General features: G+C 40.8%; 1 long non-coding RNA gene across 1 annotated transcript; it reads right to left on the bottom strand.

Moving 5' to 3' along the window:
* Positions 1-42746: 42746 nt before the first annotated feature.
* Positions 42747-58316, bottom strand: LOC117282891. Its single transcript, XR_004513803.1, has 3 exons — positions 58256-58316; positions 56554-56777; positions 42747-42919 (listed from the first exon to the last, which is right to left on the bottom strand). It is a non-coding gene; the product is annotated as an uncharacterized LOC117282891 (long non-coding RNA).
* Between the last annotated feature and the right edge of the window lie 13773 nt (positions 58317-72089).

The following is a 72089-nucleotide window of genomic DNA, read 5'->3' as shown; positions in this document are numbered from 1 at the left end:
GGACATCTTACGTGTTAGGAAAGGAGCGCATGTTAAAGTTATTTAGCATTGTGCAGCATTGGTTCTGCAGAGGATAAAACTTTCTTAGTACATTTTCATATACCATCAGCAGTCTCATTTTATTTTCTCCGTTTTGAAAATTATAGGATACGGAAACTCCCACAATAAATTAGAATCACCTTATAGTGCTTAACTGCTACTTTCTATTCTATATAAATACACTCTTGAACTCTTTATTCATATGCTCTTTTCTTATGTGAAAGGGACGTGTTAGTTCCACCCCCTCCCCCCTCAGGCTGACTACGATATTTGCTCAGATACTGTACTGTATATGGTGTGGTGTATACCGTTTGCATCATACTAAAGGCCTAATTCTGTTTTAAAAATTTACCCTTACCCATTTATTTTTACTTAAATTACTTATAATGTTATTTTATATTATAATTTGAGCGTGGACACTCCACTTATTAAAATTATTGTGGGATGGACGACACGAGTTCGATTCCAGGCAGGGTAACAATTCTTACTTTATGCACCATTCCAGACCAGCTATGGGATATATTTGCTATCCTCCTGTGCGTCTGGCACCAGTATCTCTTTCTTCGAGGAGAGGTCAGATGAAGACAACCAGGAACTACGGCCTGGTGTCGAGGTTAAGAATAGGGGGAGCTCTTCCGCCGCTAACTCAGGCTTATATTTTTCATAGCGTCAGGCTTCGTTTCCTATATCCTCTTATGTGGCTTTCATTCCATCTTCTTTCAGCTCTTTTATATGTTATTTGTTTCCATTATCTTTCATTGCTTACGGCCCTTTCCTTTTGTCCCTGTTATGTTTAATTTCTTTGATCTTCGATTGTTTGCTCATTTGTATCCTAAACGTCTACTTCTTTTCCTTTGTCATAGATTTCTTTGTTCTTTTGTCCCTTTTTCTTCCATTGCTAGTGGGGTGGGGCTAAGTCCCTTGCACTGCGACCCCTTCTGGCCTATTGTACCAGCCCCAGATGATAGGTGAGGAAGACTGTGGAGCAATTGGTGGAATGAAGATTGACAAGGGAAACCTAAGTACTCGGAGAAAACGTGCCCCAGTGCCACTTTGTCCACCACAAATCCCACTTGACCAGACCCGGGATCGCCATCTTAGTTCTGGATTAGTTTGAACACATTCCTGTATACCGTACTTGTATGCCTCGAAGTGATTGATTGCACCCCAGACTTTAATCCTGAATATGCGCGTGGTTTTTCCCAGTCTCTCCATGTTGTTCCTGGATATTACCTCCATGTTTGTCTCAAATCCCTCCCTGTAGATCCTTTAATTTCCACCCAATTCATCATCTTCTGCCCATGACACCGAATGCAGAAATTGAGTGTTTAGCATTCATTTTCTTCCATCACAAGTTCCGGGGCCCTCTCTTGGACAAGATATTGCCTAACAGACTCAGGTTCCTTGTGGGACTCTTCAGTCCAATCAGCCAAATGCTAAAATTTTACCTTAAAATGGATCACATTCCCTCTGATTTATTTCACCTTATTTCAAATTGATTTTTCAAACTCATCTCAACATTTGATGCTACATAGCCTGTCGACTTGGAAGTAATCTAGTAATTACTCGGATGTACTTCATCCATTCTGTGGAGTAATCTGATTATAAAGATTAATTGAAATCGCATCTCGATCACTAGGATTACTGTTAAGGCGTGTCCACATTACTCGTGCTCGTGCTCGTGCTCGCCAGGCTTGTGCTCGTCGGGAGACTCGTCTGGCATTTACTTGTGCTTGTAAATCTTCGTCCACACTACTTCAGTTGCTCGCCAGGCTTCGGCGCGTGAGGATCCGTATATTTACTCGTAGTGTGTATAGGCTGTAGTCGTATTTTAATTTATTGGCTATAGTTTTTAAATTAAAAATTTAAAATTTGCTTGTCTCGTGACTTTTCATATCGTCCACATTACTTGCGAGCATAGCGAGTCACACGAGCAAGAGCACGAGTAATGTGGACGCGCCTTTAGAATCCTGCATTGGTTTACTGTGTATTGTTGTCCTCGTCATGAACCGATCCCTCGTCCAAGGAGGCCTACCAAACGCCAAAAGAATTTATTGCTCCATTACATTTTGAATGGAAGTCGGGTGGCCTACTCAGTTACAGCTGCAAGAGAATAACAATAAAAAGAAGAGTAATTGAACCTGTTATTATTTGAACAAAATAAGTCATAAGTGTCAATAGGTAAAGTGCGTGAATATAGAATTCTAAGGTTAGAAAGAGACAGAAATTGCCATATTAGGCATAATATAAAGTCGATCATTTCGGACACTATTTCTTATGAAAGAGGGGTCCGTAAGGATATATGGGATTAAGATTATTATGAGAAATATTAATTGCTAATTGTCAAGATAATTGTGAAAAATCCTACAATTATACATATTTAAGGTATTGAATTTTTAGTTTATTATTTCTTAATACGAGTGGTATAGTTCGCATACTCTCTGATTACCACCCTTGTATGGTACATCTTCAGAACAGAGCATGTTGATGCGGAGTATCTTCCCTGTGAAGGTCATTATTCACCAATGTCCATCTTTGAAAGGCAGCGCGTGAGTAACGACACACGTTTTACTAGCCGTGACAAGTAGTGATTGTTGCTGATCAGTACTGCAGTTTGTCTTACCCATGTTTACATTTCTGACAGACACTCGACAGACAACTTCATAACCTGACTTCCATGTTCTGCTTCTTCCTTCTCAAATTCTTCTTGCTCTTCTTATGGTCTTAAATAGATTCTGTGAATTTCCGTGCCGTTAAAAGACGTATTGTTACATACAGTAGTGAAAACTCAACAGCAAAGAAAACCTGTTTTTCTACAATATGAAGATTATGACACGTGGGACCCTCGTTTTACCTGCTTCAGAATACAGTATCAACAGACGAAAACAGGAGAGGGACTTTGTTCTTTGTACACCTCATTCGTACTCTGGGGGAGAAGTGTTATCAGTATTACGGTGCTCTGAGAATTCAGTATGGACAGAAGGAAGCGGATGAATACACGAAAGTTCTGGGTATCGCCAATGTTGAAGAAAAAGAAGGAAAACAGAAAGTAATGTTAAACTGAATTTAAGAGCGTGTAATCCTAACGTACTTACTTACTTATTTACTTACTTATGAAAATGAGCCCTTCCTGAGGAGCCGCTAATTCTGTACCTACTGAAGAATTTCCCAGCATTTTATAGAACCCGAAGGTTCATTATCAATGTACACAAGAGCCCTCCACTGGTCTCTATCCTCAGCCAGACAAATCCAATCCATACCATCAAATTCTATCTAAGATCCATTTTAATACTGTCCACCCGCCTATGTCTTGGTCTTCCCAGTGGTCCCTTTCCTTCTGGCTTTCTCGCCAGTAGTTTATAAGCATTCCTCTTCTTCACATTCGAGCTACATGCCCTGCCCACCTCATCCTCCTTGACTTGATCATTCTAATTATACTTGGAGAATTGTACAAGTTATGAAGCTCTTCCTTATGCAGTTGTCTCCAGCCTCCTGTCACTTCATATCTCTTCTATCCAAATATTTTTCTCAGCACCCTGTTCTCAAACACCCTCAGTCTATGTTCCTCCCTTAATGTCAGAGACCAAGTTTCACACCCATACAGAACCACAGGCAAAATTATAGTTTTGTATATTCTATTGTACTCGTATATTACAATTTTTATATTTTTGGACGGCAGACGAGAAGATAAAAGGTTCTGAACTGAATTGTAGCAAGCAATATCCTCTTTCAATTTCCTCTTAAGTACCTCCGCAGTCAGGTTTTGATATGTTATCGTCGTTCTCAAATATCTGAACTGTGCCACATTTTCAAAACATCTGCTTCCTATCTTTATTTCATGATTTTGCCTTCGACTTTGGTGACGAGAGAGCAACATATACTTAATTTTCTCTGTGTTTACTTCTAGACCAACCTCCTTACTTGCGTCAATTAAAGTTTGTGCGTTTTTCTTTATGGTATTTATATTACCACCCAGTTGATTCATATCATCAGCATAGGCCAACAGCTGATGTGTCCCGTTTAATTTCAGTCCCACTTGGTTTTCTGGACCTTCCTAATGGTATACTCTAAAGAAAAGTTGAAAAGCAGTGGCGATAAAGCATCTCATTATATGAGACCATTCTGGATAGGAAATTTATCAGACAAATATTTACCTATACGGACTTTACTATACGTTTCGTTTAAACACATTTTAATCTGCTTAACAAGTTTCATGGGTATCCCAAACTCTTATCAGAATATCGTACAATACTTCTCTCCTAACTGAATCATAGGCTTTCTTGAAGTCTATGAACAGTTGATGTACTGTCTCATTGTACTCCCATTTTTTTCTCCAATATCTGAGGAATGCAAAAGATCTGATCTGTAGTTGAACTGTTACGTGGAAACCCACACTGATGATCCCCAGTAAGTTCATCTATGTATGGACTTGACCTTGGGAGAGTGTAATGTAATCGTAATGTTCCAAAGCAAATTTTAAAATTAATGGAATATCACTTAAAATAAAGAAAATAACTTTACCTGTTATGTGTAGACGTGAAACTTGAGGGAAGAACGTACATTGATGATGTTCCGGGGAGGGGAAGATGCTGAGGTGAACATGTGTGCCTAAAAGACAATTGTAATTTCAGGCTAGAAATATTCTGCAAATTGAAGGGTTCTGTAATTTCTTCTCCTCTTCGAACATTATTACGTTAACAGAATCAAAGAGAATGATATGGGTCGGGTATGTAGCACGCACTGAAGCGATTCAAAATGCATACATAACTTAGATCGAATTTGTGTAAATAAGAAGAGACCAATTGGAGCCCAGGATAGAGACGGAAGAACTGATAATAGTAAGATACATCCTTGGGAAGCAGTTTGAGTAATGTGGACTTGGTTCATCTGCCTCATAATTGGTTTCCGTAGCGGCCTGTTGTAAGGAGCTAGTAATTTGTTGGATATAAAAAAGGATTCTTAAGAATATTTTCTTCAATGAATAGATTACACAGGCCTACAAAAAAAAATTTTTTTTTGGTGTCTAGGATTTTAGAACTAATTTTAGTTATATTTAAGGCGCTGAATCTAAATATAAAATCAGTTTTTCTCTACCAGCTCTACTTTTTTAGATCAGCGTTTTTGTAACGTGCAGTTCTACACAAAATGTGCAGTTCTAATTGTATTTTGTGCAGTTCTAAATCTCATATGCAAGGATTGGTTCCTGTATATTTGCCCTATTGTCAGTCTGCTGTCCACTGAGTTCCCCCAAAATCCACTAGATGGCATTGTCTGTCCGGTGTGAAGTGAACTTGAACGCTTCCACTAGAGTTGAGGTTAGTTTATATGTTCTCGCCGTGCAGGGTACATCGAAGTTGGCCTCGGGTGATATTTGTTTATAAAAGTAAAAGAGTTGTTATAAATTTAACCTAAAACGTACTGTGTTGAAGATTGTTGTGTTTGTGTTCCTGAATTGAAATAAAATGAGTTCAAGAAGAAGAAGTTGTATAAATCAACCTGATGTGTTTTGTTACATATGTGGAGAATACACGTTAAAAGAAAACAGAAAAACTGTTAGTGACTTTGTAAAGAAAGCTTATTTTGTATACTTTGGTGTTAGGCTTGGTGATCAGGATAAAACCTGGGCACCGCATCAGGTCTGTAAAACTTGTACAGAACATTTACGACAGTGGACTACCGGGAAAAGAAAAAGTCTGAAATTCGGCGTACCGATGGTTTGGAGAGAACCCAAGAACCACTTCGATGACTGTTATTTCTGCCTAGTAAATATTACTGGAATCAATCGAAACAACCGTAGCAAGTGGACTTATCCTGATTTAGCCTCTGCAAGACGCCCAGTTCCTCACTCAGAGGAAGTACCGATCCCAACGTTTCACCAGCTACCAGAGCTCTGTGAGGATGAGTATTTTCCCTCTAATCACCCTTCTGATTGTAATGAAGGTGACAGTGATTATGAAGGGATGTCGTCAATCCCTCAACGTTTTAACCAGGATGAGTTAAATGACCTCATCAGAGATCTCAACCTGTCAAAAGAAGCTTCTGAATTACTGGCTTCTAGGTTGAACGACAAAAATTTACTGGAACAAGAAACCAAAATTTCCTTTTACCGCACAAGAGAAACGGATCTGCTACCCTTCTTCTCTCAAGATTACAATCTTGTATATTGTCACGAAATTAGAGGACTCTTGGAAAAAATGGCTCTTCCTGAATATTTTCCCGATGATTGGCGCCTATTTATTGACAGCTCAAAGCGAAGTTTGAAATGTGTCCTTCTACACAATGGAAACAAATATGGTTCAATACCAATTGCTCACTCCACGAAAATGAAAGAAGAATATAACACCATAGCTTTGGTCTTAGAGAAGATAAAGTATCATGAACATCAATGGGTGATTTGTGTGGACTTAAAAATGGTAAATTTTCTCCTTGGACAGCAAAGTGGTTACACCAAATATCCCTGCTTTTTGTGCCTCTGGGATAGCAGAGACAAAACACACCACTGGGTTAGAAAAGAATGGCCCAAGAGAGAAAACATGTACGTTGGGGAGAAGAATATCATTAACGATCCCTTAGTTAGACGAGAGAAAATCATCTTTCCTCCACTGCATATCAAGTTGGGCCTTATGAAGCAGTTTGTAAAGGCCCTTGATAAGAACGGATCATGCTTTGCATATATAGAAATGAAAATGCCTCAGTTGAGTACGGAAAAAATTGAAGCAGGAATATTTGACGGCCCACAAATAAGACAACTCATTAAGGATCCTGCCTTCGCAAATTCGATGAACGAGGCTGAGCGAAAAGCCTGGACTTCATTTGTTGCAGTTGTCGAAAATTTTCTGGGCAAACACAAAGCTGAAAACTATGTTGAACTGGTAAACGAGATGCTTAACAGTTTCAAATCCCTTGGCTGTAACATGAGCATTAAGGTGCACTATTTACACAGTCACTTAGATAGTTTTCCTGAAAATTTAGGAGACACCAGTGAGGAACAAGGTGAAAGATTTCACCAGGATATTAAAACTATGGAGGACCGCTACCAAGGAAGATGGGATACACACATGATGGCAGATTACTGCTGGAGTTTAAAAAGGGACTGTTCTAAAATACATTCAAGAAATTCACGAAAAAGAAGCTTCCGTAGTGTTCCGTGACTATAGTTGGTTTGACTGTTATATATAGTCGATGATTTTTTCCTCTATCTTTGTATTTAATATAATAAAATAAAAATATAATTATAATATAGTAATAAAAATTCCATGTTGAGTTTTTTTATTTGATCCACTGATTTAACTTAAAATAGTGTAACGTATATTTCACCAAAATGTTATATCTTAAAAATTTGAGCTCCTAGGCAAAAACTAATGCCATATTTGAATTCAGGGCATCAAATTCATATGAAATCAGCTCCAAATACCCCGGCACCAAAACAGCTGTTGGCCTGTGTTATATAATAATATAGGAAAGTGGATTTATAAATGTGCTAACCCCCGAAAGGATATTGTCTGTTTCTCAGCAGCTAGTTATTGGCCAGTCTTGGCAGATTTAAGGTATTCTAAAATTGAAACTAGTCGACTGACTGGGTGATTCGAACTGAGTACTTGGCACTATCTTCATGATATTTGTTGACACCGTTTCAAACAGAATGATTATGACGACCGCCNTTGGGCTTCATCTGCATCTCGTGATGGAATACAAACAAAGGCATACGTCTCTACTTGCACGTCTTCATGGTGCTTATACACAACGGCATTCATAATGAGACGAATGTTTTACAATGCCAACAGCATTGTGGTCTTCTTGGATGGGAAATCGTCTACTTCTGCCGACCGATATTCTGCCTTCTGAAGAATATGTTTGTCTCCATCTTCATAGTGAGTGTGTGGATGTCAGGACTCATGATACATTACGGCAGGCCCTCGACCGACCAGCGTCCCTCTGGTGTCGAACCCCGTCTGAACTCCTGATCCTGACGTACAGCGGACATTTACGGCTTATCCCTGCTTTGAATCCTCCTTTAAGAGCAGAAGAATGATAAGATTTATCGATGTGTGCAAAGTGTACTGCACGAACAGCGAAAGCTGGTCCTTATTTCTCTTCGTGAGTCCGTAGACAAGCTTCACAACGACGTCGAATCTTTCGTCTCCTTATTCAAGGCAGTCGCAATTTGCTGCACTGTAGATATGAGCGCGACAACGTCCGCATCGATGCTGCTTTTGCTGGACACTGGCTCTGGTGCTCTCCCTATCTGGTCCATGGGTGCTGGGTTCTCAGGAGTGGCCACTGGTGCTGCAGTTGGTGCTGCCACCACGGCGTGCGTCCTCTATGGATTGACGTATATGGACCCAACTCTGCGGCCGGTGGATACCTGCCTCTCCATTGCTGCCCTTGCTTGACAGAGTTATGCCCTCTGTGGCTACTAGGATACTATGCCTCCTGTTGCAGAGCTTCCGTTTTGTTCCATTTCTTTTTGTGCACAATTTGTGATGATGGCCACCCTCGTACCAGAAATATCTTGGGGGCTGCCAATTCTGGCATTGCGTAAGGCCAGGCTGGGAACTCTAGATTACATTTTCATGACAATCAGTGAGTGGTTGGCAAGGGTAAAGATTGATATAAGTCGTAAAAATATCAATTATGAAAAAGTGAAAAAGTAGCACACCAGCATTCTACTAATGCAAGAAGTTACATATTCAGGACTGCCCCTAAAAATTAAATCTTTAAATGGCAAAGATTCTTTGAGACACCTGCTGCGTTCCAAGGTCACAAGGACTAAGGGCGAGGATGTGGTTACTGCTGGGTTCTCAAACGAAAGGCATTTGACAGTAATTTACTTAATTCTAATGACAATAAAACCCAATTTCTGCAGGATATTGGTGATGTCATGAGTAGAGATATTCATTGTGAGATGTCGGATATCTACTTTGACAGGCTCTTCCGACTGCAGAAGCGTGTAGGCTTTGCTATGTGGACAAGCTGCAATGAAGTTTATCATGGGATCCAAGGAGAGTGGGTAAAGAATGACACCCGGTCATAACCTATGGAAGATCTAAAGAAAAAGGGCAAGTTTGTTAGCAAGTTAGCTCAAATAGATTTTCTTTCTTTATCAGCTTTCATTAGGTCCCATGACCGGAATCCTTGCAACTTTCGTAAGGAACCCTACTCTTTAACCTAACGCTACAATGCCGAAGATTTATGTAGCATGTTCCATCGAAACGTCGCTCTTCGCCTAAAAAGTACATAATATGACAACTCATAAAATCATTACGTTCCATGAAAATATAACTAATAACACCCTTATCAATTACTTTGAAATGACTGATGAGGAGAAAGAGAAATATATGCAGAAGACATGTATGAATGGTTACGCTGTGGGCAAACAGAGAGTACGTTCCACACTGAGTTTAAACTCAGTATTACGAGTACAACTCGTTTATGAACTTCAGAAGAATACCAGACGTTGGTAGAATCCTATTCACGACACCGCCTCTCTTTGCTATAGTCGTAAGGGTCACAAACTTTGTGCTAATTTGAGCAAACAAAACAGATTCTTCTAATAACTTTCCTTGAAAAACATGTTTCCGTCTCTCCTTCTCTCACAAATTAAGTCAACTGGGTAGTTCCGGTTTAGATTTGGTTTTGTAACTCTCAAGACTTAGACTTGATCGTTTCTTAACATCAACTCAACCCCGAAGTTCCAATGAATCCACATCCCAAGAAATAGTTTCCGGAAATTAGGATTCGACATATTTATATAGTGTTCACATCAAAATGTTGACATTTCACATTTAAAATTGTGTTGAATATTGTAGGACAAAATGAGAAAGCAAATTTATCCGTTTTTAGGTGGAGTGCCGGAAGAATTCCATGAATGGAGTGAATATAAGATGAAGACTCTTCATTACTTACTTGCTTACTTACTTACTAAAGGAGCTGAGCCCTTCTGAAGGAACCGCCAATTCTGCAGATACTAAAGTATTTCCCAGCATTTTATGGAACATGAAGGTTCATTACCGTGTTCACAAGAGCCCTCCACTGGTCCCTATCCTGAGGCAGATCAATCCAATCCATACCATCCCATCCTGTCTCTCTAAGAGCCTTTTTAATATCGTCCACCCAGTTATTATTATATTATATATATTATATTATTTATTATACTGCAATTGGGTTTAGCCCGGTGGCAGTAGTACACAATAGGACACAACAGACAAGTAACACACATTACACTACGTGACAACACGTTCAAACAAAACACAATACACAAAACACAACAATAAGGACATCCTACCACAGTGAATACAAACCAAATACGCTTAACAACTACAACAATTACAGAGAAATTGCCTTGGTCTTCCCAGTGGTCCCTTTCCGTTTGGCTTTCCCACCAATATCTTATACGCATTTCTCGTCACCCCCATTTATGCTGCATGCCAAGCCCACTTCATCCCCCTTGACTTGATCATTCTAATTATACTTGGAGAAGGGTACGAGTTATGAAACTCCTCACTGTGCAGTTTTCTCCAACCTCCTATCACGTCATCTCTCTTCCGTCCAAATATTCTCTTCAACACCCCGTTGAAAACTTTTCATTGCATCATCGAAACCTAGTATTCGATTCAAGAATCTTCGATAAACAAATGTTTTTTGTCGCGGAGATTGTCCGCTATGTTGAAAGATTTCCTAGCAGTCGTTCCATTGTAGCTCCTACTGTGCCATGTGGCAGTATTATAATTTAAGGTTGCTGCAACGCCCTTTTGCTCTTTATATGGTTGTCTGGATCCCTTAGAGAATACATGAAGAGATTTCTATGGCCTAGGCGACGTTTAGATAATAATACTGCTTTTAAGGCAAAAACGTCACAGAATACAGCGGCGTAGTGCAGGGAGTTCAAATAGAGTCCGGACTGCACGTTAGGAGCGCGACCAGTAAGCGAAGCAGCCGCGTGTTTAAACATGTCGCTCTAATTTTATTGTCAACCGGAAGTGGTAGATTTGGTCATGCATAATGGAAGGGAAACAAGTGCCTTCCCTACCAAATTTATAGTGCAGATATTATCCCGTCTGTACAGAGCCGGCTTAGAAACATGAGAAATGCGGAATTTGCCACAATATGGTGCGAAACCGGCGTTGCAAACTTTCGCGCAACGCTTACTTCTTATCGCCACGAACCTGTGTGAAAATTTGAAATGTTTAAAATCTTTGTGATCGTTCTGGACTGAGAAAATGAAAACATTGAACCGTGCAGGAAGGAAGCGGATACTTATAGCGAGCGGCAATGGAAATATATTAATTTCTCCCTGAGCTAATTAAATACTACGCCATGAAAGCGTATGGGGGAGTGGATGTATAGATCCACATTTTCTTCGTCTCGAGACTAGCTGGAAATGAGCAGTCAGCTTTACGCATCGGCCTCTTTACCACCCGGTGAAAGAGCCCCCAGTACCCATTGGATAGGATTTTGTGTGGACCCCAGAGCCGGTCTTGACAAGATGGAGAAGAGAAATTTCTTGACCCTACCGGCAATCGAACTCCGACCCTCCGTTGTTCAGCCCGTAGCCAGTCGCTCTCCCTACTACGCTGTCTTATGGAAATATATTATTAATGCAAATTTAAAACTCGTAAGAGCGAAGAAGTTGTACAGATTGATTGTCAGTTTATTACTTAACTGGTTACTAAAGCTGTTAATTGGTTAGTTTATTAGCTATATCGCTCGTTCTTTCGTTAGTCAGTCGCCTCTTAGTCAATAGATTTGTCAAATAAATAGTTATTATCTTAATCGCCTAGTTAGTTAGCCTTCCGGCCGCACCATAGCTCAAGCGGTTAGTCGCTGGCTTCCCACCGCGGCGGCCCAGGTTCGATCCCGGGTCTGGTCAAGTGGGATTTGTGGTGAACAAAGTGGCGCTGGGGTGGGTTTTCTCCTAATACTACGGTTTCCCCTGCCAATCTTCATTCCACCAAATTCTCTATCATAATCACCCGGGGTAGACTACAATAGGCCAATCAGTGGCCGCCGTGCCGAATGGACCCAGTTGGACTCCACGTCCCACTAAGCGAATTTACTTAGCCTGTTGGGTGAATAGTCAGTCGCTCAGTTGGTTGGCTTGATCTTAGTTAGTAAATCACTTGACATATTCAAAGCGTTTTACCTGTAGGTCTCATTTCAGCACGTCAATTGTGTCTAGAAATCTGCTACACGTCAACTGAATACATAGACAATGAATGCTCGACTTCCCACATTGTCGTATACGTGACGGGGACAGTTGTAGCTTGTCATCGCCAGGCGAAATCTGTTTGTTCGAGAGCAACAGTCGCTAGGCTAACTGTTGAGAATTTCGAATGATCGAGGAAACCTGTGAAAATTTAATTATTTGTGTTAATTCTGTCAAACTCCCACTCCTCCATACTGAAGTATCAACACGCTCCGACAGTTACGTATTCTGTCTCTAACTACCACAAAATTTAAAATGTTACTGATTGTGTCGATGTCCCAAACCCCCTTGTAGTTGTTAGCCTGGTAGTCTGGCATTCGAAAGTTCCGACTCTAATCATTTCGAACCCAACTATCCTGACACTAACTCGTCCCCAAATATCTCGACCCCCAATTATCCTGACACCGACTCTCTCGACTCCAACGATCCTGACAACTATCTGGATCCCAACTATCCTGGCACCAACTATCTGGACCCAAACTGTCCTGGCACCAACTGTCCTGGTACCCACTATCTCGATCCCAACTATTCTGACACAAAATAACTCGACCCCAACTATCCTGGCACCAACGAAGTGGACCCCAACCCTCCTGGCACTAACTATCTCGATCTCCACTCTTCTTACCCAAAGCAACTCGACCCCAACTATCCTGACACCAAATATCTCGATACCAACTATCCCAGCCCCAAATATCACAGTCCCAACTATGCCGACTGAAAATATCCCCGATCCCAACTTTGTCTATCCAAATTCCTACTTTCCCAATCCTGTCTATCTCAGTTCCTACTCTCCAAATCCTCTCTAACCCGATTCCTACTGTTCCAATCCTGTCTATCTCAATTCCTACTCTCCCAATCCTCTCTATCTCATTTCCTACTCTCCCAATCCTGTCTATCCCGATTCCTACTGTCCCAATCCTGTCTATCTCAATTCCTACTCTCCCAATCCTGTCTATCTCAGTTCCTACTCTCCCAATCCTGTCTATCCCGATTCCTACTGTCCCAATCCTATCTCAAGTCCTACTCTCCCAATCCTGTCTATCCCGATTCCTACTGTCCCAACCCTGTCTATCTCAATTCCTACTTTCCAAATCCTGTCTATCTCAGTTCCTTCTCTTCCAATCCTGTCTATCCCGATTCCTACTGTCCTAATCCTATCTCAATTCCTACTCTCCCAATCCTGTCTAACCCGATTCCGTCTATTCCGATCCAATCTGCAGCAATTCCAACAAGAGTCCATAGCTTATAATAAAAGCGTGCTCAGATATTAATTAGTATAATTATAAGGAACTCTTCGAAGACGGGAGTAGATCCAGACCCCTCAGAGTGTATCAACCGTACCTCAGACAATGAACAACAAAATGTCAGAATCATAGCCACTCTTTAACTTCACTTCTCTGCAATGTGTAATGTATTCTGCTGAAACTGGATCGTTGTACAACAAATTGGACGTCTATATGTAGTTCATAACTGGATAGGCCTCCTCAAGACAGACAACAAACAGTCTTTCTTGTTCCTTGTGAAACGTGTAGCAGCATGCCGCTTGGAATGTGACGTAACTTCCGTGCCTTGAAAGAGATGTATGTCTATTGAAGTCAGAGATTTGTCTTTTAGAATATGACTAGACACTAAGGAAAAACAACAGTACCAAACCACATAACCATAATGTATTTTAAGTCTGAAGAAGTTACTTAAATATGTTGCTAGTTTGTTGCACCTGTTTTGTACTGTTCTACCTTCATACCTCAAAGATTCAGCAAGCCCATTAAGGAACCATTCAGTGTGTAACGCCTGGCCTGAATGTGGGTTACACTTATGTGGAAGACAGTAAGGAGACAGACACCTGTTTACTTCCCTCTTGCGTAGCAGTTCGTCTGGTAACAACGATACTGTTTTGTGTGGGATCGGAACGTGTTCTCCCACATTAAGGAAGAACGTAGACTAAGGATATCTGAGAACTGGTTGCTAGGGGGAATACTTGACCCAGACCAGATAATCTAACAGGATGCTACAGAAATAGCTTCATAGCACGTAAACCTCGCAAGATATTATAATCATCAGTTCAAGGAGAATGCAGTGGGCAGAGAATGTAACACATTGGGAGTCAAAGGGAAGTGCTTTCGTGAGGAAACCTGAAAGATAGAGAATACTTGGAAGACCTATACATAGATCGAATGATAATATTAAAATGGTTGTTTGAGAAATACTGTGGGCTTGGGCCGGATTCATCAGGCGCAGCCTAGTGTCGATGATTTTTTTTTGTGAATATGGTAATGAACCATCTTGTTGCATAGTACCCTGGACATGTCCTGGGTGGCTGAGCAATTATTGCCTTTTCAAGAAGGACTCGGATACATGGAACTGGCTGGTTCGTTTGTTGCTTAGTGAACTGATAATGCTTTAAGTGTATATGATTTATTCTGTGTGTCGTCTGAAAATTCTGAAACATGGAGCAGCTTCTTTACGCAGTTCCATCAAATTCTAGTGACCATGTGGACTGCAATTTTATATGTTTTTCGTATTGGTTTGGTTTTATCGTGGAAAGGCATTGTTTTAACGTGTTCCATTGTCTGGATATTTTTTTATTGCTAGTGGTGTGGGACTAAGTCCCTTGTACTGAGGCCACTTCTGGCCCCACATGATAGGTGAGGGTGATTGTGGAGCAATTGGTGGAATGAAGATTGGCAGGGGAAACCGAAGTACTCGGAGAAAACCTGCCCCAGTGCCACTTTGTCCACCACAAATCCCATTTGACCAGACCCGGGATCGAACCCTGGCCGCCGCGATGGGAAACCAGCGACTAACCGCTTGAGCTATGGCGCGGCTTCATTGTCTGGATGAACAAGGTTTAAAGGTGTAAGCCTATTCCTGTTTGAAGTATAGATATTTGCAAAAACTTTTCTTTTGCGATTTTACATGTCTCGTTGGTTTGTATGTAAATTTATTTCAGGTATGCCTACATAATTACTGTTGAAAACTGATTGTGTTATGGATATCAAACGAGTAGGATTAGGTTCTATCTCTATATATTATTTTAAACTTTATTATGTTACAGGTATCGCGTTGCATAGAGATGTTAAATTAGCTGCACGAATTATGAATGCATGTTCTCTTATTTCGTCAGATATATGCCGTTTGGAAGAATATTTTAAATGACAACTGCACATTTTAATGAATTTATATACTATATGTATTCCAACCTTTTGTTTGGTGTGCCCTGTTTTATAAAAAAAATACAGAGTTCGATTAAGGCCCTTGCAAAACTTGGGTTGCATGCGACCTCTGCATTATGCTTCATTTTGTGCGCTCTGTTCAGTGAATTGAGCCTCCTTGAATCTATCATCCTAACAAGAATTGGTGAAGAGTACAAACTGTGAAGCGTACAATCTCTTTACTCTTTTTTATTTGTCGTCTGATGCTGTGAAATGTTCGCCTCTTTGTAGGAGGCCTTTAATATTTCTCCGCCCAGCTAATTCTTCTCTGTCTTCCTCTGCTTTACTCCGCTCAGTAATGCACCTTGTGTCTATACCAACTGGATTACAAGATAAAAGAGACTCTACTGTAAGAAGGTTAGAAAAAGGATTTCAAGAATTCTCCATTAATTGTGAGGCGGCGGCGATGCCAGGCCTACCAACGTGATTAAATAAAAGAGTGGATTACAGGGAAGGAAGTAACAGGGGTGTATAATTAATAATAAGGACAGATCTTATCCAGATTAATTATATCCATGCGAACAGTTTAGGGAGGTGGCGCTGATTCAACTCAATGAATGACGAGCTCTGTCATGGTCTGACATTCTTGATTTTGCTTCTTTATATTGGTAAGGAAAGAAGAAAGGGAGTGAATAAATTAACGGCAAAGTTCAGAAAATATCTTTATACCAAGCTTTCTAGGATCATCTGAAATTAACAGATGATTAATGATTTAATATCGCAGTTTCGTTGAAAGTTTTTTTAAATATATATAATTTCTTTTCAGGAAATTAATTTTTGCACCACTAATTTCGTCGTTTCCATCATATCTTTTAAATTTTCGACGAATGTCGTGGGTTCTTCTGGTGGGATGAATAAACTTATGAATATGTGGACCAGATGCATTAAAATTTAGGGCGATGACACAGGAAAACAAGATGAGTCTAACAACCGTCTGATTATTTTGTCGAAATGTGTAATAAATCTTTCTTAATTTATTTCAGGAAGAATAGAGATTCGCCTTGTTTCGCATAATTGTGTGCTGTATGTGATAGCTGATAATGCTTAGTGGTGGGAGTATTCCTGTTAGACAGGTCCACAGGAACAGTTTTGTTTTAACATCAATATGGCGTCCCCTCCTACATGGTATGTGTGGAAGAATTAAGTGTGAAAATACTCGAATTCTGAAGTAGTCAGTGATAGAATGAATTAGGCAATGGGAAGACATGAGTAAAGAGCCGTAAGTGAACGTGAATGTGTTGATAATATATAAAAGCTTGGATAATTACTGAACGATTAGGGAATAGACATTCAAATAGGTGTTAATAATAAACACTTCCTTTTGAAGATCCTTTAAAAAGGATTTTCATCCAGTTCCTTTTATCTTTGTCGCCGTATCTCAGTCCAACTTCCCCGAATTTTCATTAATTCCTCCTTTATGTTATCTTCTGTTTAAATCTTTTTACATTGAAGGATTTTCGAGTAGGTCATTACAGCAATATATTTTAATTTCTCTACAGCGTTAGAACGTTTGGAGGATTTTATTGATAAGTACATCGTATAAGACAATACTGTTGCTGTGTGTCTGAACAGCCAACGAGAGTTGTTACTATGGAAAGTTTAGAGAAGTGAAAGATAAAGTACGATTCTTGTATTCATGAAGTGCAAAAGTTAGGTCCGTTTTGAACAGAATGGAAGGCTAACAAGATACTAAATTCTTAAAATCGATTAAATAAAAAGTTAAAAAAATTGTGTTTTCTGAGTAAGAAGAAATTTTATGCCGTACCTTTTGTCTTATATATTTGTTAACTTGACACACCACGGCTGAGAATGGATGCGTGTAACAAGGATGGCACTATGAACTGTTGAAGAAATTCGTACATTTGCAAGACTTAAAGAATTTGCCTCCCTTTCGATCATAGTTCATACTTGGTTACAAGAAGTGAAGGCCTGATGAGAAATCCTATGCACCCGTCACACGACACGTCCATCGGCATCTGTTAGCTTCAGATCATGTGATATGCTCCAATGAATTATATCTGTGATATGAATATCCACACTAAAACTATCTGGCCAATTTCAATTTATTCTGTGTCATTCTCCTATAGCCCCTACTGTACATTAAGGTGAATAGGAAACCCTGAGTGCAGAAAATGGGTTGTCCCACAACTGGAAATTACTGGATGCCACTCGGATACTTTTACTTAGCTGAAGCAACAGAGAAATGAGCGGGCACGCAGTAGCGTAGTTAGTTGAGGCACTATGCTACAACCCGGAAATTCGCGGGTTCGATTTCCGAAGAAGTCATTATATTTCTCAGTTAATCTAATACTTCTAGCCGCCGCGCACCATGACCCTAGGGTCCACTCAGCCTCTAACAGAAATGAGTACCAGAAACATTCCTGGAGTAAAGGGCTGCTGGTGTGTAAGGCTGAAAACATCACCGCCATCTGTGAGCCGATTATCTAGAAAATGTGAAAGCCTCGACGTCTCACAATCTAATGGGGCACCACGGCCTGTTACAGGGNTACAGGTCGGAGCTGCATCTGGGAGGCTGCCTTTACCGGTTTGGTTTGTGATGTTTGCTAATTTCGAGGTAGAGAGAGATAAATGATTTCTTGGTACCGCGAGTATATTGATAGGCTTAGCCAATGGTAGCGTCTATGTATGTTTTTGTTCAAAGAGGGGCCTCCCTCGGGTGCGACTGCCAGACCAGTGCGCGACGTCATACGGGCCACAAGTAATCACTTCTCCGTGTTAAAATAAGGCAACCTAATTAGTCAATTGCCGCAAAAACAAGTAAAACTATGAAGCTACGTACATACTTACCTACTTTAAAGTGTCAAACAGTGTAAAGTAACAATTGCAATAATAAATGAATTCTTTATAAGCCGAGTGCTCCAGTTAAAATTTAAAGTGTTCCTGTCCAAGCGAGGCCCGTCAAGACCCTGAGACGGTTTCTCATGCTAAATAAACTTAAGGTGAGTTCTCATACTTCGCGCGCCCAATAATAACGGAAGAGAGAACGACTGCAGCGTGACGTCCAACTAAGTAGTTACAGACGTGAACAACGGAGGCAAAGAACGGCAGCAGAGAGTGGCGCCCAACGTGGGGCCGATGTCTTGGCGAAGACAGGAGCAGCAGTCCCTCGGTGAAACATCAAGACAACCAAACGCAAGTACTGACAGAGAAATAAGTTGGTGTTAATAAACAAGCAACCAAAGGTTAGTAATCATGTCTCAAAAACTTTTGCGAAGTAGGACTGTGGACATTTTGTCAGAAGAGATGGACTTAGGTTCAAGGGAAGAATCCCAGGACTGGCCATCGGACCAACTAGACCCAGTAGAAAGGACGCAGGGACCAGAACTAACTACGAATGCAAGTTTTGAAACTGGCAACAGTGGGGAGGACCCAGGGTTTACTCAGCTTTCCCCACCAGTAGCGGTTGAGAAAAGTGATAGTTTTAAGTTGCAGGACTTAATGACAAATATTCAGGCATTGTTTCAAAAGGAGGAAATGAAGGCTGAGGAAAGAGCTAGAAAGGAAAAGGCAGAGGCCGAGGAAAGAGCTAGGCGATCAGAGGAGAATATTCAGAAATTGTTCGAGGCCCTTAAAAATGATCAGAAAGAAATGCAAGAAAAGTTGCAAACTCAAATAACAGGAGTTAGAGATGAGGTTCAGGTTAACCGAGTAGAAATAGATAAAAGGCTAGTTCAGATGCAAGAGAGTGGGGAAAAGAGATTGCGGGAAGAAATAGAGCAAGTGCGTCAGGACTGCCAAAGGTCACACGACCAGTCAAGGGAAAGGCTATCCGCCGAATTAACCAAGGAAATAAGACAGGTGCGCGAAGCCACAAGTCAGAGAGAAGGAAGGTGGGAAAGAGAATTAATAGGGGCAAAAGAACAAATGGAAACAGATAAAAAGGGGTTTGAAGGAAAACTAAAGGAGCTTGCCGCTCACCACGAAGTAGTAAGTGAAAGTCTGCAACAACAAATAATAACAAATAAAGAAAGAGCGGACAATAACATTGCTGAAATTGGTAAAGAAGTGACGAGCTTGAGCTTGGGGTTGCAGCAAGCCCAAGAAAAGATAGATAAGTTGACCACAGTGGGTAGTGAGGTAGCCAGTTTAAGCTCAAGTTTACAACAGGTTCAGGAAAAGTTAGAAATAAGTATGGATGAAGCTTCGAGGCGGCTAGGGGAGAGAGCTTCTCAAATTGAGCAACGAATTAGTGAAGGTCAACTTAGGACCAATAAAGAACTGAAGAGAATAGAGCAAGAGGCAGAAAAATTCAGACAAGAACTTGGAAGATCAGTTTTCGTTGCAAATATGGAAGCTACTCCCCTGCCCGCTCGAAGAGAAACTGTTACAGATACTGTGATTAATCCAGGTGAAGCAAGTGTAGAGAACATTTGTGAGGGGCAGTCAGAAAGGTTTAAGGGAAACATTAGTTTTGGAAGTGGAGAGTTTGCACTGCCCTTATTCGATGAAAATGCTGGTGTTAATCCTATGTCACATTTAAGATGTTTGGAAGAGTTCTTTCAGTTTAGGGGGATTCCGCAACGACTCTGGTTGACCGTGGCTAAGAGGTCAATGACAGGCCCAATGTCAAAGCAATGGATGGAGGCCAGGAGCCTTCAATTCACTGATTATAAACAATTTAAAGCTGAATTTTTGTCTACTTGGTGGTCACCGGCCCAACAAGGACTGACAAGGTGCAGCTTGTACCAAAGTAAATTTGATAAGGGAGCGGGTTTGTCTTTATCCGCCCACTTCTTGAAATACGTAAATTTGGCGTCATATCTAGAGCCCAAGTTAACAGACAACGAGGTTATTGAGGCTGTTAGATGCCATTACCCTCCAGAAATCCAGAGATCACTGGCAAGCAATCGGTTAAGCACTGTAGCTGAGGTACTTGAGGTACTAAAGAGGTTGGAGTTGATAGAAGAGAGAGCAACCATTCCGATAGTGGGAACCCGAATTGCCCCGAACCGACCAAATTCCCCCCCAGTTAGAATGGGAAATGATAGGTTTAGAGGGTACCCCCCAGTAAGACAAGTGCAAGGGTACACTCCTAGAACTAGAGGTGGATGGCGTAGTTCCCGAGGTAGAGGAAGTTATGCGGGAAGGAACGATTGGAGGGAAGAAGAAAGAGTTGGAGGGGAGGAGCCGCCGAACGAAAACCAGATCCACCAGGAAAGAGAAAGGGACTTTAGGAACAGTCGACGGGGAGATCCTGAGGAAAACTAAAAATGGGAAGCCTTGAGGACCAAATAGCTTCCATCATTAGCGAACAAAGGAATTTAGGTCCACCAGATAATTTAATGTTAAGGGATGAAGAAAACAGTGACGAAGGAAGTTGTGAGCCCATGGTATTATTTATAAATGAGGAAGTTTTGAGCAAGTCCCCCCAAGTCAAAGTTAAATTTGAGGATAACTTGACAATGATGGCAATTGTAGACTCCGGAAGTGAGGTTAACTTGATATCACAAGAGTCTTTTGATAAACTAGATAGTGTTAGAAAGAATTTGTTGACCTTACCAGTGCAAGGGGTTAGTTTAGTAACCGCTTTTGGGAAACGTTCCAAGAAAATTAAGTTACAAACTTTGTTGGAGTTTAATATGGGAAATGACAAATTTGAAGCTGTGTTTTTAGTTTCCCCACAACTCAACAACGAATTGATATTGGGATGTAATTTTTTGAAAGAACACAGGATGCAATTGTGTTTTGATGTTGAGGCGTTGGAGTATGTAAGAGGAGGGGAGAGACGAAGCTGTAAGTTTGAAACCGAAGGGACTGTTGAGAACAAAGAAATAGAATTGACAGAGGTCGGTACTGTTAGAGGAAGTGTCGATGAGGAAACACCATATGCAGAGTCGAGTTTCGCAGAAGCGAAGGCTGTTAGCATAACTACAGCGAGGAGCGAGAGTTTAGATAAGCCGCACCCGCAACTAGAAAGGGTAAACAACATCAGTAGTCGCGCGGTAGGCTGCGGCGACAATCAGTCACAAAGGAGTCCGAGTTCGAAAGACCCTAGAGATATGAGTAAGGAAGAACTATTGAAAGTAGTGGAACAAAGCGTACTTTTAGAACCAGAGCGAAAGTCCCGGATGTATGAGATGTTGATGAAATACTTACCTCAAATGACTGAGAGGCCGGGGAAATGTCACTTGTTAAAATATGAATTTCAGGTAAAATTCGATCAACCATTAAGGTCGTTTTCTAGACCAGTCCCCTTTGCGTTGAGACCGGCAGTGAAGGCTCAGATTCAGAGCATGATACAGGACGATATCCTAGAGTTAAGCCATTCTGATGTATTAAACCCTTTGACAGTTGTCCCTAGGGAAGGGAAGAAACCCCGCATATGTGTGGATGCTAGAAAAATAAACCAACATACTGTGCCGGATTATGAAAGGACACCCCCACTACAAGAGTTACTTCAAAGGTTTGAAGGGGCTAGGTACTTGTCTTCACTAGATTTCAGTTCCGCCTACTTACAGGTACAGCTACACGAGAATTCCAGGAAGTATACTGCCTTCCTATATGAGTCCGTGGTTTACCAGTACAAGAGGGTCCCGTATGGGTTTAAAAATTCATTGCCTGCCTTTATGAGAGCACTTAGATTAGCCTTAGGGGATGATACAGGGAGTTTTGTCACTGTTTATGTGGACGATATTTTGATCCACTCTAGGACTTTTGAGGAACATTTGTCGCATTTGGACATAGTTCTGGGAAAGTTAACTAGAGCGGGATTTACGTTGAATGCTTCTAAGTGCAAATTCTGCGTGAAGGAAGTTAAGTTTTTGGGGCACAGAATTAGTCGGGAAGGAGTGTTTCCAGATTCAGATCGAATCACAGCCATTTTTAACTATCCACCTCCGAAAAATCAGAAGCAACTGAGGCAGTTCCTGGGAACGTGCAACTTTCACAACAGGTTCATTTTAAGGTATTCGGAATATGTGGCCCCGTTATTACCTTTGTTAAAGAAAGGGATAAAATGGATGTGGACCCCTGAGAAACAACAGGCATTTCAGAGGTTACGAGACTGTTTCGCTAATAGTCTACATTTGGCTCACCCACGCGAGGGTTTGCCCTACGAGGTTTATACCGATGCTAGTAAAGTAGGCATTAGTGCTGTGTTATGCCAAAAAGAGGAAACGGGCGAAATATCAATAGTTTCAACCGCCTCTAGAACCCTGACGAGTGTAGAGCAGAGGTATTCGGTTTGCGAACAAGAGCTTTTAGCTGTGCTATACGCCCTAAAGAAGTTCCGAGTATATGTTGTCGGCTATCCAATTACGGTTTATTCCGACAATCAAGCCTTATCTTTTCTAAAGAGGTGCAGCTTAACGTCCGACCGCATAACCCGGTGGGCGATGCAACTACAAGAATATGACTTACAAATTAAGCATATTAGTGGGGCAAAGAATTTTTTCGCAGATGTGTTAAGTAGAAATCCTGTGGGTTTGACCCCGGAATTACGGAGATCACAACAGAAAAGGTTGGAAATAAATGTAGCAAAGATTGATTTAGGAATCAACAAAACCATAATCAAGCAATTGAAAGACTTAGTGCAATTGCAACAGTCTGATTTAACTCTACAGGATATTGGGAATAAAGTACGGTTAGAACCAGATACCCATGCTGACAAATACTCTTTCCAGCAAGGTATATTATGTTGTAAGAACACTAAACTTTACCCGTATTGGAGGGTGATGATTCCAAAGAATCTTGAGTTACCAATCATAGAATATGTACACCAGTCTTTGGGACACCAAGGCGTGGATAAGTGTTTTGATCAAATCGCTTTTGTGTTTTTCATTAAGAACTTAGGAAGAAAATTAAGGAAGTACATTGCTGGTTGTGACATTTGCCAGAGGACTAAACATCCTAATAGAGCCATAAACACCGAGCAACTAGCTCATTTACCTAGGGAACCAGGTGAATTAGTAGCTATAGATTTGTTTGGACCATTACCAACAGGTCGAGGGGGTGTGAAGTACTTGCTGGTGTGTTTGGAAGTTTTTACTAAACACGTGTCGTTGTACCCCTTGAAGGCGGCTACAACAAAAAGCTGTCTTAGGAAGATTACTACTTGTTATATAGAACAGGTTATTAAGCCTCGAGCTATTTTATCTGACCATGGATCTCAGTTTACCAGTCCGTTATGGCGTAAGACCTTACAGGAATTGGGAATTATGGTTAAATATTCTCCCATAAGGCACCCTCAAAGCAACCCTGCTGAACGAGTCATGAAAGAACTAGGTAAATATTTTAGGATTTATTGCAGCAAGACCCATAAGCAGTGGCCTGAGCTAGTACCCTATATTCAGACCTGGTTAAATGAGTCCATTAGTCAAGCTACCGGGTACTCACCTGTTGAACTTTTAGGGGGTGTGGTTCGGAGAGAACTTTTTGAACAAATTATTCAAAAGCTACCAGATAGATCGAGGAAAGAAGATTTGCCCAATAAGATTTTGAAAGCTTACGCTAGAATGAAAAAAAGGGCGGAAAAACGGAGAAGTCGAAAAAGATTGCTGAAAAATAAATGGGAGCCTCAAATTGGTGACCCAGTGTTAGTAAAGGGGCAACCAGTGTCGAGTGCAGACCAAGGTATAACAGGAAAGTTCCAGAGGCCATATGAAGGTCCTTATTACATTAAGAAACTTGTCAATCCATATATGTATGAATTACAAAACGAAGTTGGAAAACTCAAAGGATTGTACCATTTGAGTCATTTAAAACCTTATATATTGAAATGTCAAGAGTTCTAAAGGACTAATCTTTTGTTTGATTAATTGAAGTTAAAGCCACATTAATCAGAATTTGTATAATCAGTTAGTATATGTTGTTTTAAGTGGATTGCGGAACTTGCAATCTTTACGCTGAATGAGTAGTGTGAGAGGTTTTGTAACTGAGATGGCAGATAAGTAGCGCAGCGGCGTGTTGGTTGCGCTAGTAGAGAGAGACCGTGTTCTAGGAACCAGAGGGCTCTTGGAGATAAGATAGTGTCATGCCACGACTTTTCTCCTAGTGTTATTGTACAGGATGTGTTCAGCAGGTTGTAGTTAACTAATTTGTAATTTGTATTAATTGAGAAGATGAAAGTGAAGGAGGAGAGAAACTTTTAGTTGAATTTAAGAAACATTGTAGTTATTATGAAAGCTATTAGTGCGAGGCGACCAAATGAGTTTTTCCTTACATATATGGGTACATATATTAAGTAAAAGCTCAGTTGGGAGTTTGTGGCCGTTTTATGTACTGAATTTAAAGCATTCGTTATAATGGAATTGTGAGACGTAGTATACAGGTCGGAGCTGCATCTGGGAGGCTGCCTTTACCGGTTTGGTTTGTGATGTTTGCTAATTTCGAGGTAGAGAGAGATAAACGATTTCTTGGTACCGCGAGTATATTGATAGGCTTAGCCAATGGTAGCGTCTATGTATGTTTTTGTTCAAAGAGGGGCCTCCCTCGGGTGCGACTGCCAGACCAGTGCGCGACGTCATACGGGCCGCAAGTAATCACTTCTCCGTGTTAAAATAAGGCAACCTAATTAGTCAATTGCCGCAAAAACAAGTAAAACTATGAAGCTACGTACATACTTACCTACTTTAAAGTGTCAAACAGTGTAAAGTAACAATTGCAATAATAAATGAATTCTTTATAAGCCGAGTGCTCCAGTTAAAATTTAAAGTGTTCCTGTCCAAGCGAGGCCCGTCAAGACCCTGAGACGGTTTCTCATGCTAAATAAACTTAAGGTGAGTTCTCATACTTCGCGCGCCCAATAATAACGGAAGAGAGAACGACTGCAGCGTGACGTCCAACTAAGTAGTTACAGACGTGAACAACGGAGAGAAAGAACGGCTGCAACGGACCCCATGGAAATCACCATCTTCTTTTGTTAAGGATGTATGTTTACAGATTCGTTGCCTGGCTATATACGTCCTCTTGTTCCGTGCGTTTGCTTGGCGCGGATTACATGGAAAACACAATTTACCCTATATTGTTTACCGGCCTTCGCATAGCAACGAGAGTTCTACTAATGTTGCCTCTATTCGTTACCGTGAGAATGTTTATGGATATTCCTCTATTGTTGCATAACCTATCAACAGACTCTTTACCAAGAATCTGTCTTCGAGGGAACTTATTTACCAACCCGTTGCCCAGCAATGGTTTTATATACAACAGTATGTTCCTCAGAACACCCAAAAAGGTCACTTAAGGTACGTATTGACTTTACACTGGAACGGACAAATAGTTAATAAAATGTGAGGATGTTATCAAGCTTCAGCTATCACAGTCTTACATTTCAAGAAGTTACTTAGTTGTAGGTGAGTAATTAGTTAAATATTATACACCTAATATTATTATTACTGTATCACAAAAGGCTCCTATGGCTAAACATTTAAAAACGTTTACTTCTTTCACATATGCCATATCGTTTTACCCTAAAAAATAACATTACATTATCAAGTTCACATGCCTTCTAAAGCAATATTATGAGACACTAACGATGTCTCATCTCAGGAATTGGCACAGCAGCAAAGCTGATATTACTAATGGTGGTGTAATGAATTACACTGTCACGTGTTGGGGTGACTTATATACGGGGTATTGGATTGGATGATTGGATTTATTGCACTTTTTAAATTCACACATTTCGGGATTACAGGAAGTACAGCGCTACCGCTATTCTGCACACTTTCCAGTTCACCGTTCCATACACACTAGGATTTTCAGTCATCACTAGCCGTATCCTGGCAACGGGTTAATAACCGTCTCCCTGTAACTTCAAATCACACATGAAATCTTCTTATCGTAATCTAGTTCCTTTCTTGCCATTTCTTCTCAGTCACTTTCGACTGCCATCTCCGGAAGTCGTCCCGATTCTGCTCCGACTATAATATTCTGTAGCACTAATTCTCTCTCTCTCTCTCCCTCTCTCCTACTCTTAGCCTGCCCAACACTGCTTATAACCACTTCGTACGGACCCCACAGAAATCACCGTCTTCTATTGTCAAGAATGCGTGTTTACTGGTCCGTTACCAAGCAACTGATTTCCTATTATTGCGTGCGCGTGTTGCGGGAATGTGTTTAATGACCCGTTGCCTAGCGATGAATATAACCGTCACAATACTAATATGGAGTATCCCCTAGTTATGTCACAGTCATATCAACATTTATGTAAATCTACCAGTTTTCCGATTTTATTAGGAGAGACAGACTCACGGATATACACAGGGGCACAAGTTCATGATTAGGTCAGAATATCTTTATATAAATAAGGAAAGTGCGTTGAAACACATATGTAACGAAGCTAATTCATTTCACAGAACACGATGCCATGAGAACGCACATCGAGTAGCCATAAAATTCCCATCCCCACAAATAGTGACAAAAAGGGACACCAAAATGTTCTGGTCCCACGAGTTGGAAAATAACAATAAGCTCTACATTTTGTTTCTGATGCTGTTAAAAGATGCGGCAGCCAATATGCGGTGAATTTTCTTATTGGAAAACAAACTGAACGTCGACAGCAAGCTGCACTTCATGAGAGAAGCATGTAGTACAAGAGACGTGAAAATGCATAGGCCTGTGTTAGTAGAATGGATGCAGGGAAATGGCCAAGTACAGCATGAAATTACATACCTTAAGGGCGACGAGGAAGAAAGGGACTTACAAATATCTAATCAGTAGAGATAATACATGTATAAACATTGCTAGGCAACGGGTCGGTAAACATATTCCCGCAACACCCGGACATGCAACAATAGAAGAACATCCATTACTAGGTAACGCAGCTATAAACATATCTCCTTAATAGCAGAAGACGGTATTTTCCGTGGTATCCGTGGTGCTCCTAGGACAGCATCGCCAGGCGCCTGTAGTAATGACAGTGGAGAGTGCAAAGAATCTTACAACATTCGATCCACATTAGCAGGTCAGCGACCCAACTCCCAAACAGTTGACTGTGCAAACCCCCCTACCAATTCCAGAGCAGTGGACTACTGCAATAGACCCCTGCCTCAGGGACACAGAAGGTCGCTTTAGAGAGTACAGAACAGTAGACGTGAAGAAAACTAGTCTAGAAGAAATAGAATTGTGTCGAGTTCTGGAGTTGATTGAGAAGAAGTGGCAAGAAATGAATTATGCACTGCTAAGAAGACTTCATACGTGAGTTCAAGTGAGAGGGAGACGGATAAATCCGTTGCCAGGATACGGCTTGTGAAAAACCGGAATCCTAATGCGTGTGCAACGGTGAATTGAAAAGTGTGTAGAATAGCAATAGCGCTGTAATTGTCTGTAGTCCCGAGTTCTGTGATTCTATAAGGTGTAATAAATCAAACCATCTAATCCAAAACCCGTCTTAAATGTCACCCCCATGCATGAAAATATAAGGAATAAATAGGGCCTATGCTATGGCCACGGAAAACTAGTATTTTAGAGCACTGTAAATACGTATATGTGCATATATATATATATATATGTGTGTGTGTGTGTGTGTGTGTCTATGTGTGCGCGCGTGTGTGGATTTCTGATAGCGGTACACATTCTGTATAACAAATTTCATTGCGTCACATCCCAGAAAATCGTAAACTTGAGTTCTTTCCTACCAATTTTCCCTCCGTTCTATCCTCCAGCCATGCCTTTCGTGACAAACTGTTTTATCGTGCGCTTGTTCTCCCTCTGATATCCACCTACAGGTATAAAACCTATTATAAAATACAAAACAGAGCAAACGAAGTGGCTTTTCACGTCCGTATCAGATTACTGTGCGGTTGGCGCACACTTTCCGTAAAAGCACTTCACGACGCTGAACCACTGACTGAGTGTGTCAGATCTTTTTTACACAAGTGACAAATACAGTGCAAGACGAAATAAATTTTGATTTCATTAGGATATCTAGAACCTGAATTAAAGTTTAATATAATTCACATTTTGTATAGGGACATATAACAAAACCACACACGACCATGTGTCACACACAGACTCCTATGGGAATATAGAATTATAAGTTAGGAGATAAGATGAATAAACAGAAACACAAATGCAATAAACTTTTGCGCATTATTTAACTATGCTTCCAGTAACCAGGCTACATTTTGAAATGGGAGAGAGGAATAGAGATGAATAATGAACTGGGAAGAAATTAGTTGTAATGAAATCTAGCTCGCACTCCGGTCTTGTCCTGTAAAGACTTGGGAGAAAAGCGGAAAAAGTAAACCTTCTCCTGTGTCTAATTCATTAAGCACGAAGCCGCGAAAACCTATGGGAAATGGAGGTACATGTCCACCATCTTGACATCGGCACAAGATGGAAGTGAGTGGTAAGCTTCACGCCCTGTCATTTTATCCCTGTGGATACAGCTCCCGTACTCATTGGATAGGAGACTGGGTGGGTCTCAGAGCCGGTCTGAACGTTGTAGAATAGAGAAAAATCTCATAACCCTACCGGGAATCGAATTCATACCGTCCAGTCCAGAGCCATCGCTATACTGAGTGAGCTATCCCGGCTCTGCGAGACTGGGGAAACACTAAAACCTTCAGTCAGGAAAGCCGGCATCCAGGTCGAGTCTTCGAAACGAGCACCCACCGAATACAAGCCTAGAGCCTTGTCTCTAGACCAATCTATTCAGTGTCGTTAGAGTAAGTGAAAATAAGGCACAAGAACAATAAACCTGGACTGATGTACAGATCAAGAAAGAAGAACGAAATGCCGTCTGCAGGAAACACAAGGAATCAGCTCATATAATTCTGATAGATTATCCGATCTGTCAGCCCAGCTAGGACATCTCTCCCATCTGGATTCCTATTATCGCAGCAGAAGTCAGACAACTACAATTCCGTTTGGGTCTAGATTGAGTGGGAAATTCGTGTTCTTATATTGGTACCGTACAGAGAATTTGTGTCTTTAGTGATGACTTCTATTCTGATAGTACTCGAATTTCAACAACAATAGCCGTGAGAAAGTGCATCGACATCGGTGCTAGGCATCGTGTGTGTGTGTGTGTGTGTGTGTGTGTGTGTGGAGTTTTCTAATTCTTTAATTACTGTCTTAACTCTTGTAGATGTTTTTTTCTGTGCTTGGTGTATACATCTTATACTTTGTCGGGAGATAGGGACTAGCTCTATCGATTGAACCCAATTGAGTAGGTTCCACATGCAGGCGTTACCAGAACCCAGTCACCGAAACGTTGTGTGGTTTCAATAAAAACATGATGCTGGATAATGTCCAGAAACAATTTTAAGAAACACTCTCTTAGGCAGTTAAAATTTGCTCAGTTGTTGGAGACCGTCTGTTCCGCTCAAACACAAAGATCATCAGAGAATGTCAGAACAGCCACCTGCTCACGCTGGTTCTTTGCTCGAGGATTTTTCTACCCTGAAGTTGGAGGCGATGGCATACTCCGAAACGTCGGTTTACACTAGATCTACACGTCGCCACATCCCAGAAGACGGCATTCTGACATATAATATGCCGTCCTACATTTCGCACTCTGTTGCTCTTAGATCCATTGCAATAATATCATCCTTCTACGGCAGGGGTCTCCAAACTTTTCGAACCGCGGGCCACATTAGGTAATTCAGCACTTTCAACGGGCCGGATAAAATGAGAAAATAATAACTCTAGTTATATGAGTTTTATTGAAAGCACAGAATTTCATTAACTAAATACAAATTACGTGAGAATAATTTATCGTATATTAATGACAACAGACAGTAGCAGCAAATGCTCATATTTTCATCACAAATTATAACAAAACAATTAATGTGAATGATGGAACTCTTTTTGCATTCTTAAAATCTGATTAAATTGAGGTTCAAATTTTGAAACGCTAAACACAAGTAGCGACTTTAAATGTTCATCGAATAAATTTGCCCTCTATTTCGACTTGATGTACTTCATCTGGGATAAGGTTTGTTCACACAGATATGTCGTCCCAAAAATGGAGATAAATTTACAAGCAAATTTCTTTAAATTTGGAAATTGCTCAGAGTTCAGAAATTTATAAAATTCGATCAAATTTCCTTCCATGTATTTGTCTTTAATATGATAATTTTCCTGAAGTTCAATAATTTCCACGAAATTGTTCTTTCAAACGTGAAATGACTAAATTTGCAAACGAGGAAGGAAATTCTGCTTCATCCTTTTTATGCAACTCTGCACAATGTAGCATATGAACAAAGTTAAAATTTTTCACTTGGCTTTCCAGAAGTATCAACTTTGCTCTGAAGGCCTTGATAAGTGCAAATAAATCACAGACTAAGTTATTTTCACCCTGCAACTTTAAATTCAAATGGTTCATATGTTTCACCAGATCAGCAAAAAATGATAATTTCCAAAGCCACTCGTTATCTGATAAAAGTGGTTCGTGATGGGTTTTCTCGGTAAGAAATATATCAATTTCATTCCTGAGCTGAAAGAAGCGCGAAAGAACCTTTCCACAGCTAAGCCATCGAACTGCAGTATAATATGACAGGTCAATAAGCTCGGAATCACATTTACCAGTACTCACTGGAAAATTAGTTCAATTGGCGCATTTCTGCACAATTCTTTCGCGGGCCGGATGTGGCCCGCGGGCCGTAGTTTGGAGACCGTTGCTCTACGGAAAGGTCTCTCTATAGCCCTCTCAGTCCAAAGCTCTTCGATCTCTTCCTTAAACCATGCGGGATGGTTGAAGGACCTAGCTGATTTTTTTGTAATATTTGTGAGAATTATTGCTACTTTGTAAGGGTTAATCTTTAATGAACATAAATCAGAGCAAACAGGATAATCAAGAGAATCTAGTAAAGGTTTTGTGATAAAACAGTTCCAAGTTCAATGTACACATTCTCTAATAACATGAAAAGTAATCACAACTCTGACAAATCCATTTCTGCTAAATACTGCACTGCCGTTTGCCTGTCCATACTGTCACTGCATTACCTGTACGTCTGTGGAGATTATTACCTGGCTCCTCGAGTATTAAGTACTGAAACGGGCACGAATCTCTGGTCGCCCGAAACACTCAGACCACTGCTGGGTCTATTGCGAGCCCTTGTTTTCACTAGGGTCCTTCAGGCAGCCCTGTCCTTTTTTACTAGAGGCAGAATCTCTTTGGTAAGAGAGGCTTGCACAACGTGTAGTAGTATTTACTTTTTCTGTTTTAATTTGTCTTGCGTGTTTAATGAAGTCGGTGTGTAGGGCGCTTGAAAGATATGCAGGTTGGTCTCTGTTTCAATGCCACATAATCTGAGAGCTTCAACTGTGCCTCTCTGAATGTTATTTGGATTTCTTGCTGCTTCCTTCATACCGTCCGCGCGTAATCAATATGCAAGCTCAGAGGACAATTTCTGTCGACTATACACGTAGTTGCTTTTCCGCCAATCACGAATTGTTCCTATATAAAATCTAGAGATATTTAGGGATCTCGTGTAAAATCATTTCCATGTAAATCCGCAGTGCCGTCATTCATATTCTCCTACAAAAGAATGTTCTCATCTGGAGTTCTTTCTGTCTTGTTGAAATAGAAAATTATTCCAGAATTAAAATCAGCGACATTATCACACCCTTTTTTATTCCTCGGTACGTATGATACCGGTCATATTATCTGTAAAATCAATCGCTGAAGAAGTTACCTCTTTTATTTTTATTTGGAAAGGAATTTCCGTTTTATCTGACCTTAGTGCTTCCACAGTTGCATTCTGTTTCAGTATTTATTGAGTAAGAAACAAAATGTGAACAGAAACTATCAGTTGGCATCACACCTTGCTCTTGTCAGCACAAGACTTCGTCAAATATAATACTCTTTGGCCTTAGTTTTATTCACCGACGATGTCTAAATATTATTTCCTCCTAAATAAGAAGTTCTAATGTATACGATGTTTACACGCCCGAAGAACCACGGATTATTGTGCCATACCTACCAGATTTCGTTTATATATAGCTTCCGAAATGGCAACTGCCATGCAATGCAGCTAAACCCTTATTCGCAAGGATAAAAGATGTCTTGTAAAGAAGACGCAAATATGTTGAAACTTTTCTCATTGCTTGCAGTTCATCTTTTGTTGTTCCTGATAGTTATTATTCTCCACACGCAGAACACACTGAAATCTGAAGAATACTATATTCTAGGTTAGGTTGTGTAGTCTGGTATTGTGCATCGACGTTTCTGAGGACGGCAATGCCTCGTTCTTCAGGGTCGAAGCGTAAGCCAATAGGAAAGAAGAAAAAGTAAGCAGGTGGCAAGCACTGAGAGAATCTAAAATCCAACAGCCTGCAATCCATTTCTTGGCACAACAACGAAAAGGGGACGGCGGAAGACTGCTAGTCGATCCCAGAACACACTCATGCTCGGTTTCCGCCATTTACTTTACCAGATGCTACAAGAATACCAACAGCATCACAGAGTTCATTTTCTGTCATATTCCTCCAAATTTTTTCTGTGGATGGATTGTCTCTCTCGGTTCCACAAAGAAATAACTGTGCGAGGTTCTTTTGTTTATTTCTTGACATAATATTCAGTATTTTTAGAGACATAAACAAGATAAATGTTTCGAATATTTCGAGGAAACTTCTGCTGCTTTTTTTGTATTGTGCAAATGGTGTCTGCCTTGTGTGGCAAGTTCAGAAGAAATATCAACCCAGATTTACAACCTTACAAATACCTGCTGCTTGATCTGCACTGTTGCTGTCTGAATCCTCATTGCCACTTGCTCAGATCTCAAATACTAGCATAAAGATCCAGGTATGAATTCTGCACCCTGCTTCTCTATTGGAAACCTATCTTCTTGTAATCGAGGTATTATCCTGGTATTTCCATAAAAGAACTAAGGGAAAACATTAAAATCTTAATCACCATAATCAGCGTCCTGCCGACAACCGGAACGAGACCCTCAAGTGTTTATGCTTCGCTAGTCTGCTCGGTATATAAGAAATATTACATAATTAAAAAGCAAACAGTGTTTAGGAAAAAAAAAGCTAAAGAACTTGGTATAGCGAATGTGGTATTTTATTTTTCCAACTCACAATTATGTTTTTATTCTACAACGTGTGAATAAAAACCTGAAACCAGATTAGAAATGGATTCAGTTATATTTCTGAGAAATGCATAAGGCCTGAGTGCATATGAAGGACTTTACAGAACTTCGTAGAATGGTGACACCCCTCCGACTGTGAAACGTCGCCTTGGGAAAGAAAATATTTCATGCAATCACGGACTTAATTAGGCAACTGTCATAAAAGTGGTTACAGCTTTTTTTTAAAATGAAAAAAAAAATCTTGCCTTACGTAAGAGATTTTATATTAAGACTTATAAGAGAGCTAATTGCCTGACAAATGAGACCTTCCAATATTAATTACAACTCTGAGAATACCATATTTCAAAAGCTTCAGTGATTATGGCGAGGGTAGCTTGTAAGCTAACAGGTGAGATGTAATGTTGTCCCTGTGCCTAATTACGCACCATGCCATAAAAAGGGACAGGTAAGTCGAGCTAAACTTCTTCATCTCTGCCCTAGACAAATGCGCTTGTTCAGCTTCATGCTTCGGCACATTAACCGAGGGAAAAAAATTCCCGGTACCCACTGGATAGGAGGGTGGGCGGAAACCAGAGCAGGTCTGGAAACTGTGGATAAAAGAAAAATCTCTTTCTTCAGCCGGGAATCGAAACAACATTCCTCTATCGGTCAGTCTGTACCCTAGTCGATACGACGGAGGCGCTATCCCGTCTCTTATGTGCTGATCCGCTCTGGGATAAATATAAAATCGAGTCTGTATGTACGTGTTTGTTTGTTTGCGCTTGTAGAGAATGCAAACTAAAGGCAAAACTTCAAAACAACATAACAAGAAGCAGGCTTGACACTTTTCTTGTTGTTCTCCTGTATTATCAAGTTTTCAATACGCCATTTTCCCTAACTGTTTTAACTTAAATTATTTATCAATGAAGACGAGATGGAACGGCGATACGACAGACAAATGAAAGACGTGGAAAAGCGATGTGAGAAAATTGAGAGAAAGAGATAACGGTAAAAAAAGGAATAAAGAAACCGGAAGATACGTGGTGAGGGTTGAAGATATGAGAGAAATATTTTTCCTTTAAAGATAAATTTGCGCATGCGCTAAAAACCTACAACCATGTAATGGGATTTCTTCAGATTTCTTTTTGGTTTATACCAGTCCATCTGAGAATATACTGAGATAAGAACATGAAAAATGTCGCTGTTTATTCCGTATAGCACCCATATCTACATAACATTATCACATTCTATAGTCCGACACTAAACTACATCTCCATTTGATACAGTGCAGATAAGACTTCCACAGTCATAAACGCCACAGTACATATGATTGCCTGTGGGGCCACCAGAAGATCACCATCACCCTGTATAAGAATGTATTACTGTAGCCGTTATATTGTGTTCAAAACTTGACATTTTAAATGCCCTGTATTTAATCTATAAACATAACAACAACAAATGAAGGTGTTTTTCACTGATTTTTCAGTTGACCATAACCTAAAAAATTAGAACTTCATACAGATTGAAGGTGATTATGAACATATCTGCACTGAAGGGAGAGCTAGTAATAAGAAGGCAGAACAACTTCAAATAAGGGGCTCGATTATTATTCTCTTCGCCATTGGAACCCTCAAAAAGGGAAATCAAATTAATACGATGCGATAGGAACGGGCGGAACGTAGAGCATGCAAGGAAGAGATGAAAATGTGTATTAATATTGTGGTGTATAGACCCGTTGCTAAAGCGACCGTTTCTGGGCAACGGCTCAGTAAACACGTTCCGCTGCAACGAATACGTTCGCAAAACTGTAGAGTGACTTTTGGAAACGAGGTGTTTCTGTGTGGTCTGTGCTGAGATGTTATAAGCAAAGGACAAAGTCAGTTGTGGGGCAGTTCTGTACAGGAGGCTGTGAAGAGAGCACCTGAGCGCGTGAAACTGAAGAATATGCACTGTTAGAAGCCGTCGCCAGGGAACGGCTGATGAATACACAGCAGACTAGAAAAAGGCTTAGAAAGTGCTGTGGTGAATTGTAAATTATGGAGATGATCGGTGTCGCTGCAATTACTTGTACTTACGAGTCGTGTGTACATATTGCATGGGTCTTGTTAGCGAATCACGTTGATTACTGTCGAAAGTCAATATTAGCTTCATATTGGGACAGTTACGACGGGGCCGTCAGCAAATTACAGTGCTCTGAAGAACAGATGTTAACTAATTCTCCTACGGCAGATACTTGAGATAGTTTACCTACTGACACTGCCTATCTTATCCGTATCAGCAGACACGTGTCCGTTACAGCAAATGCTATAAAATAATAACAAAATAGAAGTCATATCAGCGCCTTCATTACCTTGTTTATCACAAAACTTTATTGTAAGATTTGAGGCTTTCATGGCGGTGGCTATTAAGAATGCGTCTTCTGGGATGTGGCTCCGTGTAGAACTTGTGTGAACAGACGTTCCTCCGAAACGTCGGTTCACATAAGGTCTACATGGCGCCACATCCCAGAAGACGGCATTCTTCAAGAACTTTATTGCTTAAATATCTGTATTATTACGGTCACCAGAATCAACATCACAAACTCCGCCAGCCGTACCAACACCTCTATTTTTGCTTATTTTCATTATTTTGAAAAATAAAATAAATCTGGACTCATTATCTCACATTGTTGTCTGTGATTGCTGTGCGTTTGTATGTGTCCCCTCCACTAACAATTTCTAGCAACTGGACCTATCTTTACGAAACCTGGTACTTATATCAAGCCACCTGAGGCCGTCTCAGTGGCTTACTCCATAAATTTCAACGTCAGTAATACCAACACTGAAGCCCTTCAAATTGTTGGAACAAAAATATTATCTGAATGCTTAAACCGAGAGTCACAATACTTCGTGTGTGTATCATGCCCCCTAAGGTCATCTCAACAGTGCTTTTCATAATCTCTTCCTTCAGTAATACCAACACAGAAGCCTCTCAAGTTATACTGTTGTACTGACAACATTCCGCACACAAAGATTTTTCTGCTTGTGTGAAATAATTAAATCCTTGTGAAAGGAAAGTAGACGATTAGTTTTCAAAATTTCGTTTTACTACTACTACTACTACTACTACTACTACTACTACTACTACTANATGGCTTCACAGCCCTTTGTTGGGCCTTCGCCGCTTTTTCAGTTGTTGATTCTATATACAGTCGATAGGACTCCTTGGACGGGGGATCAGTACGTCACAAATACCTACACACAGAATTAAAGCACACACACACATCCATACCTTGAGTGGGATTCGAACGCAAGATCCCAGCGTCCAGACGACCGAAGACAGTTCATGCCTCAGATCGCGAGGCCACTGTGATCGGCCTATTATCATAATTACGCTTTCCATTTCAACTGTCAATTATGTTACCAGAATAGTTAAAAATAGTACCACAGTTATCGTCAACGCGTCTCTGTAACCAACACTATCACCATCATGAACAAAAGATGGGTTATTACCATAATTATAGCAGCAGTGCAAAGACTTCTACCAATAAGATCGCAGTCCTAAACATTAGTCGGTCCATTAATCTCAGTGCGGCAGGGCTTCAGAGAAATCACAGTTACCCAGTAACTACACAAGCAAAATTAGTGTTCCGCGCCCTAATGACCGGGACGGGGAGTGAAAGGGCTGACTAAATGTCAGGAGGAAGTAGTAACAGCGGGGGTCCATGCAGACACCCACACCAAGGGCCCAAAAACCTACACGCAATTTAACATAGGTTTTTGCGGACACAGTCATGAAGTTGAACCAAAATATAATATACAGTGTGTAGTGCGACATGTACTCAAAAAATGGTGCTAGCCACATGAATGCCAAAGCCACTTTATCGAATGGTGGGATGGTCAAAGTAAATGGGGACGGAACAATGTGTGTACAGTTTTTTGGTCCCTCGTATTTTAGGCTCCTCTGTATGTAAAAACAAATACGCATATATAGGCCTACATAAATATACACTCATACGTGCATAAAATAATAAATAAATAAATACGTGCATACATATATTACTGTTTCGTATAGACCCAGTGCTGGGACATCGAGTACAGCCATTGCTATGCAATAGGCGGATAAAATCATAAGTTTCTAAGCAACTGTCTGTAGACATGTCACCACGGAAAGCGTATCCAGCTTATCACTAGGCAACCGCCATGAAAACAATTGAAGGATTGAAGAAAGTCGTCTTCTGGGATCTGGCGCCGTGTATTCTTTGTTTCAACCGACGTTTCGGAGGAACGTGTCGCCTCCATCTTCAGGGCAGGCTGCGACAAAGAATACATGGCGCCAGATTCCAGAAGACGACATTCTTCATAGTCATCGCCGTGAAAACCTCAAAACTTAAATAGAAGGATTGTTTGAGGCGGTTTTCTGTTGAGTCCGTCCAGAGTTTATACAATGAGGACACCAGCCGAGCTGCAGTCACCTGTTAGCGGTTCCGTTGTTTGAAGATACATGAAGTAGCTGGTTGGTGAGTGAGAGAGCTCAGTTGAGGGATATTCGCCGGATAGTATCGATGTGAACGCCGGAAGCTGAAGAATCTCCACTGTTATAAGTCGTTGTTAGGGAACGGCTATTGGGGACACAGCAGGCTGGGAAAAGACTTAGCGTGTAATGATGTGTAAAATATGGAGTTCAGTGATAACACTGTAATTACTTGTAGCTCTGAGTGGTGTTTAAAAGTGATCAATAAATCCAATTCATGAATCCAAACCCCGTCCATAGTCACACACATACACGTGACAATACGTACATTCATGCACACATACATACATACACACATACATACATACACACATACATATATACGTACACACATGCATACATACGTACACACATACATACATACGTACACACATACAACATACATACACACATGCATACATACGTACACACATGCATACATACGTATACACATGCATACATACGTACATACATACATACGTACACACATACAACATACGTACACACATACAACATACGTACACACATGCATACATATGTACACACATGCATACATACGTATACACATACATACATACGTACACACATACATACATACGTACACACATGCATACATATGTACACACATGCATACATACGTACACACATGCATACATACGTATACACATACATACGTACGTACACACATACATACATACGTACACACATGCATACATACGTATACACATACATACATACATACATACACACATACATACATACGTACACACATACAAACGTACACACATACATATATACGTACACACATACATACATACGTACACACACACATACATACGTACACACATGCATACATACGTACACACACACATACATACGTACACACATATAATTGCGCCGACTTCGAACAGAAAAATTTCGCTGAACGCTTGCTGCCATTCTCTTCGTGATCATTTTGCCTTCCTCCTGTCTGTCTAAAATTAAAATCCTGAACATTCATATATAAACTGTGGCAAAACCTCTTCATGGCTGCTCTTCAACGATTAGTGGAGCGTTGTTGACGTGAAAATATAATGTGTATAGCGCCTTTTTTTTTTCTTTCGATGCTGTTACGGGTCCGAAACTGTATGATCTGAGTGGACGCGAGGAACGCGTATCTGTGCCGCCCGAGAGGCCGAAGAACTTCCGGCCAGCTGGCAGTCTCACTGTAGGTTGGGGAATAAACACAATGGATCATCAGGAAGTAATCTGTGGGGATGTGTGCTGGATTCTGATTGTTGAGGATACAATACAATTACAGGCTTTTGTAGGCGTGACAATCTTTCGGATCCAACAGAAGCAGAGAACTGATCCAGTCGTGCTTCACACACACGGGGTACATTTCAGTGACTTGTTCTTGCCAGTTTAACCAATTCTGCCTCACAAACTCTCCAAGTTTTATTATCGCCTACAAAGTTTTCAGTTCGCACATTGTGAACTCGCCATAAGAATATATTTTCTACAAATAGGGGGTACGATTATCAAATTATTTTATAAAACCAGGAGATGCACTACCATTGCGCACAATTAGAAACAAACGATGCGTCTTGGAGACATTTTCGGAATTTTTGAAAATGAAAAAATGTTGAGCTATTCAATAGAAATATTTTATCTCCAGATCTATAAGAATTTAATGAGATGTAAATATGGTAGTAATATATGAGTGGCTAAATATATTGTCACTATTTAGCAGTGTGACTGTAGACGGGGTATGGACTCGACACTGGACTTATTGACCAAAAATAAAGTCGGATACCTTTCGGACAGCAGTGTATATACCAGTCGAACTACACTTTTACAGATCACTGATATACCCAGACTAGTGTCCTCGGTCTATAACAGTCTCCACTAGCCGTTTCCTGGCAAAGAATTTAACATAGGAAATATAATAAAGAATTTAACATAGGAAATATAATAGTCTAACTGAATTACACAATCCAAATATCTCACATAGAGTTTTCTTTTCACTCAGCACTCTTGCAAATAACTCTTTTCTTCACAGCCTCACGTACAGAGCTCTTCTCAACAGAAAACCCTCAGCTGACTGGATTCTAGGCTGGCGGCCATTTCACACCAACCTACTAGTCTTCTCTTTACAGGCTGACTTCCAACTGACAACTGACAACTCTCTCAGTCACGTATTTCACGTCAATTCACTGAACTGAACTCCTCCACTGAACTGCCTCAACTGAACTATGTTCTCATCTGCCCTTGCAGAGACCAACGCTTGACCAAATGCTCACTTGGGACTCCGGGAATCGACAGCCAATTCTCAACTAAACTCTTCTTTCACGGACGGAATATAAAATACCGTTTCCAAAAATACCCATAATGTTGCGCGTGTACTTATCCTTTGCTTAGAAACTGGTTGCATAACCCCCTTGTTCTGTTGTTGTGTGCGTGTATCTTGCGGGATTTACACAGCAATGTTCACTGTTTACAAAGTCACAGTTTAGCAACGGGGTCTATTGGCCACATTACCCCTTCCTTAAGGCTATTCGTCTCGAAGAGCCTACAGGAGTGCGGCCATTTCTTTTTTTCCAGACGACTGTGCTTTCGACGTCCGTGCTTGATTTCACCTTCCTCCCCGTGGCTCGGTTTTTCGCGGTGTTTACTCTCCAACCGCTCCCACTGCTCCTTCCTTAAGTCCGCTTATCCTTAACGACTCCCTGATAAGGGGTCAGTCCGTTCAAGTATCTCACCAACATCTTCTTTGCTTGCTGCGTTCAAAGGTTCCGAGAGTGGTCAGTGTTCTATGGCTGCTACTCTAAAGTTGCTAGTAGGCTCTTCTTTCGTTTCTGAGAAGGCCGATACCTCCACAGTGTCCTAACGCTCTTATTCCCGACTGCTCGCTTCACGACCTCTAAATCGAGAGTTTGTCCAAATATCTCATATAATATCTTCTGTCCTCCCAAACGTAGCTCCTGCCTCCTCTGATGCCGTTGCCGGTTGTCCTCTCCTTCCTCAGACATAGATGCTGTCTTGAGCCTCGGTTCCTTTTTCCAGTGTTGCTTTCCGGTTCCGCCCGAGTTCTCATCACTTCCCGAACGTCTGTCATGTCGAGGATCCTCTTGCAATATTTTCCTTGGTCCGATTTTACCGTTATTTCTCTTCAACCGTCCGTCCTGTATGAACGCGTCCCTAACGCTATGCCACCCCTGCGTACGGCGGCCATCTTCTTCGGGGACCCGCTATTGCTCTGCGCTCTAAGACTAGATTCCATCATGCCGCTTCTTCGGTTGGGTTTCACTGCGGCCTCTTCCTTATGGACTTCCTCATGAACCGCAACGGACTCTATCTCCCCTGAGGTTGGCTCCTTACTCTCTAGACAGGCGTCCATCGCTTCTTAGCAGTCAGTCGTCCTTTTTCGCAATGTCCTCATTTCTGCTATATCTAGGAATCCTTCTTATTTTGATGTCCATTCTTGCTTGGTTGGAGTTCACTTCATCTTGTACACACCACCCGGAACTACAACAACTAAAAGAATATTACTGCTGATTTCCACACTAAAAATAACTCCTCGCTTTTTCTCAGTCTGTTTTACTAGTCGTTTTTTGGTAACGGCTCTAAACAATTTCACTCCTCTGCAACGGTTTCACTAGACCTTCCCTGGTAACGAATCTTAACGACGAAGATTCTCCAGCTTTTGTGCCCAAGTTGCTACTCTCCGGCGAATATCCCGCAACTGCAACTGTAGTGCCATTTGCCTTCAAGATAACTCCTTGCCGAGGACCACATAGAAAACACATCCTCTCCGCTGTAGTAGAGGTGTGTTTACCGCGCCGTTGCATAGCAACTGTCACACTTTCTATTGACGCGTGCGTGTATGAGGTAAATGTTATCTAGCAAACAGCATCAGTTTACCGAGTCACTGCTGAGCAACGGGTCTATACTTCAAAATACATTGTGATAAATTTGTCAGATTTCTCGAAAACTGTCTGACGAGTGTTGAGTATATCACAATCTCTTTCACGCTTTTACTGCAGAATATTTTATTACTGCACCATGCTAATGCGGCAAAAGAATTACAGTATTTTGAGGAATTTTCTCCTTTAATAGTCCACTTTGAAGAAGAAGGTAACAATTTTTTACAGTGTCATTAATTGCTAGTAATTCAATATGGTTGCATGCCCACAAGATTCCACAATAGATAGGCACCGCCATTAAAAACATAATTTGGTTACGTTGGCCGATAACCAAATCGGGATTCGAATCAAATATTTCTTTACTATAAGCACAGCGTTATCACTAACTCAAGATGAACTAGAACATATACAGGAGGATTCACCCGTTATACTTGCATTCTTCAAGAGTTATCTGGATGGGATTAATAAAATCGTAAGTGAGAATCGTTAGCAATCAAGATGGCTGACCTTCTGATTGATGTTTGAACTCCTGGGCTTCTCAAATGTGAATCCGGAGTGATGACCGCTAGTACGTGATATCCGGAGCCTACAGCGAACACTCGTCACAGTTCTGAATCAGTCGCTGCTTATTCTTACCCGCTGACGCTCTCATCAGTGCAGATTTAGCTAAAAGCGGACATTACTCTTTTCAGATTCTGTGTTGAACGGCCGTCATTTCCGCAGAGACGCCGGATTTTTAAGGGCGTGTGACACGGAAGTTACAGTTTTCAGCGTGACAGTTGGTAGCGCCCTAGTGCTAATTACGAATCCTGTACAAACACGAATGGCAACAGGTTCATACTTCATCTTGAAATTCATTAATTGCCTCGGAGCGCTGGCTGACAATTTCGTAATCAATGCCACTACAAGAAGCGGGTTCCAAGATGAGGTCTATTCATCCGACTCCAGTGGGGTTTAGTCGAGCGCTGGAACTTAAAGGCGAACTGAAACTTGTTCCCTGACTCTGCCGATTGATGTGGTTCACGTATGAAACAAAATTTGCGTGTAACATGTACAGGTTTCGGAGGCTCCACAGCTCGGGTCTGTAAACTGGAAATGACAAGTGAAAGTTTGGATGTTGTAAAAGCATTTATTGTGCAACTTTATTGTCAATAAGGCACAATAAACCTTATGTATACAATAAGAACGACGTCGAATTTAACAAGAAGGTCTAGGAAGGATTATAACACCTTTCTTTACTTTAAACATAATTTTGTGTTGGGCGACATCGGTAAGAATTAAAGTGAATAATTATATAAATTAGTAATGGATCTATGTTTCTGCACAGATTTTCCTATAGCAAGGATACTGGTTATGTTAAATTTGTCAGGTGTAAAGCCTAAGTTTCAGACCGATGTTTTAATTGATTTTTGTACATATACATTTATTGCAGAGTCTGCAGATTACATATAATAAATGTGCGAAAAAAATATAATTAACTTACAAAATCTTTTTGTACAGGACTATAGCTGCTTACATTTATTTTCTATCTATCTGCCAAAAATCACTTACCTAGTTCCAATCATTCATTGGTTTTCATCGCCAAACAAAAATCAAATTTTGGTTTTTACGATAACGAATTTGGCGTTATACATTTCCTGAATTGCGTCTCGCTAATTCCGCTACTGCCGGTTACGGCAGCCGAGCGGTCTAAGGCATGCACTGTCTTCGCTCGCTCGGAAGCCGGGATCGTGGGTTCGAATCCCACTCAGGGCATGGATGTTTGTGTGGGTGTTTCTGTGTTTGTGTACAGGTAGAGGCCTTGCGACGAGCTGATCACCCGCCCAAGGAGTCCTACCGAATGTGTAAGATCTAGAAAAACCGAAGTGAATGGAGAAGTTCATGGAGGTAGGCCTAGGCCCACTGGGGCTGTAGTGCCAAGGGGGGAAAAATTCCGCTACTAGTAAAGAACTTCAGTTGTTTAAAATCCTGTCAAAATTTGCAAAAGGACGTTCAGGAGGACGGGCTGACGGCAGAACATGGCGATAAAAGAGACATATCTTTACTTAAAAATATGAAAATAAAGTAACAGAATTACTTTTCATATCCTTATGAAGAAACGCAGTGACTGGGCTCCTGTCTATCTCCCTGATGCTTTCTCTAGTATCATAAACAGGGTGGAGGCTAGCTAGAAGCAATAAAATAAGAATCATTGTGACTATCCCTATTTCCAAGAATCCAATCCGTCCGTCCGCCCATCCGTCCATCTATCTTTCTATCTATATACGTGTATACCTATCTATTTGTCTGTCTTTCTATCTGTCAGTCTATCTATCCATCTATTTGTCTATCTATCTATCTATCTGTCTACCTAACTACCTGAGACAAATTCCTGGCACTGTGTTACTGGATGCTTACAGTACTATCACAGTGTTCTCTTGTCCAAGTTTTGGTTCAGTAATAATTGTTTATCTTGAAATATTATCCACGACATTCTACTGAACGAATAAGTAGAAGATACGCTACAAAATTGGGTTTTCTAACCACATGTAACGGTATAGGACGATTGTCATCATCATTAGGGACTCTACATAAATGCGACTAATTGGGCACAAAAATACTCCAATATAATAAAAGCTGGGCCTCTCTCTACGAAACATTTGGACCCGATCTACAGTTCTTATAACACGAAGGTGGAAGGACATCCCATGCCTGAGGAGAGGTTTCGGCCCTTAGAATTTCTCTGTAATTTCTGACGAATTTTTAAGTACATAACAAGATGCGCTATATCTTTATAACTGAATTCGGTATTGACGTCCCTGTTTCCGTTTGTTGAATATGTTACATTTAACTGCCACATACAAGCCACACATCAGTGTTGTTGTTCACTTTCAATTATTTATTAATCACAAAGTCAGTCTCACCGTACACTGGACGTCAGATTAGTTAATGAAAGACAAGACCCGACTGTCATGTAATCATCTCCAGGTTACACGAGTTGTGTGTCTCATCGCAAAAGTTGACACACTGACATCTCCACTGTCAAATCTCTTTTCATTAGAAGAAACATTGGTTTGAAATTAAAATTAGAATTAAAGTAATAATTACAATTGATCCTTTTATGATGCCGATTCCACACGGCCAGTAGCAAGACCATAAATGCCAAACAGCTACAGGAAAAGTGAGCAGAACCTTCCAAATACAAGAACAAGCACCTACCAGCAAATAATGCAATATTAACGTGGCAAAGGTCAACAGCGCCGGTCACGGTAGCCGAGCGGTCTAAGGCATGTACTGTCTTCGCTCGATTGGAAACCAAGATCGTGGGTTCGAATCCCACTCAGGGCATGGATGTTTAGTTTGTGTGTGTGCGTTTTTCTATGTTTGTGTACAGGTAGAGGCCTTGCGACGAGTTGATCACCCGCCCAAAGAGTCCTACCGAATGTGTAAGATCAAGAAAATCCGAAGTGAACAGAGAAGTTCATGGAGGTAGGCCTAGGCCCACTGGGGCTGTAGTGCCAAGGGGGGGGGGGGGGTCAAATTTACTGCTCTGCTTCGAAGGTAGAGCAGTCGAGGGGGACACAGTATGGAGCCTTGTTATTATAGCCCGAAACCTAGTAATGGGTCTGTGAAGACAGAATCATTAAGGAACAAGCCAAGAGTGATATAACAATCTGCAAGCGATTATAAATAGTTGTTAACCGTATAATTATTTATAAATGAGTGTAATTAGTACACATAAATCAGTTATCAATGCCAACCCTGCGTCTAGTCACTGACGAGTGACAAAAATTTGATGGATCAGTTTAATAAAATAATTGTACATACTTACTTACTTACTTACTTACTTACTTACTTACTCATGGAGCTGAGCCCTTCTGGAGGAGCCACCAATTATGCAGCTACTCAAGAATTTCCCAGAATTTTATGGAACCCAAAAGTTCATTACCGTGTTCACAAGAGCCCTCCACTGGTCCCTATCCTGAGCCAGATCTATCCAATCCATACCATCCCATCCTATCTCTCTAAGATACATTATAATATTGTCTACCCACCTACGCCTTGGTCGTCCCTGTGGTCTCTTTCCTTCTGTCTTTCCCACCAATATCCTATACGCATTCCTCGTCTCCCCCATTTGTGCTACATGACCTGCCCACCTCATCCTCTTTGACTTGATCATTCTAATTATACTTGGAGAAGAGTACAAGTTATGAAGCTCCTCATTATTTATTATATTGTGACATGACGCCTGAAAGCTAGAACAGTCCTCATTAGACAACGCTTCGATAAGCACATATTTCTGCTGCAACGGAGAGCCTGATGACGGTCAAGGCGTTGTCACGGATTGACATTCTGTGGCAAAGAATATTATCAAAGACTCAGATTCTTATGGCAACGGATAACACAGAATAATAGAGGAACCGTTTGAGACGGTGGGCCTGTATTTGGGTCGCCTGGAAGTTATACAAAGAGTCTTAATTCACTCGTAGGAGGATTCGTCAGACAGACGTCATTCTTACGGGAGTTCAATGTGTGAGCAGTGATTCGTCGTTCGTCATTCGTCACAGCAAAAGAGAAGACGCTCGTGGTCCAGTAAGGAATGGAGCGGGTCGTAAGCAGTCATTGATTGTGAGATTTCGTAATTGGTTATAATTGTAAAGAAGTGGCAGTAAATCCAATCATCCAATCCAGAACCGTTATTATTCTTCGCGACAACCCGTCATACGTGGCAATATCATTTAGTTACACTGGAAACTTAATTTGTATACAATTGCCAATATCTCCTTCAGAGAATAATCGATAGTTCCTTTAACATACAAAAGTATATATATCATTAACGTGACCGTACTCAGTTCGTCTTGGCCAGCCAGTTCTGTCGCCTTTGGACGAATCACTTATTATATTACGCGAGAATATGGCCCTGAGGTACGGACATACGAATTTAATTACACGCGATGTTCTTTGCTGCCCGCCATTTTGACTTCAAGGTCTCAGCATTATTCTTGAGGCACAGATGTTTACAAATATCGTTGTACTGCACCACAGCTGTCACGTCCCTTTGTGTCTGAAGAGGAGCTGCAATAACACGGCCACATTCTGTGGCAGTCGCGTCCCTCAGTCCAGACATCCTAGCTCTGAAACAAGCTGTCTCGACACGTCAGTAGAGTTCACTGATGACGTTCTTTCACATGGTCACGCAAGAGTTTATTTCTATGGCTTATTTAGGGAGGCTGTCAGCAGCTCAGTCTACGTAAAACCGAAAGATACGCGGAATAACGAATGAACTGGAAAGGAAATTGTCGTGATCTAATTTCAGGCAATTCCCATGCATTTCCCTGGAGAGACATGGAAAGCCCCGAAAATATCAGTCAAGAGAACTGGTTACTGAGCCGAGGTTTCAACCCGGGACCCCCGAATGAAGACTGAAGAATGTGACCAGCTCAAAAGCGATTTTCCATTGAGATGCAGGGACAGCAAATTACAGCACAAATAACAGAGCAAAATATCAGTTACAAATAATGACGCGTCTTTGCAAATAACTGTAAAGAATTTAAGCGAAATGGAAATGGATAATGTTCCTGTTTAAGTTACCCCATTGTACAGATGGTATTTGGAAATAAGTTCATTGTCGTGTAGTTATCAGACCTTCTTCATGTTCGATGATTAGCATATTCCAACCTCGGCTACGGAATTTAATTATTCTTTAATCGTCCTGTCAATCGAAACTATAGACAGCGTAATCAAGTAAATTATAAATAAATAAATTCATGGTGCAAAGTCATTGTAATGCTGACAGTCTATTAGCTGGTGAACACATTTTCCGTATTTCAAGGAAACCGTATATTTAGTACCGTGTTGACAATAGTCCGCCACTAGACTTTATCCTGAGCCAGGTTAAGTCAGTCCGCCTCCTCAAATCATTCCTTTAAGGCCCATTATCCTCGAATAAACATGCTTAACTGTGTACGGCATAAAGTCCGTAGGAAGAAAAGAGGCCACTTGGATGACACAGGCGTAGATGGAAGATTAATACTAAAATATGTCTTAGAGAAATAGGTTGGGAGGGAATGAATTAGATTCATCTGGCTCAGGATAAGGACTAATACTAGGTTCCATAAAATGTTGGGTATTTCTTGCCCATCTGCGCACCAACTACGTTTTTAGGAAAAAATCTGCTCCATTTTGTGAAGATGATTTGTGTTTGCCTCTCTGTGTTGAGGGAATAAAATTGAACACGATGTGAACATCTGAAGTAATGTGCATTTTGAATTTGGTACTCCCATTAGCGACACTGCTGTGAAAATAAGCCTCACTGGCAAACATCCTCCGTGTGCGACATATCTTCTTGCATAATACCTCACTCTTGACATGCCTCACTGCTGAATATGCTTCACTGTGCAACACACCTCACTCCTGAACATGCATCACAGTGCAGTACACCTCATTGCTGAACACGGATCATCGTGCAACACACCTCATTGCTGAACATACATCACCGTGCAACACACTTCACTGCTGAACATGCATCACTGTGCAACACACCTCACTGTAGAATATGCATCACTGTGCTATGTGTCTCTCTGTTCAAAATGCTTCACTTTGCAACATGCGTTCCCTACATAATACCTCGCCTTACATACATGCCTCACTGTTCAATATATGTACATTATTCTAACACGTCTCACTGTTCAGCTGGCCGCACAGTCCTTTAGCTGTGACACCCTTATACAGTAAACCACCACTCCTGCTGAGATACGTACGCCCTACCATGATACCACTCAAAATAACGCTGATATATGAAGGGGTTTATGTGTTCCCAACATATTCAATAGAACAGCAGCTATATTACCAAAAAAAAAAATACTCTATAGTAAGATTTGGATCGGTGCCGCCAAAACCCCGCACTCCTAATTATAGCATTGTTCAGTTAACACCATGTAACAGAAACATTTATACGAAACTTACAGCAACTCAACTGGCCAAGAAATTTTCGCCTTTTGTGGAACTGTGTTCAGGAACCCTCGAAATATCCTTATTCCAAGCCAAATTATTCTACTTAACATTCAAGAACCACGTTAATGTTATCCCCCCATCTTCGCATAGGTTTCCCAACTTGTTCCTTCATGTTTTCTTGACTGAAATATTGAATGCATTCATATCGCCCCCACCCATGCTTTAGCTTTTTCCAATCTCTTCCTCCTTGATTTTATCACCTTTTTTTTTTAATGCTAGTGGGGTGGGACTAAGGCCCTTGTACTGCGGCCACTTCTGGCCTATTTCACCAGCCCCAGATGATAGGTGAGGGTGATTGTAGAGCAATTGGTGGAATGAAGATTGGCAGGGAAACCGAAGTACTCGGAGAAAACGTGCCCCAGCGCCACTTTGTCCAACACAAATCCCGCTTAACCAGACCCGGGATCGAACCCGGGTCGCCGCGGTGGGAAGCCAGCGACTAACCGGTTGAGCTATGGCCTGGCCCTTTTGATCACCTTAATATCATTTGGTGAAGCGTATAAACTAAGAAGTTCCACACTGTGTACGGTTTTCTGTCTTCTTGTCATGTCGTCTCTCTCTCTCTGTCACACACATCCGAATGCTACCCTCGTCACTGTTTTTCAAAACATCCTGAGCCATGCCCTTACTTCAGGGTGGAAGGCACACTCACGTGAAAGTATAAACACGGTTTTATGCATTTTAATCCTTAACTTCTGGAAGAAGAGATTGTAAGACAGAGATTGATATTCTGAATGTTAGCAAGCATTTCCAGAATTTAATACACTTTTAACTTACTTGTGAATGTAATTCTTATCCTAAAAGAGTCCATTAAAGTCGATTCTATTTTTAAAATTTTGAAGCATACTACTTCCACATGGTGATGGTCCATCGACCAAATCCAAAACTGGATGAACACTCCTTTTCGGCTGTCACCGATCTCTTATTCTATACCGTTCCCTACCTTCCATATTTTCTTTTTCGTCATTTATTTTGTAAATCTATCAGTATCTCGACTATTTATGTTCAATCGTGATATGAATGAGCACACTTAATTTTAAAGGGTTTGGAAGGAAGAGGTCATGGTCTAATCAAGCATCATCCAGGATTTTGCTTGGAGGGACTTGAGAAAACTACAATAAACCTCGGTCAGGATAGCCGATGATATAGTAGAAATATGAACCGAGCATCTCCCGAACACAACGCACACTCCATGTCTGAGAACGCGCCAGATTGAAGTCCCAAGGATCTATTGCTTCTATATCGTCCTCCCACGTACTCCTTCATCCACAATCAAGCACATTCTCGTTATCAGTTTATTTCCCTCGTTTGATACAAGCAAGGGAATCGAAATCTTCCTATATTTAACCACTCGAACAAAATGGTCAGGGAGTAAATTAGGCTACAGAGTTCCTGATATCTAATTTTCCCTATTTACGCATCTCATTTAGCTCTTTTAAGTCTCTTTACAATCCTAACTTGTTTCCTTCATTCTTCTTTCAGCCGAAGAAAAAAGATTAAATTTAAAACCGCAAAATTATGGATATTCGTTTCCTTACATAATAATATTCGTGCTTATTCGTCTCAAGTACACTTTGTGAATCACATCAGATTAAATGTTAACAATCCTTCCAGCCGCACTATGGCCCTGGAGTCGACTCAGCCTCTAATAGAAATGAGTACCAGGTACCTTCCTGTGGGGTAAAGGGCGGCTGGCGTGTAAAGCTGATAACCTCACCGCCTTCTGTGAGCCAATTGTCTAGAAAATATGGGAGCCTCTCACAAACCTATGGACCTCCATGGCCTGTTATAGGGATAGCTTTCCTTTTTACCTTTCAAAGACTGTGTATTTTTCGGTTAATCAACAGATTACGGTATTCGTTGCAGTAATCGGCCTATATCTTCAACCAAATACAGATAACTCCAATAATAACACATTTATGCCAGCACACTGGCAGTGCCCACGCTTGATAATCTTGGATATTTAAGATCTTTTCTTCTTAGCTTATTTAATGGCGCTTTCTGAAACGTACTTCAATAGATTAATTAACATCAAATAATGATGGTGAGTGACAGGTGGGAAGGATATGGAAGGAGGCGGTCGTACCTAATTTTGTTGTACGTACTTTCCCAACATTTTTCGGAGACACGGAGAGAGAATATGAAAACCTTATCAGTTTAGGCGGATTCTTGACGAATATCAGAATCTGGAAATGTTCATATTAAGAAATTGTAGGGTAACAACTCAACTGCTCTGTCTCGTAATTTGTCACTGTAATCATTCCAAATAAAAAGCAAAGTTGTCCCTGTGATTAACTAATTAAGCACTAAGCCGTGAAATCATTGCAAATAAGCATGCTAATACTGGTTCAGTCCAACAGGCCGAACAAATGAGAGAATATTCAGTACTTGACGAAAATAGCCTGCTACTGTCTGCACGTCCAGGGACCACATTCCAAAGAATGTAATATCGACCAAGCAGATTAAAGACAATTTCACTTTAACCCCGAATATTTCTGAGCACTTTGTCCAGTGTGGTTTATTTATTTAAAATACCGCAGAAAAATGGAATAAAAGTGAATTGGATGTGGAATATAATGTTTTTGCTTTTCTTCGTAACCTTTGTTACAATTTTTTTCGCCCTGATAAATATTCGATAAGTTACGATAGAGGTATGAGCAGAAAAACGAACATGTCATTATGTAACGTATTGTTAGAGATGAAGGGAGAAGCATGATCGTGTCATAGGTACCTCCATTTTGCTGGCGCGGCTTTTGTACCAAGCAAGGAACAAACGTTCCAAGTGGAACGCACTTTAGAACTGAATGAAACTGTGACACTCCCTTGTTCTGCTGGAGACGGTTTGTCCCGCTCTCTGACAAGAAATATGTATGTAAACATTATTTTTCAATGGCTCTTCCATCCCATTCAGGGCCCGGCCTCTTATTCAGTTCCGTAATCGTTTTTCACAGACAGCAGGACAGTCTGGATGACCGATCAGCCCGTCGCAAGGCCGCTACCTAAACACAGAATAAATGCATACACATACCAAATATCCGTGCCCTGACTGGGATTGAAACCCACGATCCCAGCGTCCGAGCAAGCGAAAATATTTCATATCTTAGACCACGCGACTACTGTGACCGGCATGTTTAACATTATGGTTTGTGAATTACAAGAGCACTAGAGTTCTTTTGGAGAGAAGTTAACATGAGTGTAACAAGTGTCTTCCGTGCAACAAGTACACAGTTCAGATCTCACAATTGGGTTTTGCTGTCGCAAGAGATGAGTGGCTTCCTCATTCGAATGGTGCGAATTCTGCGACGATATCTTAAAGTTCTTAATTCTTGATGATCTTCAAGTAGGTAACACATTCAATTTAAATATTTTCGATAACTAATAATCTGACAGTTTTCATGAAATTATGTGAATTTCTTCAGTTCTGTGTTAAAGTTGGCATATGTCGTTACGCCGTCAATAACAGGTCTTGCAGAATTCCAGCAGGCTTCAATGGCAATCTAATCCACACTATATGCCACATATACTTCGTGTATATAATTGAAGTAACTATAAAATACATAGGTTAAAGTGCGCATCCGCATACAAACTACGAAGGAGCAAACATCCATTACGAAATCCAAGTTTTCTCTTCAGAGGCACTGGAAGAAGGCACTCAAAGAGGGCGTTACCATTCATTTCGATGCCACGTGGAGGACGGCAAATCCCTCATTTCCGCATTCATCCCCTTACATACTTTCATAGGGCAGCGGCCTAGCTCAAGCGGTTAGTCGCTGGCTTCCCACCGCGGCGGACCGGGTTCGACCCCAGGTCTGGACAAGTGGGATTTGTGATGGACAAAGTGGCGCTGGGTAGGTTTTCTCCGAGTACTTCGGTTTCCCTTGCCAATCTTCATTCCACCAATTGCTCCACAATCACCCTCACCTATCATCTGGGGCTGGTACAATAGGCCAGATGTGGCCGCAGTACAAGGGACTTAGTCCGACCCCACTAGCAATAAAAAAATATATACTCTCATGGGACAAGGATTCTTCATATTACGACTTACTGTTTCCGACAACTGGTCGCGGTGCATGGGGAAGCCCACCCCCTCCAATAATAATAATAATAATAATAATAATAATAATAATACTGTTACCGAAATAACCGCCGTCATACCTTGATAATTACTAGTCAGTTTTCTAGCCCCATTTTGCAAGTAGGTACAGTAATAGACCCCTGCATTGCTGCGTAAATTCTTTTTCATTCCAACTAAAATTAAAAGATTTAGCTACCATAGAACAGAGTTCTACTTCCTTCTGGAATTATTCTCTCCTGGGATTTGATAAGAACTGGCAGTTTCTATCCTATGCAAATTTTCAATAGGAAATTCAACCCTAACGATCCAGACATACGTTTAGAATTACAAATATTCAATTAACTGAGAGAATATAAAGGCAAAATAAAAACTGATATGAACATATCTTTAAGAATGACAACAGATACACTCCGAATGATATTATTAATTATACAACCAGAGGATATCGAAATATCGGACAACCTATAGCTAGATGGGAGGACATGTTCTATTGAAGTGGAAACAGACCAATAACCTGTGCCCTTGCAGAAGAAGAAGAAGAAGATAATGATCTAGACTTCGGTACTTATCGCTCCGTCTGGCTAACCTCATTCGCCCCTTGTAAAAGAAAGCTGAATCTCTCAGAGTAACCGACTGTGGAGGTCCATAGGTTTGTGAGACGTCGAGGCTACTACCTTTTCTTTAGACAATCAGCTCAGAGATAGCGGTGAGATTGTCAGCCTTACGCGCCAGCTGCCCTTTACACACAGAAAGATTCCTGGTACTCAGTTCTATCAGAGGCTGAGTAGTCCCCAGGGCCATAGTGCGGCTGGAAAGTTTAAGTAAATTGAAAAATCCAAAGAGTTCATTGGGAAACGAACCCGCGACTTTCCGGATTGTAGCATAGTACCTTATGTGCACTTAGTAACTGTGGGCAGCCATTCTCCCACCTAATCAAAATTCTTACTAAGTTAGTTCTAAGCTGGTAATTTTGTTAAATTAATCCACGCCGCTATACAAGTCCAGATTTCATGGCTTATTTTTCGGCGTTGTTAGTATCTGGCCCTGAATGATAGTAGAGTGATTAGTAAGAAGTATGAATGGCTATCGACGGCAGCTTTCGTGGTATGATTGCGGTGTTATCTGGTATGTTCCTGGAGGAACTGAGTAAAATCACAAAGAAATCTAAGTATAGCCGCTGCCCGGTCGAGACTTAATCGAGCATAAGTCTAGAGCATTGCCGCTATACTGACCTGTTCGGTATATACACGTCCATAACAGCCTTTCTCTTACTCCTTATGTCAATACATTCATTCGCTTTTCTTACATTCCATTTCTTGTTTCTGAAATGTGTCTACCTACAGTCACGTCTCACTTTCCTCGAATTGTATTCATTCTTTTGGCCCGGTTTCTGCAACCCTTACAGTGCATAAATAATTTTGAATATTACTCGCCACATCATACTTTGTGCTGCTTTATCTCGTAGACTTTTCTTGGTTGAAGTTTTAATATCTTCCGAAATATTTTCCAGGCCGAACTGACGTAAACATATCCCCCCATCTCCCTCAAGCTACGGACCCCCTTGAGATTCCAACCTCATACCCGTCTATAATTTATACATCATTAAATTTCTCTACAGCGAATCGCTCCCCATCAAACCCTCGCTTTGCTCAGTTGCTTACAGACCTCCCTGTGAAGTGCGTGTCGAACTGTACACGTACGTAGCGGTCGAGTGGCTATTACTCCTACTTGTTATTCTAGACGCCCACAGTGCAAACCTCGCCTCCGAACACTGGCTACCTTGTCTGAGGATTTTCATGGTTTTCCTCAGCACCTCTAGGAATTACTTAGATGTTGCTTCAAATCAGCCACTACCACTTCATTCCACTTAATCTTCAATCCATTATTCAATAATCATCCTGTTATTCAGAGTGACACAATCTGTACAACTGACAGTGTCTTTAAGTAAACAATAAATAAATGAATAGAACAAATGACGGCATTTTCTAATCCCGATGAGTCCAAGAGTATTCATGAATGATTCGGTGAAGGAACTATCTTAGTTACTATAGGATTCTGTCGATGGCGTATAACACACTGATATATTGGATTTTCGGACTTTATCCATCGTCCTGGTTTTTAAGATAACTAATAAAAACACGACGTTTCGGAAACAGATCCAGTTTCTGAAACGTCGTGTTTTTATTAGTTATCTTAAAAACCAGGACGATGGATAAAGTACGAAAACCCAATATATCAGGAACTATCTTACTTTAGGACAATTAGATTTTGCGGTGCAACAGGAAGTATTACTATAACCCCATTATCACTAATACTCGTACATTCCTGTAAATTCTTATTCGTAATTATTTGTTTCAAAATATATATTGTCTATTGGAGACGCACATTTAGTAAAATTGTCATACTTATTAATAACAAACTCCACGCTCTTAACTGTTAATATCACTACCTCATTTATAAACATGTCAGTGATAATTCATATTTCGGTAGAAAAGTATATGAACCTAATCTTATGCTGGTTCAGCACCACCCTTGTGCCATCTGACAGCCTATGATCCCATTACACTTAATTTATATTTTCCTAACTTATTTTGTATCTTTTCGAATCAAACTGACCTATACATGCTTCTGATATTACAGTCGCATATCCGTTTTGCGCTATTCAGGCCGTTCGAAAGTACCCATTCAACATCGTTACGCGTTCTTTGTTACGGCGGGAGGTTCGGGGTTCATGCTTAATCTAAAGATAAAATGCGTATCCTGAACTTCTCCGTCACACTACTGATGGCGTATAACCATCCGGTTTCACACTCTTTGTATACAGACGATTGTTAAATTGAAGAAAGCAGTCTTCTGGGATTTGGCACCGTGTATATGTGGTGTTAACCGACGTTTCGGAGGAACGTATCGCCTCCATATTCAGGGTAGAAGAAAAATATAAGAAATCTGCAAGCGAAGAGACCGTGAGAACCGGTAAAAGCAGACTGAGTCTGCTTTTACCGGTTCTCACGGTCTCTTCGCTTGCAGATTTCTTATATTTTTCTTCTACCCTGAATATGGAGGCGATACGTTCCTCCGAAACGTCGGTTAACACCACATATACACGGTGCCAAATCCCAGAAGACTGCTTTCTTCATAATCACCGCCGTGAAAGCCTCAAATCTTACGATTGTTAAATTATCGGTCCTTATGCATAAAGACTTTGTCGTATGTCTGTTGAGATCATAGGCAGATAACGTTAACAGATACAGTGGAGACACGTGATGACAGTAAGTACAGGGCTCGCATATGAAACATTTATAATAACTTACAAAATATTTTGTCTCCGGTAATGTTCATAATGCTAATATATACCGATATATAACCACTGATTAATCTGCGATTATGTTCTTAATCACAAACTTTTAGCAAAACATCGAGAGAATAAAAAATTGTTTATTTTCTTTTTTGTTTATTCGTACTGGGACTTCCAATTTATACTCTGAAAGTCAACATCTAAATGGATTAAAACACTCCACATACTCCTATTCCCTTCAATCGAAGGAATACTGGGCATTAAGGCGTCAACTTCATAACCCTCAACTCATCAGCAGATGCGTATAAGTTTTAAACAAAGTACAGAATGTTACTTATTTATATGAAACATGCTACTTACCTGATATTCGTTGAAGTACTCTCCCTCCATTTAGAATGTGTTCTTCTATCCTTGATGCAACTGTTGGCAGTGGGACCGCATAATTTTAAAATTGATGTGCGATTTGAAAGTCTCTATTACACCTCAAAGCAAATGGCGCCACTATCTTCATCGAAACTTAAACATGTATTTCGATTAAACATGTCGATCCAGCACACTGCGAAACTGCTTACGATTTGTGTATTCTGTCAAAGAAGGTAAAAATAAGATACGTCTTTTAGCATGTTTTAAGATTAATATTTAGTATTGCGTAATCCAAACAAAAAAATTTTAATCAAAAAATAGGAATTTATGACATAACTTGTCAGAAAATTATATTACAACACACTGAGTTATGTATACAGACTGAAATAATGGAGCGTATGAATAGAGCAGATGTGGGGCTGTTAGTACGAACGTTTGTTCATATGCGATAGTCACTTGTTTGCACAGCGGGAACTACTCAGTTGAATGGGCCTCAGTTGTATGGCAGCTTCGTTTGACTAGGTACAATCCGCTTCTTATGTATCCCTATCATGATCTAAAACCCATGAAAGTTTGTAAAAAAGAAAACAGGTCTAATTTTGTTACTTTTAACCGAAATTCTTGTGTACTTTAGCGAATATAGTTAAATTAAATGATTACGAAATTTTAATTTTAGTGAAGAAATTTCAGTAGCATTTACCGAAGACGGTTTGAAAGTTTTCAAGCACTTCAAGCATGGACTTCAAATTTGTGTGCATTATTTTCGGCTGCCAAAATAAAATCAGAGTAACAATTTTAATAACATTTCCCTGATTTTTTTTTATATCCGCACCATGACCTGTAAACGAATCGCTGTATATGTACACATATTTTTATACAATTTTAGAATTCCTATCCTGCCTTTCTCCAATGTTGTTAGTAATTTAAATTTCATTGAATCATTTTTTTTTTCAGTCGGGCAGTTTAATTTGCAACACGCTCAGGATAATAAAGTCCTACGCCAGAACAAGAGAACATCACCGCACTACTGGCATGTCAATGATATTTCAAAGCCTCACGAAAGCCATTACCGAAGAGCGTACTCAAAATGTTTGCACACTACAGACGTCCCTTGAAATGTGAATGCCACTACCGAACTAAATATCTGCCCTACAAGTCTAATGGGTCAGATGTTTTGCATTGTAATTTATTTCGAACTTATAGTTCCCAGCCATTACACGCAGGCGTTCAAATTTCAGAACATTGTTAGGGATCGAAACAACGGAACATCAGTTTATAGCATTGATGGCTAATGTAAAATTCTAAGGAAAAATAACATACTACACCCTACAAGCTGTAAATTATTCTATAGAAATATTTACACATAAGTTCTTAATAATAATAAGAGTATGCGTTTCTTGACCTAGCTCTACTCATGCAGACGCTGAGGAATTGCCACTGACTTCACGTAATCCTATTTCGTCATGCAATGATCGAGGAATTATGTATCACCACCGAAAAAAAATATGCACTTTCAATAATTTCGTCTGTATCAGAGAACTTCAACGAAAATAACCTAACCGGTAAAAAGTTTATAACTTTCCTTGAAGTTTAAAATATGCCTGTAACATATTTCTTAAGAGAGTTATGTAATTAGATACAAAATCGGGACTTTGTAACGTGTGGGTTTAACCTACAGTCATTGAAGAATCTCACTTACGAAGCAACTGTCCCGAGATGCAGCGGCTTCTATCAGCAACCGGCAACTGAACGCAGCGCCTCGGCGGTTAGGGGGACCTGCAACACGCAGACGCGGCCTGAGCGCACGCTCGCTCACATGCACAACAATGGGAACCGTAGGCACAGCGCTTCCCCACAGATCTGCCCAATTTGATCGCCGCGTACGCATCAATGTTCTAAAAGAACGCACAAACATTACTAGTAACACCAGTAAAAAAAATAATGCTGTCCTTTGCTTAATTAATTAATAAAGGCATATTGGGGTTTTCTTGACCTCGACTCTAGTTGGAGGTGAAGCGTCAGCTTCACGCCCCGGCCATTTTACCAGGGGGAAGAAGGGTACAGGGGGGTACCCATTGGAGTGGAGGCTGGGTCAGCCTTAAAGCCGGTCTTGTTAATGTGGAGAAGAGAAAATTCGTGACACAACTGGGACTCGAAATCTGACCCCTCGGTCGTCCAGCCCGTAGCCAGTAGTTATACCGAGTGAGCTATCCCGGCTCCACAAGTAATAGCAGTGCTAGTATTATTATTATTATTATTATTATTATTATTATTATTATCCTCTCTGAAAATCTATACTTTTCATTTCTTAATTAAATATTTATGTGTTTCATTTCTGAGTTCTTAATAACACTTAGATTTATGTTAATGAAATTATTATTATTATTATTATTGCTATTATTATCATTTGTTTGTTTGTTTACTTTTCTGCATTATTGTGTTTTCCCCAGCGCTTGCTGGTAATTTGTTTTTGACTTTGTATTGTGTTTGTCCATGCCGGTCACGGTAGCCGAGCGGTCTAAGGCATTCACTGTCTTCGTTCGCTCGGAAGCCGGGATCGTGGGTTCGAATCCCACTCAGGGCATGGATGTTTGTGTGCGTTTTCCTGTGTTTGTCTACAGATAGAGGCCTTGCGACGAGCTGATCATCCGCCCAAGGAGTCCTACCGAATGTGTAAGATCTAGAAAACCCGCAGTGAACGGAGTTCATGGAGGTAGGCCTAGGCCCACTAGGGCTGTAGTGCCAAGGAAAAAATTGTGTTTATCCATTATGTAATTACTTGTATCTACACTGTGCTCTATCTGTAATTGACCTTGCGGCTGTTGACTCGGCATATAAATATTAAAGAATTGAATTGAATTATTACAGTAGTAGTAGTATTAGTAGTAGTAGTAGTAGTAGTAGTGTTTTATTACTATTTTTATTATTATTAATAATTATAATATAACAGTGGTAGTTAGTGCAGCATAAACCAAAAGAACTGGAGAAGCAGCATCAGTCTAGGCTTATGTTCGGGAGATGACATTCCGCATTTCGTTTGGGTCGGCGGCAATCCCGACTGTCGTGTCTGTGCGTGCCTCGGTCCGTCTGTTTGAACACCGGGTGAGCACTGAAACTGCCAAAGAGCTATCAGGCGTAAGAAATGACGCTCGTGACTTGCATTCAGGAGGAGTTCGGTATGAATCTAAGCTGGCACAGGGACTGTAATGACTATGATTTTACGTGGTCCTCCTCAGTTCCTCCAGACAAATGCTGAGATACTACCTTAAGTAGATTAGACCAGACAGCTTCCATTCACATTCTCTGAATTCATTATTTATTAATAAACTAATTATTCGATGCTATAACCTGAGTTATTTACAGCAACTTTAAATGAATTAAGAACAAAATGATGATAGCCTCTTTCCAAATTGTTGCATTATATATCTTTCAAAGTAACGTAAATGAAGATAATCTTAAATTTCGGTGCAGAAAATATGTAGGGAATTTAACGAACTTTATAAACGACATCATCAGTGCCGTGACTAAAATTAAATGCCAATACGGCAAGCTTTTACTGGCTCTAAAGAACAGTTATGCATTTCTCTTGATTACGATGTTCGCATCTTGCATTCGGAATGTTCGCAGTTACGATCCTAACGCCTCAGTTTCACCTTACAGCTGGAAGAAGTCAGCTCTGAAGAGTCCGGTTACAGGGCCCCGTAGGTGCGTCTCTTCACACAATTCCAGTCGCTGAACACGCAATATCCATAGGCTTTGGAATGGAATCCAGCACGAAGCCGGAGAAGGGACAGTTGGCAACAAATCTGGAGTGAGAACATAAAGGATGTAATGAGGAACGAAGAGTATCTGGTAACTAACTAACTGACTTCATGGAGCTGAGCCCTTCATGAGGAAGCGCAAGTTGTGCAGCTGCTCACGAACTTCCCAGCATTTTATGGAACCCGAAGGTTCATTACCGTGTTCACAAGAGCCCTCCACTCGTCCATATCCTGAGCCAAATCAATCCAGCCCATAACACCAAATCCTATCTTTCTAAGATCCATTTTAATATTATCCTAGTGGTCCCTTTCCTTCTGGGTTTCCACCAATATCCTATATGCATTCCTCTCCTCCCTCATGCGTGCTTCATGCCCTGCCCATCTCATCCTCCTTTATTTCATCATTCTAGTTACAATTGGTATAGCGTACATGTTGACAAGCTCCACATTATGCAGCTTTCTTCAACCTTCTGTCACTTCATCTCTCTTCGGTTCAAATACAAGTTCTCCTCAGCACCCTGTTCTCAAACACTCTCAGTCTATGTTCCTCCCATAACGTCAGAGACCAAGTTCCACACCCACATAAAACCACAGGCAAACTTATAACATTGTATATTCTACTTTTTAAGCTTTTAGACAGCAGAAGAGAAGAAAGAAAGGTTATGGATTGAAAGGTAGCAAGCATTAACCGAAATCAGTCTCCTCTTAATTTCTTCCTGAATCCAACTTTGATTTGTTACTGTCGTTCCCAAATATTTGAACTGTGACACATTTTCAAAGGTTCTGTTATCTACCATGTCATGATTTTTCCTTGCATTCTGGTCACGGGGCAGCGACATATACTTAGTTTTATCTGCTTTTACTACTAGACCAGCATTCTTCCTAGTGTCAAAGTTTCTGTTTTTTTCTTTATGGTATCTATGTTATCCCCTAGTAGATTCATATCATCAGCATATACAAGCAGCTGATGTGTTCCATTTCATTTCAGTCCCACCTGGTTTTCCTGAACCTTCGTAATGGCATAAAGCAAAGTTGAAAAGCAGTGAAAATAAAGTATATCTTTGTTTTAGACCACTTTTATATGAAAATTAACAGACAAATATTTACCCATGAAAGATGTTCCTATATATTTCATTTAAGCACATTTTAATCAGCCTAGCTATTTTCATGAGTACCCTAAACTCTATGAGAACATTGCACAGTACTTCCTAACTGAACCCTAGCCTACCTTGAAGTCTATGAATACCTGATGTACTGTCTCATTGTACACCCACTTTTCTGTAGTATCTGATGAAGGCGAAATCTGATCAGTAGTTGATCTGTTATGTCGAAACCCACATTGATGATCCCCAATAGGGTGCAGAAAACCGTGAGAAATGAAAACTGGCGGGAGGAATCCTTACAGGGAAATTGTGACACGCAATAGGCCGCCCGAGATTCGAAAAATTTATCTTGGAATGGAATACTTGTCCGATACAGAAAATTTTAAATAGAGCAGTTAACCATGTCAGCAGTTGAAGCATAACGCTACTCACTTATGCGTGTTAAGATCAATAATAATTATAACAATAATAATCGTAATGCAACATATATCCACGTAACACCAGTCGCTGTTCATGCTTGATTTACACAAATCAATATGGAGAGTAGTAAAGTGCTGAAGCACTGCGTCATGAAGACGCAAGTGGTACAGGAGCTAAACTCCACGCATTCGTAAGCTCTACACTAGATGGAAGTGAACGGTCAACTTCACACTGAGGCCTCCTTACATCCAGAGCCCCAGACATTCACTGGTTGGAGAGTGGAAGGGTGTTGGTGGACTCCGTGTCGCAAAGTCAGTCTTCATGCGATAGCAAGGACTCAAATCTCTTCCCCGCAAGGACAGTATAACGCCATCCAGTCCGTAGCAAGTATTTGCGCTGAGTGAGCCGTCACACTCAAATCAGTAGCACAGACACATTAACAAGGCAGATACCACAGGCACGAATTGGTCCGCTTTGTATACGTATGCTCAAAAAGATATCGCCCGCATGTTCTGGAAACAGAGCCTTTCTCCATAATGTTTCGGTATTTTGAAGGCCGTTCCGTTGGATTCTCTTAAAATCATTCAATATACTCCTAGTTTTCCCTACATCTCCTTTAACACCTGTGTGTGTGACGTTTTAAGGATCCCGCCATCTTGAACTTTGCTCCAATAGCATTCCCGGCGTAACTGTATCGAAGTCGTGTCTGGGCGTGCGTCTGGGAGTGAAACGAGATTACCGAAAGAAATATTGCGAAAGAAAGACCCAAACTTCGCAAGTGAGATTTATTATACAGGATAATTACTCTGAGTACCTTCCGACTTTAAGGCAAAGTGTTACTTCGTGTAAATTAAAAAGCTCTTGCCTTACCGGCAGAGTGTTTGTAACTTTCGCATGACTCTTAACACAGTTAACGATGATTTCCCTGAAAGGCATTAATCCATTAATTTTTGTGATGGAGAAGCGGTGTGTTTTCTGTTGCTTAGGAATTTTTAAATGCTATTTACATTAATAGTATACATATAAAAACTTAGAGATATATTACAAATTCAAGTAATAAGAAGCATGTGTAACATGAACGTTCATGCCCTTAGTACTCTAACTACATACTAATAATTAATTTTTCGTTTTGGGGGGTGGGGGGGTGGAGTCCAACTGGGTCCACTCGGCACGGCGGCAACTGATTTTTCCTATTGTAGCCTGCCCCGAGTGATTATGATGATGGAGAATTTGGTGGAATGAAAATTGGCAGGGGAAACCGAAATACTCAGAGAAAACCCGCCCCAGCGCCATTTTCTCCACCATAAATCCCACTTGACCAGACCCGGGATCGAACCCAGGCCGCCGCGGTGGGAAGCCAGCGACTAACCGTTTGAGCTATGGCGCGGTCTTTACTAATAACTAACTAACCAAAATCATGGAGCTAAGGCTAGTCGTCCATTGGAAGGGGAAACCTGCGAACTTGGATTCGGCCGAATCTGTGCGAGTCTGTTCGTCCGAAATCGTGCGTTCACTGCGCGTCCTTTGACTGCGTGTTCGGCCGATGCCATTCGCGTTCTGTCATGGCGCTGTCTGACGATTTATGTGATCTGTACGCGTTTGATACTCCTTTANTTAAGGATTTGATAAGAGTTTGAGAAAACAAAATATTACATCGATGTTATATTATTCTTGCTTCTTATTGACTACATACAAACCGTTCTTTCTACAAAGGATCGAAATTACTATAATACACAGCGGCATTGTTCTGGTCTGTTACTAATTCATTGCTGTGGGAACTATTATGGGAAATGCGAGTCGATTCAAAGGATAGAGGCGAAACATTTGACGTGGACATCACACTGCTGTTTCGATCCTCCTGTTCCTGCAGTAAAACATCCATCAATTTCATGCGTAATCGCAGCTGTCTTTCTTCAGGCAAGCTCATCAGAAATTGATAGTCACTATCCTGCTTCATTTGAGAGCTCTTTTCGAAGTAACTCAACTTTTTAGATTCTATTTCGAAGAATTTGTCATCGTAATTAATTCTTTTCTTTCCTCTTTCTAGCGGACTTTTGAAATGCTCTTTTTGTGCCGGAGACGTATTTACAGGTGCATCATTCTCCATATCTGATTGAAAATCTGGAGTAGAAAATGCATCATTATATTCACTTTGTGTTGTAATATTATCAGTGCCTGTCTCAATACAGGCGTCCGCAATGTCAGGAACAATACTCGACAGATTTCTCAGTTGAACAGTATCAGTTCGTAGGTGGTGAACGCAGCTCTTCGTCCGAAAAATCCCAACCAATCTGGATATTTCGCAGTTCGCAAGTATACGCGCATTCACGGATGAATAGTGCTGCTACCAATGGACGCACTCTAACCTGATGCAAGCTGTTAGGATCGTTCGGCCGTTTCCGTGCATGTTCGGACGAACTCCTCATCGCAACTTTCCGCAGCTTTCCGCTTCCAATGGACGAGAGGCGTAAGACCTTCTTGCGACGCCGGCAGTTGTGCAGCTACTCAAGGACTTCCCAACATTTTATAGAATCCGAATGTTCACGTGTCCACTGGTCCCTATCCTGATCCAGTCCATGTCACCCCATCCTATCTCTCTAAAATTCCTTTTAATATTATCCACCCACATACGTCTTGGTTTTCCTAGTGGTACCTTTCCTTCTGGCTTTCTCACCAATATCCTACATGCATTCCTCTTCTCCCCCATTCGTGCTACATGCCCTGCCCACCTCATCCTTCTTGACTTGATCATTTCACTTATATCTGGCGAAGAGTACGGGTTATGAAGCTCCTCAATGTGCAGTTTTCTCCAACCTCTCGTCGCTCCTAACTACATACAGACTTCGAATTACTTTGTCAATGTCACGCGATTTACCGCCCTTCGTGTGAGAGCGCATCTAGGGATTCTTGTCTTATACCGGGCCTCAAAGTCAGTCAGATCGATATATTGCTGCCAGGGCATTACATGAGGACGGACAAACACACGAGAGACACAAAGAACTCAGATATTCAGATACGAACCGCTCAGGTCTCACTCTTGCTAACCGGTCTGCAATTTCATTGCCCTCAGTACCTCCTTAACCCAACACCCTGACAAACCGAACTCTGTTACGTTCAGCCAGTTTTGGTTCGTTCTGGTAGCTGTCCAGTGCTTTAATCGCGGTTTCACTGTGGCACATAGAATATACATATATGTACATGTTTCTATCCTTGTATCCCTCATCTACATTCTCTACTGCGCCTCCGTTAGTGTGAGGGGCCAAGTTTCGAGACTACAGAAAACTACAGATAAAATCAAATATTTATATTTCAATCTTTCGGTATTTCTAACAGTAATGTACGAAAACTTCATACATGTATTTACATTCTTTCTGAGACTTATGTATCACCTTGTAGTACGATTAAAGTTAATCGACGTTTCGGAGGTATATTTGTATATCGCCTCAATCTTCAGAATCGAAGAATAAGCCAATCGTGAAACCAGCACGAAGAGGAAGGCCCACGAGATAGAAGTCTTCATAGCCACCTCTGTAAAAACCTCAGATCCAATATGATATAGGTTTTTGTACTCGCAGAGAATGTATTCCTTCGTGAGGTTTGGGACAGTGCAGTGCAGTGCAGCACCGAGATTTTGCATATTCTGTTTCGATGGCTCTTAGTCGTGTGCTACATGACGGTGTCCAATTAGTTCTGTAACGGTGTCAACAAGCGGGGGGATGAATTCAGCTTAATCAACTAGAAAGGCAAAATAAATACGTGAAGAGAAAATTCAATTCCTCGCAATCAAAGATTATTCCGTCGGGATTAGTGCATGGGTAAAGAAAAGAAAAAGAAAATTAAATATTGAAGTTTTGCTGGCTGTAAAAGAGTTCATAAACTTAAAATAATTAGTATTATGGCGAGCTTGATCCGTGATGTTCTGCTGGTTGTTTTTCAAAATTAATTTTGTGTATGTGGTTACTATACGATTCTGTATTTGTATCAACAAACTTCATTATCATGAGTGTTAGAAGACGAAATTGGAAATATGTCTAGAGTGCAAATACAGAGTAATTCAGTTAAATAAGAAAAAGGTCTGACTGAAATATGTTTCTCTCTGTCTCTGGGTCTATAGCCCTTCGGACCTTCACCGATTTTTCAGTTTCTTGATCCTATACACAGTAGGTAGGACTCCTTGGACGGAGGATCAACCCGTCGTAAGGCCGCTACCTACACACGGAACAGCATAAAAACAGAATAAAGCAGTCAGACATTAATGCCTCAAGTGAGATTCGAACCCATGATTCCAGTGCTGAAGCGGGCGAAAACGGAATACTGTAACGTGGGCGCCCATAGCATTTTTAGGCAACGGCTCGATAAACACGTTCCTGTGAATACGAAACAATGATAAATATGTTCGCTATGGGCTATGCTACAACTAGTTGCTAGGTTACGCAATACAGCTGACAATGGAGAAGAGTGTTTCTATGTGGCCCGCGCCGCGACCGTTGCTATGAAACGGCTCGGTAAACAACCTTCAACAATAGGGAGAATGTTTTTTGTGCGGTCCTTGCTGCGGCTATATAACGAGAGTTGTGAGCCGTAAGTTCAGAGTGATAGTGACAGTCAGTCGTAAGCTGGAAAAGCGAATTGGAATTAAAAGTGGACAGTTCAAGTTCAAGTTCAAGATAGAATTAATTCACGGCAGTTACTAGTGACAATACCAGTTCAGAGCAGGATTCCTGAGTTACGAGTGAATAATAGGGGCGAAAAGACGCGAAAAGAGGAGAGAGGAAACCCGCAGACCTGCGGAAAAGAAACAGAAGACGACAAACTGGTCAGGATGCATCGTATGGAAGACTTTATTTTTGAGAGACTGTAATTGTAATTGTAATCAATTTATGCAATAAATCGAATCTAATCTTAACCCATAAACTTCTTATCGCGTTACAAGGATGCGTTTATAATATCGTTTCTTGTTTACGAATATATAACGTGGTCCATCTTCAAATTTTCTTCGTGCTGTCAGTAGTTTATGTTTATTTCGGGAAATTTTACGATTGTGTCAGCGTTGAATGGTATGACGTCAGATGAATGATGATGGATAGTGAGGCGACGAATGGAAGTGGTAGTGGCCTGACGAAGTACTGTTCTAGTCTATACCTGGAGGCTTTGATGAAAAATGTGAAAAATCTCAGTCACGATAATCGGTGCCCCGGCCTAGATTTGAACCTAGAATTTCCCGAATACGAACCTAGAGTGTCATCGTCATGCCATTCCGCTCTGTAATTGTTGTTAATTCATGTAACGGGAAGAGCTTAATACGCTCCGGCAAAGGCCAGCCGTTATTCAGCGCTGGATGTCTGAGTAGAGCAAAAAATGTAAAGTTCTATAAGAACGCATTCAGTTGAATGAATAATTTCGTTTCTAGCCAGACGACCATTCGTCTTCGTTGAGAAATTCTCAATAAAAATACAGTTTTCACACAATCGCCGTACAGTGATCGGTTTTTATTCAAATAGTAATAATAATTATACAACAAACCGTTTCTTCAAAAAAGAGCAAAGAATATTTTTAAACGGTGTTTCATTTTCCCACTTTTCACTTCAATATATAATATTTAATTTTTTAAGATATTCCGTCTCATTATATGGAAACAAATTTCGAATTGAAGCACGCACAAATTTGTTATAAAACGAAATCTTGGAATCGAGTTGAATTTGTAATGTACCCTAGTAAAAACTGACTAAATTTTAACACTTAAAAAGCAGATGATATTCTTTAAAGGGTTCAAGGAAAAGGTAAATTTGTCTGTGAGCTTACTTAAGCACGAGGCCATAAAGATATCGGGAAATGGAGGCATAGCTCCACTCGTGATTGGTCAACTTAATGCCACGGTCACTTTATTCCATATAAGAGTCTCCATTTACGATTTTAATAGCAGATTGAATGAGCTCAAAAGCTGGTCTGGGCATTGTAGACAAGAGAAAGATCTCTTGTCCGTATCGGGAAGAGAACCCCAACTCCTCTGCCATCCAACATACGGCCTAGTCGCCATACCAACTGAACCGCCGTTGCCCCTTTAAAAGATATTCATTTGTGTATGCTTCAGAAATATTATTCTCACCTGAAACGACATGAGTCACTAATAACCACAACAATCACAGTAAAGCAATTTGCTAGATGCAAAATATGCTGCAAGTGGCATTTTATTTTTACTCTGTGAATCAATCTGCAGAAGCTTAAGTGTCTTATACTTTGGATATGCCTCTCCATAAAAGTAGGTCATAATACATTGCGTTCACTTCTTTCCTTCTACTTTCTTATTCACAAACGTCCTCCCACTAGCGACTATAAAACCAACACAGCTGACAATGCGCCGTTAAATAATCTAAGAACAGGAAGGGTCATTGTTTCCTAGTTAGTATCCAGGAGAAGTGTGCGATCTTGCTCACAGCCTCTGTAGAATCCTAATACAAGCAGCACAGAAATATACAAGACAAATGTATATTTTCAGCTCAATTTGTTATTTTGTAATTTATATGATTAGAATAGCAAGTGGCTGACCACAGTGGCCGCGAAGTCCAAGGCATGAACTGTCTTCGTTCGTTCGAACACCGGGATCGTGGGTTCGAACATCGGGATCGTGGGTTCGAATCCCACACAAGGCATGGATGTCTGTGTGCGTTTATTCCATGTTCGTGTTGTTCTCTGTGTAGGTAGCGGCCTTGTGACGGGCTGATCCCCCATCCAGGAAGTTCTACCGACTGTGTATGGATTAATAAAATGGAAAACGGCCAACATCCACAAGGACTTTAGAACCATAGATAGACAGATAGCGTAGGAAGTGAATCTTAAAACCCATTAATACAGGAAGTTTAAAATTTATGGGATAAGAATTGAATGGTTAATCGCCTTTCTTACTGTCACCGATGTGTACAAGGACGTGAAGTGATTTGTCTCTTTGTCCAACAGATATTGATAGGTTATAATGGACAATGTAGTCACAAAAATACAGCACTCTTCTGTGAAGTGCGGCTGTAGTGGAAAGTAATTTATCATCTTCAGCATATCAGCACAAAGCACTGTGACGTCGTGCATATATTACACAACTGCATATCTTCATCTTACACATTAATCTTCGATCTTCTTCCTATCCTCCTGTCTTCCGTTTTATTTTCCTCTATTCCTGCTTTCTTCTTTTCCTTCTGTATTTATTAATTTGTTCTTGCCCTGTCCTCCTTTCTCTGCTTTCATTTTTCCCTTTCACTTTTGTCTCCCTTTCATTGTTTTCTTCTTTCCTCTTCTATTTACATATTTCTTTACACCTCTTTCTTCGTTTTCTATGCCTTAACAATATTTCTGTTTCCGTTTACAGACTGCGTCATTAATTGTCCAACTTGAGTTTTTATCTTATTCCTTATTTGTTTCCTGTATTTTCCTCCCTACCTCGTTCTCTCTTTGTAATTTTTCTTTATCTTCTTTCACTTTCACCCGTGTTCTCTCTGACAGTCTTTACTCTATTCTTTCCGTTGGATTCATCACCTCCATTTCCCAGACGTTCACATTTCCTTCTCTTCATGGGATGTGAGAAGCTGTGAGCGGTCTGCTTCACTTGTCTAGGATAAACCGGGAAGGCCAGCTCCGCTCTAGTTTCGTTCTGCTGTTCCTGAAACAAACGAGTTGTGGAATGCATAGGTAAAGCAGATCTTCGCATCAAACCGAACCGCTCTATGAAGACGTTCCACGCGTTCTGAACCGCATGTTTGGATAAGGGTGAAGGATCCGTTTTATATTCCGACCGTATTTAGTGCTTACCATTATCGAGAACTGTCGCGGCCTTCGTGCCGATGAGAAACCTACAAATCCCGCACGTCCTCTTACGCCCGCCGCTCTGCCCTGAGATCCGGCTGTCACAACTAGAAACACAGGAGCATTGTCCCCAAACATGGGCCTACAGTTACATAAAATTATGGCACAGTTTCTTGCGTAATTACAGCATATTTGGTACGTAAAGTTCTGTCTTCTGGAATGTAATACCATGAAATATGGGATGAGTTCATCGACGTTTCGGAGGAACGCACTGCCTCTGTCTTCAAGGCCAAAAGTAATAGAAGCAAGAAATTAAAAAGTATGCAGTAAGCAACGCGTTTTCTTTAATAGTCGATACTGAACATAGAAGCAGTATGTTCCTCCTAAACATTTGTCACTCTCTACCGTAGTACATGGCGTTATATCCCAGAAAATAATACTATTCATTGTCACCATTATGAGAGCCTTGAATTCAACAATTTTGTTATACCCCACGAATATTCCTATTTTACGTAGAAGAAATGGATACTGCTATTATAATGAGAACAGTTATCTCAGTGTTAACGGATCCCGATCAGATTTTCATGGGGTACTGTCGCCTGGTTAGGGTAGCACAGTATGGCGACAGGTGATAAGGTTGAGACGGATTGCGAGTCTACAAGTCAAGACTACAGCATTCTAGTTTCAGAAGCTGGCTGGTAGACCATGTCACTGACCGACGCGAGGAACGAACTTCAGACTTTCCAGTTCTTCACGAAAAATCCTGCTGTGTGTGACAAATTTGTGAGGTGAATCCCCCTTCAATATTAGCTAAGCTTGTTTAATCACGCCTCAACCAACCGCCATCTTCTTGGTTTAGCTATACCAGAAGAATGCAGTCGATCTCATCAGTTTCTCTTCGTGTAACTTTGTACTCTTCCTAATTTGTCATTTTTTCGCGCTCAAAAGTGCCTCTTCTCCAGTAAAATTTTTCTTAAATGTTGTTTTGGAATGATCTGACATCGAAGAAGAGATAATAAAATACAATTCTATAAATAATCACTAAAGAAAATGTTTCTAATTTAAGTCTGTGCAATAAAGTTGTAATGGCGATGCGCGAGATTACGAGTGCGCAGCACCGGATGCAGGTAGCAATAAGTTAGCCGGTAGGTAGCACTGCCAACTGTAGTCTCTCTGTCTTCAGTTGTCATTTTCATGAAAAGGTCATATTTAGAAGAATTCATTGAGACTTGCATTTTGTATTCTTTTCAATGCTGGATATCATGACTGGACCGTGAGTAACGCGATGGGGGGCGCTAATATAAATTAATTCATATGTAGAACGTTAGGCAACATGTCCAGAGTTAAATTTTTAGCAGTCACAAATTTTGCAATGGAAGAATTCAGAACATGTTACTCGCGCTTGCATGCACATTGGACCTTACAAAAGTTTAACTGGTCCTAAGAATAACGCACTGTTGAAAGAGTGACGTCAAAGATAGAGGCTTCACAGACAAAACAAAAGAAAAAAGAATGTATTAAATTTCATAATACAAAATGGGGAAACACAAGAAATATAAACAAAACTAGAACAGGGTCACATGAACATGGGGTCAGAGAAGAAAATAAACTAAAATTATAAAGCTGCTTAACTTCCAAGAATAAGATGAGGCTCAATATATATATATAGCTCTTCCTTTCTGTTGTGTCCTATCGAATTTTAATTTTACAGGAAAAATTAAAGCAGCCAAGACAGCTCAGTCGGTAAAGTAATGCGATTTCCTTACATCACAACAGCTCTTACTTGTTCATAATTCAGTTCCTATTCCGTATCTGAATTTTTGGCAGCTTGGAAAAAAGGGCCACCTCTACCACAAAAAATCATAATGCGGACGTATGAGAAACATTGCTTCAGTGAGGCCAGGGCCCAAAAAAAGAGCTGTAGAGCCATTGATGAATGAATGCAAAGGTAAAGTTATCCCTGTAACTGGCCGTGGAGGCATGTAGGGCTACAACACGTCAAGGCTCCTACACGTCGATAATCGGCTCGCAGATGGAGATGAGTTTGTCAGCCTTCCGCACCGGCCGCCTTTACCCCCAGGAATATTCTTGGTACTCATTTCTGTAACAGGTTGACTCGACCCCAGGGCCATAGTGCGGCTGGAAATATGAGATCAGCTGAAAAATCCAGTGACTTCATCGGGAACCGAACTCGCGACCTTCCGGTGTGTAGCACAGTGCCTCAATCAACAACGCTACCGCGTGCCCATTATCTTGCATGGGAAATGATGATAAGGCTGGGGATGGGGGCTAAGCAGTGAACAGTGGGAAAGTGACGTAGAAGCCGGGAAGTAACACGAAGAACAAAACACTGGTCCATCACGGCGCAGAAATCTGCGCACTTTGGAACATGTTTCAAAAGCTCTAGCTAATTTACCTTCTCGCATTATGGGAAGAATACTTGAGAGCGGGTTTGTGA

The sequence above is a fragment of the Cryptotermes secundus genome, unplaced genomic scaffold (assembly GCF_002891405.2).
Source record: "Cryptotermes secundus unplaced genomic scaffold, Csec_1.0 scaffold633, whole genome shotgun sequence".
Taxonomy (NCBI): domain Eukaryota; kingdom Metazoa; phylum Arthropoda; class Insecta; order Blattodea; family Kalotermitidae; genus Cryptotermes; species Cryptotermes secundus.
This window is presented reverse-complemented; position numbering and strand designations above follow the sequence as displayed.